This window comes from Setaria italica, chromosome IX, assembly GCF_000263155.2.
Source record: "Setaria italica strain Yugu1 chromosome IX, Setaria_italica_v2.0, whole genome shotgun sequence".
Lineage (NCBI taxonomy): Eukaryota > Viridiplantae > Streptophyta > Magnoliopsida > Poales > Poaceae > Setaria > Setaria italica.
This window is the reverse complement of record NC_028458.1, coordinates 8,950,639-9,021,061: the sequence shown is the minus strand read 5'-3', so window position 1 is coordinate 9,021,061 and position 70,423 is coordinate 8,950,639. Positions and strand designations below refer to the sequence as shown.

The 70,423-nt window shown below is 47.4% G+C and overlaps 8 protein-coding genes across 8 annotated transcripts in view; 4 read left to right on the top strand and 4 right to left on the bottom strand.

Annotated features, from left to right (window-relative positions):
- Positions 1-2,303, top strand: part of LOC101762430 (thymocyte nuclear protein 1) — a 3,862-nt gene extending 1,559 nt beyond the window's left edge. Inside the window, exons 2-3 of the mRNA XM_004982129.3 lie at positions 629-1,789; positions 1,899-2,303. Of these exons, the coding sequence (XP_004982186.1) occupies positions 1,222-1,773 (552 nt within the window). The 5' untranslated portion in view covers positions 629-1,221 and the 3' untranslated portion in view covers positions 1,774-1,789; positions 1,899-2,303. The remainder of the gene's footprint in view (positions 1-628; positions 1,790-1,898) is intronic.
- A 2,728-nt stretch (positions 2,304-5,031) lies between these two features.
- LOC101762011 (translation initiation factor IF-2) lies at positions 5,032-6,187 on the top strand. Its single transcript, XM_004982128.3, has one exon. The coding sequence runs from the start codon at positions 5,117-5,119 to the stop codon at positions 5,795-5,797; it is 681 nt and encodes a 226-aa protein (XP_004982185.1). The 5' UTR covers positions 5,032-5,116; the 3' UTR covers positions 5,798-6,187.
- Positions 6,188-6,921: 734 nt separating this feature from the next.
- LOC101757844 lies at positions 6,922-7,845 on the bottom strand. Its single transcript, XM_004986259.3, has one exon. It carries the CDS (start codon positions 7,565-7,567, stop codon positions 7,112-7,114), a length of 456 nt encoding a protein of 151 aa, XP_004986316.2. The 5' UTR covers positions 7,568-7,845; the 3' UTR covers positions 6,922-7,111.
- Positions 7,846-25,673: 17,828 nt separating this feature from the next.
- On the bottom strand, positions 25,674-26,714 carry LOC101757445. Its single transcript, XM_004986258.1, has 2 exons — positions 26,328-26,714; positions 25,674-26,231 (listed from the first exon to the last, which is right to left on the bottom strand). Exons 1-2 carry the CDS (start codon positions 26,712-26,714, stop codon positions 25,674-25,676), a joined length of 945 nt encoding a protein of 314 aa, XP_004986315.1.
- Positions 26,715-27,515: 801 nt separating this feature from the next.
- LOC101757050 (protein ALP1-like) lies at positions 27,516-28,497 on the bottom strand. Its single transcript, XM_004986257.3, has 3 exons — positions 28,363-28,497; positions 28,056-28,281; positions 27,516-27,964 (listed from the first exon to the last, which is right to left on the bottom strand). Exons 1-3 carry the CDS (start codon positions 28,495-28,497, stop codon positions 27,516-27,518), a joined length of 810 nt encoding a protein of 269 aa, XP_004986314.3.
- A 4,369-nt stretch (positions 28,498-32,866) lies between these two features.
- LOC101756635 (1-aminocyclopropane-1-carboxylate oxidase homolog 4) lies at positions 32,867-34,362 on the bottom strand. Its single transcript, XM_022829862.1, has 2 exons — positions 33,493-34,362; positions 32,867-33,127 (listed from the first exon to the last, which is right to left on the bottom strand). Exons 1-2 carry the CDS (start codon positions 34,360-34,362, stop codon positions 32,867-32,869), a joined length of 1,131 nt encoding a protein of 376 aa, XP_022685597.1.
- A 20,762-nt stretch (positions 34,363-55,124) lies between these two features.
- LOC101761597 (E3 ubiquitin-protein ligase RNF185) lies at positions 55,125-57,261 on the top strand. Its single transcript, XM_004982127.3, has 2 exons — positions 55,125-55,281; positions 56,119-57,261. The coding sequence occupies exon 2, from the start codon at positions 56,145-56,147 to the stop codon at positions 56,838-56,840; it is 696 nt and encodes a 231-aa protein (XP_004982184.1). The 5' UTR covers positions 55,125-55,281; positions 56,119-56,144; the 3' UTR covers positions 56,841-57,261.
- Positions 57,262-63,979: 6,718 nt separating this feature from the next.
- LOC101756237 (probable galacturonosyltransferase-like 1) lies at positions 63,980-65,231 on the top strand. Its single transcript, XM_012842562.1, has one exon. The coding sequence runs from the start codon at positions 64,004-64,006 to the stop codon at positions 65,051-65,053; it is 1,050 nt and encodes a 349-aa protein (XP_012698016.1). The 5' UTR covers positions 63,980-64,003; the 3' UTR covers positions 65,054-65,231.
- Positions 65,232-70,423: the final 5,192 nt, after the last annotated feature.

Here is a 70,423-nt window from a genome sequence, read left to right as displayed (position 1 = left end):
TATCTTCAATATGCATGGCAAGTTTCTAATGTTCTACCGCACGAACTTTACTGTCTTATCCTTTCTCCCATGCAAAAGTTTGGCTCTAGAAAATTTGTTTTAGACTAATTGCAGAGACATTGGCGGTGTTTTTTTCATGTGCAAAACTGCAAAAGCATCTCCAATACTTGAACGAGCATGGGCATTTTTTTTTCTCGAACACGCAGGAGAACTGTGTGTGAACGAGTATGGATATAGGCACATGGTTTTGTTAATTTGGGCACAAGGCTTGGTCAACAGATTATCTGAGTAAAATTGCTTCTGAAATCTGAATGAAATGATTATAGTAGCTCTGTTGCAGTATGATATGGGAGCAGGGGAATCATGAAGTCAAGTTGGTAGTTCTATTGCAGTAATATGTGAAATTTATTTGTGTTGATACAGTGCCATCTTATTTGCTATTGCTGACCAGAGGTGCTGACGTATGTTGCGGCTGTTCCTCTTTCTGTACTGAAACCACCTTTGTCTGAGAAAATCTTGTTTCTTGGTGTGCTGTTCGTTACTGTCACAACTACATACCTGCTTCTCTCACACTGCAAGCATAGCTTATCTTGATGATCTTAGTCATTCCTTCCTGAAAATGCCACAGGATCGGAGTGATTTCTGGGAATGTAATATTTGGGCCACCACTTCAGAAGTATTGGGCAGAGAAGCAGCAGGAAGAGGCAGCAAAGGAGGGTCAAGCTGGTTCAACCTAATAGAGGGCCCTCGGTTTTCATTGTCGCAGTTCTGTCGATGGAACACTCTACTCTGAATGCTGACATTCATAAGAAATGTGTACTTTCTTTGGTCCCTTACTGTAACTGTTGAGCTAACTTCAGTGTTTGTTAGCGTTGGTTGAATTAGCAGCCTTCGTAGTGGAAGGAAACAATGTATAAAGCACAGTATCAGTTCTCTGTTGATTCCCATTGCAAGATAGTTTCGTTATATGTATAATATATCTGTTCTCTGTTGATTTTATGCATCTCAGCCTGGGTGTCCTGTTTGGGCCGTGCGTTGGAGCGCTTCTCCTCTCGGTAGCCCAGCCCATCACTTATCCGCTTTTCTGGAGCGGCAGGCGGGTGGGGAAGACGACGAACTGCCGCCAATGTAGAAATTCCCCGCCCACTACAAGCCCTAGCTGCCCACATTCCCGCCAAAACAAGAACCTCGCCGGAGGTCACAATCTCAACCCCGCACAGGATGCCGAGGAAAGCCAAGCCCGCCGCTCAAGCCACGGCGGCGGCGACTGCCGCCACTGGCGTCCAGTACTGGCTTCTGAAGACGGAGCCAGGCGAGTGGTCGTGGTCCGACCAGGCGCGCGCCAAAGGCGGCGTCGCGCCGTGGGACGGCGTCCGCAACCACCAAGCCATGAAATACCTCCGCGCCATGCGCACCGGCGACCGGTGCCTGTTCTACCACTCCGGCGCCGGCGCCTCCTCCCGCCGCGTCGTCGGCGTCGTGGAGGTCGCTCGGACCTGGTACGAGGAAGGCGAGGGGGACGGGAAGGGGAAGGGGAAGGAGGCGGCCGCCGGCGGCGCCGTGGACGTGCGGTCGGTCGGGGAGTTCCGGAACCCCGTCCCTCTGGGTGAGATCAAGAAGGCGGCGGGAGAGGTGGAGGGGATGAGCGACTTCGCGCTGCTCCGGCAGCCGCGGCTGTCGGTGATGCCCGTGCCGGCCAAGGTCTGGGACTGGATCTGCGACGCGGGAGGGGGCTTCGTGCAGGACGGCGAGGCTGAGGAAGAAGAGCCTTGATGCTGCAACCGTCAAGGTAACCAACCTGATTTTGCAGGGCAACAAAGGCCTCATGTTGCAATGTTATATTAATCTCGGTAAATGTATGCTAATCTAAGAGTATAATTAGATGGTTCGTGCTGCAGGGTGCCACCCCAATTGCAAAGGCCGCATTTTGTGGAGTCCTTTTTGCCCTGCAAGGGGTGCTAAGTTGCAATAGCAGCACCCTTTTGTTCAGAAGAGGGATGGAATCAGTGGTATTCAGTTCATCTTTCTTTAGCGTCTGCCATCTCGGATCCGAAGTCTGCCAAACAAGGCGTGTAGTTACTAGTTGATCTCGGTAAGTTCAGTGGTTGATGTAGCTGGAGTAGCTTGTGGTCTATGAAGCACACGAGTTGTTGTGTGTGCTTCATATTGTAGCTTGTGACTTCATAACTGGGTCATCTACTTGCTGCTCTGTATGGATAAGTTGGATGCATAGTTTACTGAAGTTTCGATGTTATGGGCCTATGGCATGGCGTTAGCTGCTACTCGATTACTAAACTTTACTACCATGATGCCCACTTAGATCATCAGAGAACAGCAGGTGGTCATGATCCATGGCCTGCTTTCTGTATCTGTGCACTGAAAGTTCCTTTGCAGCTGTTCATTTATATCAGTGTAAAATGCAGATGAAGGATGCCGTGCGCTGCTCGTTCGAATGAAACTGGAAATTCAGAAAGCAGGTTCTTGGATCGGAATTGACGCTTGCCGTTTCCTCGGAGTGGGGAAAAAAGAACGACGGTGTTCATGTGAGATGTAGCTAATGCAGACACAAATGTGGTTGGTCAGCTGAGCTCTCGACAGATATGTGCAGCCCGCAGGATGCGGGCAACTCTCGGTGACTTGGAGCTGCACCTGAAAAAATGGTTGGGACTTCACGATGTCGGACAACGATTAGCTCCGACTCATTTCGACCTCAACTTGCTTCACTTGGCTAGTTGGGCTTCACCGGTGTTTTTAGAACCTGGCCCCTTTACAGGTTAAGGGCCTGTTTGGGAAGGGGGTGTTAAAGTTTAACACCCCCTTTTTAACAGATTTTAACACTTTTGGTTGCCAAACACAAGTGTTAAAGATGAAGTGTTAAAATTTAACACCCCTCTTTTCATAAACACATGGAGGGGGTGTTAAAATGTGCTAAAGGTGTTAAAAGTGGTCCCCCTCCCCACTTATTCCCTGGTTGCCCCCCTCTCTCTCCTCTTCTCTCTCCTCCACTGCCCCCATCTTCCTTCCCCGATCCGCACGTCGCGCACCGCCGCCAGTCCGCCCGTCGCGCCGCCGCTGGTCCGCCCATCGCGCGCCACCGCCGGTCCGCGCCGCTCCTGCGTCGGGATGCCACGCTGGGCAGCACGCGGCGGGCTCGCGCGGGCGGCAGGCGGCGGCCAGCGCGGGTGGCCTCGCGTGGGCGGCGGCTGGCGCGGCCGGCGGGTGCGGGCGCGGGCGAGGCCGATCCGGTGGTGTGGGGACCGGCGGGCGGCGCAGGTGGTGGCGGTGGGGGCTCGGGCGGGCGCGGTGGTGGCGTTGGGGGCTCGGGCGGGCGCGGCCGCTAGCGCCGCGGTAGGGGACGCCGGCGGCGGGGCGGGGCCGGAGGCGGCATGCGCAGGGGAGGGGCCGACGGGGCGGCCGGCAGCGCCGACGCCGACGTTGGCGCCGGGCACGGCGTGGACCGAGCAGGGGTGGGGCCGGAGGCGGCAGGCGCAGGAAAGGAGGAAGAAGGAAGGAGGAGGAAGGAGAAGAAGGAAGAAGGGGTATTTGGCTGCCATTGAGAGGAGTAATGAGGGGTAAAGTTGTCAATTACAACCTAAGGTGTTAAATTTTAACAGATCATCCAAACACCTCAAGATACTAAAGTTTAACACCTTTATTTGAGGGTGTTAAAGTTTAACACCCTGTTAAATTTTAACACGCCCTCCCAAACAGGGCCTAACTCACGGGTCACGTAAATTTTAGAACCTGGTCTTTTTATATCAGTAATCTCAGAATGGTCCCAGATGCAATTTGGATGGGAGGTGGGAGCACATGCAGCCAGCGACACGGCTTGCGTATCGAACTGACGTAGTAGTGACGTGGCAGGAAAACAGTAGCAGGGAGTCCTCCGAGTCCAAGTTGTAGTTAAACTTACACATACACATAGACACACATACAATACTATACCCACACACCTATGCGCAAATTAAAACCTACATTCTACACTCACACTCGCATGCCTGCCTTGAAGAGATGGTTTCGGACACCAGTTCCCAGCACGTGTTGAGGGTGCAACAATCCTGAAAAATCGCTTCCGTAGAGGATTGAACCTTCGACCCTCTACTGAGGCCGGTGGTCTTACGCCCGTTCGCAAACAGCAGCTTATTTAGCCAGGTTCATTTTTTTTAAGATAAAGTTAGCTAGGTTCATATGGGGCTGCCTTAAAATTTAAAGGATAGAAGGAGGTGTCCTTTTGGGTTTTGATGGAGTGAGAATTTATCAGATCACGCGGCGTCGCCAATCAAGCAGATTCAGATAGCGCGTAATAAATGTGACCGAGACCTGAAGCTGATGGGATTGGGACTGGGCGATCGAGCAGTGCCGGTGCCGGTGCCAGCGCCGGTAGTGCCGTAGAGAGCTGTGTCGCACACTCTGAGCTGAACCGTCCATCCTCTTTGGGCTTCAATTCGTCCCATGTTGCCTGTCGGCGAGTTGCATGCTGGGGTAGCATTTTTCTCCTCTCTGACTGCCATCGGCACAGCAATTCTGCCAAATCTGGGCCGAGCATTGAGTACCGGCACTCCCAAGTCATATGGATAGCATCATCATCCTGAATGCCTGACAAGATGAGGAGGAGGATGAATGCAGAACGAACGATGGGGAAGCCAAGCCACCTCCCTGCACTGCCACCGCACCGGGGTGTCAGATGAGTCCAGCGGCGAGCGGAAAATGCGGCGGCGCGGCTGTGCTCGGTCACCCAGCAGTCGCCGCCACGCCGGTGGCGGAAAATGGACGGGCCACGACGACGCGAAGGCCGCGCGCGCCATAAATGTCAGCACATGAACGGCTCGCGTGCCTCACTCCCACCACAGGTGTCGCGAAACGCGGTGCTGACAGACGGCTGTGAGAGTTCTGTGGCCCGATTGAAATTTTTCGTGGGCGTTGGACGACGTCGGCCGTCGCCGGTGGGGTCCCAGCGTCAAACCGCTGGCGCGAACCGCTGCTGCCGATCATAATAATGGCTCCACCAGATCACCGGCCCTAGTCTAGCATCCCCAATCTCCACAGCTCGAGCTGCCTCCCTGCTCTGCCCTGCCCGCGAGATCCCCAACCTCCAGCCTCTCACGCGCCTCTTTTAATGCGCGAATCGCCCCCTACTTATTGGGTTAGCGCCCTAAACTCACAAGCCCGTCATCACGGACAGACAGCGCACACAAACGTACACCAACCTCGTCGAGCGAACGCAAGGCCGATCGGAGCAACGAGACCCGCAGCCATGGCCGCGGCCGCTCCCCGCCACGCTGAGCTCCTCCTCGCCCTGCTGCTGCTTGTCGGCCTTCTCTCCACGACAGCCCTCGCCGCGCGCGCCGGCGCAGGCGCCGTCGACGCGGAGCTCATCACGTCGTCCAAGAAGCCCTCCTCCCCGGGCCCCAGGAAGCCCGCCGTGAAGCCGCCGCCCGTGGTGCCCAAGCCAAACCCCAACCCCGGCGCGGGCGCGGGAGGCGTCGGCGGCGCTATCCCGACCATCCCGGGCTTCGGCAACGGCATCCCCGGGATGGGCGGGTTCGGGAACGGCATCCCCGGTATGGCCGGCGGGTGGGGCGGCGGCTACGGCGGGCCGGCGGGCGGGTACGCGCGCGGCGGCGTGGTGGCGCCCACGGTCACCTGCACCGAGAAGGGGCCCTGCTACAGGAAGAAGGTCACCTGCCCCAAGAAGTGCTTCTCCTCCTACAGCGGCGCCGGCAAGGGGTATGGAGGCGGCGGCGGCGGGGGCAGCTGCACCGTCGACTGCAAGGTCAAGTGCACGGCCTACTGTTGATTGGCTCACCTCTATCGCCGGTCACCACGCAGCAGTGAGCTTACTGGACAGCTGGCTGTTGGTGTGACCGCGCGCGTCGGTGAGTTAAGAGTACGAGACCACGAGTTGTTATCGTTAACTGCAGTGTCATAACAGTACTAGGCTTTGTGATGTGATGCAGGCTCCATGCTTTGTTAGTATGTTTGAGATGCTCTGCTTATGGTGTGTAATCCTCTGCGTTATGCTCTTACTTCTCATAAAGTTTATAGGCAATGTCGGTGTCAAATCCACTATGAATCAATAAAGAGTTTTATAGACATAAATGTGTGTCTTTTTTTACTTGTACCATGTGGAGTGAACCAAGTTGTTGAAGAATTCTTGCAAATAAGATTTTTTTATCGTGGATGACAATTACTTGAATGATGTTTCTCCAAATTCCTCCATCAGCAATATGCCATAATTTAGTGGGAAGTACTTTTAGCAAAACATTCTCATAGATCCAAGTCCTGGACCATTTTCCCCAATAGGGAAAAAATATAGAGGAAAAGACCATTGCAATTAATTTTACAGCTTTCACAGGCAATTTGTTCAAAATGATACACTCCCACCCTAAAATCCTCACATCTAAGAGTAGTGTGTAAGTGCATGTCTATTGTAAACTTTGTTCTTCAGCTGAGGCTGTTCTGAAAAATTGGTTCCTACAAGGCTACAACTCTTGTGGTATCAAAACTGCTATACCTTGATTCCTGACTGTCTTGCCACGCCTAACAATTCTCATTTGACCCCTCTGTTTCCTGCAAGTTCTCATTTACCGTTGAAGCTCACATACAAAATCAACGAGAGGGCTCACAAATAAAGGTTTCCTCGATCGTAAGCTGTTTTTTTTTCAGTAAGAAGTTAAAAGTGATTTGCAACAAGAGGACATTTACTAGGGCGAAAATTATGTGGACAAGTTTTTTTTTGTTTTTCACGTTTTGAGCATAATTCTTAACTCCTCAGATGCTCCTACTTCTGAAACTTAATTCTCACATGCGCAACTAGTCTAATGCTAAACTACATCAACCAAAATATGGCAGCGAAAATGTGGAAATGATTACCGGCTAGCAGAAGGCAAAGCTTACTGTCATCATTGGATGCAAAACCCAAGCAACAAAGAATAGTACCAAGCTTGATTTATCTTTGTTTCCAATCATAAACTAGTTGCTTAATTTCTTGGTCCAATTCATTCGCGCTACAAGAAGGCTGTCGCCACGCCCCAAAAGCAGGGGAAATGAGACCGGAACACGAACAACCGAACAAGTGATCGAAACTCCACAAATATCCAAGAATCCGTTTCTACAGCTGGTGGCCGCCGAAGCCGGCCGCGCCGTACGCCGGGCTGAGCAGCGGCGCCGAGTACCACGACGCGTAATCGAACTGCTGCTCCGGTGCCACCGCGGCGGCGGCGGCGGCCGCTGCCGCCTCCATGCGCCTGCTCTCCGCGACCATAGCCGGCGCCACCACCCTCTGCTGCGCGGCCAGCTGCGCCGCGGGCCCCGGTGCGGCCGCCTCGCTACCACCACCGGCGCCCGTGAGCCTCTGCACCAGCGCCCGGAAGTCCCTGGGCTCCACGCGGTACACCTTGGGCGGCGGCGGCGGCAGAGCGCCACCTCCACCGCCGGTGCCGCGCCAGGGCCTGGCCGCCGCCCCGTGCGCGCTGCTCCTCCTCTCGCCGTGGTGGTCCATTCCGCGAGTTCTTGCCCAGCAGCTCGTGTTTCTTGTGCACCGTGCCCGCTGGTGGAGCGAGCGCATAAATAGCCGTGGGCGCGCGCGTGCGTGCGGGTTTGTTCGGCCGGGGTCGGGGTCGGTCAGACTAGTCAGCGGCGAGAGGGATCGGCGGCCGGGTGCAATGGCACACGTGGAAACGGTGGTCAACGCGCACCTCAACGGGGGTGTGTTGAAGTGGAACCGCCGGCGCCGAGCGGGACGGCCGGCCGGCCTAACCGAGCCAGGCTGGCAAGCGGGGCCCAGGGGCCGCGTGGGTGAAGTGGACGCCGACGCGCGCACCTCCTGGGTGGGCGGCGCCGCGGCGGCAAGCCGGACTGCCGGAGCACGGCGGCCCGCCCCGTGGATGTGCGACTGGTGGACGGTCGTCGAGTGGTATCCCGGGTTACTTTCTTCCATTTTGGACGGGTTCGGGTCCATTTTTCTGAGCCGTGCAGCTAGGCGAGATGGGATAGTTTGTGAATTGTGATGATCTTTCTGTGCTTCTAGGAGGTTACGGGTGGGCGAGATTTTCTGTGCTGGAGCTATCAGTAGCGGCGGGTGACCAAGCTGGTCCTTGCACGCTGCGGTGACGTGCCAAGCAGTGACTTCCGCATTTGGTCCCTTTCTTTCGTCTCCGTCCCAAAAGCGGCATTACTACTATAGAACCTAAATTGGATCAAAAGTCTTTGAATAAGATTGAAATTATAAGATCTTCTGTACAAAAATAATAAAACTGCAGATTTTATTGATTGGAATTATAAGATAAAGACTCTAAGTTATGAACGAAAAGAAGCAAAATAGAATGTTAATAAAACTGCAGATTTTATTGATTGGAATTATAAGATAGAGACTCTAAGTTATGAACGAAAAGAAGCAAAATAGAATGTTGCGAACTGAGCTGTGTGGTGGAACTTGCCTACTTAGGTTTGAGTCCTAGAGTCAGCGTGGGTACTCGCATTTTCTAAATTTATTTTAGGATTTTAAACGGCACATTTTTTTATTTTTTAGTGGTAGGTGACGTGCCGTCGACCGCGAGTCTATCGGAGGTGCTCATAGGACTAGGGTGTTCATAGGGGTGAGTATGCATACGTGTATGTAAGCATTTGCATATGTAATGTGTAATTCGAAAAAAGTGAAGTAGAGTGTTAGAATCCGACAATCATGAGAATAGACTAGGGAATTAGAATGTTACCAAGTAAAAAGAAGATCTAAACCCGGTTCTAAAAGCTTTAATCGCTCCCTTTGTCCGCCAACAGCTAGGTTAGCTATCTCTCTCAATTTCATCACTCACATCCAACAACTAACGAAAGATGTATTGATGAAGCTATAGGAGGGGGGGAAATGTTGTTTTTGAATGGTAACCTTGAGATAGCCAGGTTCGTCCATAGCTCTATCAAGCCAAAGTACCGTTGGACGGATAATGTTTTTTAATGCAAAAGTAAATTAGTTTATTATTTCAAGCTGCGCTCAAACTGGACTAATTGTCTCGGGCCACCAAAATCCGCGCCAAAGCCCTAAATATGCATCGGGCTGGGCTTAGTTCGCTGGGATCGAGCCGAGCCGTTGGACCAGGCCTATTTTTTTTGGAAAAAGTTTTATTTACCTCCTTGGATATTGAGCCGAGTCCGCGTTTCCTCCTGCGATTCGAAAACCGTTTGTTCTAACTCCTTGAGCTCTTGAAACCAGACACAAGACCACCCAAAACCGAGTCCATCACGGTTTCGTCCCACTTGGCGCTGACATGGCAGCAGTTATGTCACCTGTACGGACTTTTGCTGACGTGGCCTCTTATGTCACTCTCTTATCCTTTTTTTTCTCTCCCGTCCTCCCCGGTCATCGTCTCCGCGTGGAGCGTGAACCACACCACCGTCTTGAGCTAATCCTCCACAAACTTGAGCATTAATTGAATGCATAGAACGGATCGCGCTCTCTCTCCTCTCGCCATTCTACCACTCGGAGCAAGAAATGGACCACAAAAGCTCCTCCTCGCCTCCCCCTTCCTCAACCTCGGTGAACTTCGGCGACTGTTTTCTTCACCGTCGGTGAGCTTCCTCGATGAAATCCTCACTTTTTTGCTCCAGTGTTCAACCCTTAATGTCGTTTCCCTTCCTTGTTTGACGTGAAAGGCTCGCCTCCTTCTTTGTCGTCAGCTATTCGACTGCTCATTTGTGTGTGGGCGGTGCGTTCAATTTGCATGTTCTGTCGCCTTGGCCTCGTTGGCAGATGCACTCTATGTGCTCGACGGACTGCCTATGAAAACTGAAAAGTGCATACGATAGAAGATTGTGAAAAGCGCATACGGTAAGCATGTGGGCTTAGCTAGCGTGAGCCTTGTGACTTGTGAGCAACTTGCAAAATCGACATCTAAGTAATACGGAGGAGATCTTGGAAGTGGCCGACCAAACAAAAATAATCACCAGAGCTCGGAAGCACAATCCTGCATTAATAATCCATATGCTCGCAGCACTCGCACCATGCGACCTCCACCCCCTCCGTGAATTGTGATAGCCGGCAGCTGCTTCTTGGCGCGTTGGCGGCCTTCCTGTTCCTGGCAAGCTCCAGTGCGAGGTCGGACATGGCGCGCTAGAGACCGTCCATCGAGATCCTCGGCTTCGACGATGCGGACGGGGCGGACAGGAAGGACGACGCGAGCCCGACGCGGAGGCCCCGGCGCCATTGTCCCGGTGGCCTATTTCGAGCGCCTTTGACTGCGCCGGACCAGTCGCCGTCCGACTGGAGCCGCGCGTCTTGGAGGCAGGTGAGCGCGTTGGCATCTTCCATGCGGCAACATTGCGCTGACCGTAGTGGCCGCGACCCCGGCCGCGCGCCTCCGGCAGGGCTGCGTGCGCCCGCGCTACCGATTGCCGTCGCTTTGGCAGCCTGCCGTTGAGGCACGCCATTCGGGACCACCCCTCCACTGCGTCGCAGACCTCCGACGGACGGTGGACGGCGCGCGGAGCCCCTTTTCCGTCGGAGCTGCTCGGAGTTCTGTCGCCCCCGCTGCGCACGCTCAGAGCTGTCATCGTCCCCACTCCCGACGCACCGCTCGAGAGCGTCCCACCCTGTCTGCTGCATCGCACATGACAAATCGCCCGGGAAGAGCGACGGTCTGCTTCTCCAGCTCCAGGTGGGCGAGGAGCTGAGCTCGCGGGAGAAGCGCGCGGCGAGATCCTGCGGCGCGCACGGGAGGCGGCCGTGTCGTCGGCGGAGAGGCTACTGTGCTTGCCGAGGTGGTCGGCATCACCTCGTAGCTGAGAGCTCCTACCTTGACTGCTGACTTTCAGGTCCACGTGACTGGCGGGGTCAGTTTTGAAGTATCGAGGAGTTTATTATTAGGGATGTATTGTGGGATAACATAATTTTGGAAGAAAAAATTTTTAGTAGAAAACCTCCTAATAAATAGTTTTGGAGGAGTTTTTTTAAGACTCTTGGAGTTCGAATGCGACAGCATGCTACCCCTATACACGAGACGGGGCGACGGGCTAGCAGAGTGGCAGTTGACGTGCAACACGCAACAGGGCAATGGGCGCCTGATCGAATCGGTGTGCAACAGGGCATGGCCGAATCGGCGTGCAATCGTATCAGGGAATCAGAAGAGTACGCGGTACGTGAGGGGAGTCACGTCCGACTGGGCATGGCAGCTCCCTCAACCCTTGCGAGTTGCGACGTAAGCATGATCAAGGGTAAAATGGGACGGGACTATTGAAGCGGCCGCCGTTCGATCAGCTGATAATTTTCAGGATTAAAAGACTTGGTTTTTTTAAAAAGACCACTGATTCACCGACCTCATGTAATGGATCGATGGCTGCTCGTGCAACAAGCACGCCTGTACGTGTTCATGCCAGTTCAACAGTGCAACAGGCAAGTTCTTGAACAAATCAGTTTTACAAGCCAACAGATGTTTCATGGTAGCACACCACCATTTCATTCGACACCAGAAAGATGATTACAAAAGTAGCCTCCATCCTAACTCTCAGACAAGAACAAGAAGTTATGCTTTAAGAGCATCACCAAATGCACAACCGAGACAGCACACAATGCAAGCTATTCAGTAAAGCTGCATCAGCCGCTATACTTGTACCAGCGACATTACTAACGCATGCTAGTCGCTAAGGCGATTAGGCGAAACTAACAGGGCGATTATCTAGCTAAGGGGGTGTTTGGGAGGAGGGGATTAAATTTTAGTCCCCGTCACATCGAATGTTTGGATACTAATTAGGAGTATTAAACCTAGACTAATTACAAAACTAATTACATAACCTCTATGCTAAATCGCGAGACGCATCTATTAAGCCTAATTAGTCCATGATTTGACAATGTGGTGCTACAGTAACCATTCATTAGCTGGATTAATTAGATTTAATAGATTCCTCTCGCGATTTAGCCTAGGAGTTCTGTAGTTAGTTTTGTAATTAGCTTATGTTTAGTCCTCCTAATATCCGAACATCCAATGTGAGGACTAAAATTTAGCCCTGGTATCCAAACGCCCCCCTAAAACTCGGCTACTGAATCAACCACTTGCTGTCATCGCAGCCACAACACACCACAAGCTAGCCTCCTGGTTGAGACCCAGACGAACATGAGACCGGCAGGCTAGGGAGGCACCACCGCGGCGGGGCCGTAGATGGGCACGTACTCTCCGTTGGCGTCGAGGGACTCGGACCAGTCCCAGACCCTGAGGATCTGTACCGGCACGACGTGGAGCCACCAGCCGCCCCACCTGATCCGGACCTCGCGCGGGATCTCCCGGGCGTGCTGGAGTCGGATGACGGCGCGGACCGGGGACAGGTCGGGCGCGGCGAAGCAGGCCGGGTCGACCTCGATCAGGTGCCCGAAGCTGTTGCAGTTACCGCGGATCTCCTCCACGCTCCGCTGCTCCCTGGGGTAGCCGTGCAGCGCGACGTGGGCGAGGGTCTCCAGCCGGATGCGCCGGACGTTGCTGCTCTCCCCCTCGCGCACAAGCTTGACGGTGGCGCCGTCCAGCGCGAACGGCTGCCGCGCCATGGCGGCCTCCCGGTCCTCGGGGCACCGGAACCGCACCTTCCTGTCGGCGCCGTGGCCGGGCGGGTGGAGCTCGTACAGCAGGGCCGGGAGCACGGCGCCGATGACCGCGCGGATGAAGGGCGCCGGGTGCGCCTTGCACGGCGCGTCCGCCGGGGTGATGTAGGCGTGGGCGATGCACCGGGCGAAGTACATCATCTCCGGGGGCGCCGCGGGCATGTACACCACGGCGGTCTCCCGCCGGGTGGTGCTGCGCTCGTGTTCCGGGGTGACCGCGTAGACCGCCGTCGCGGGGATGGGGCGGTTTCCCTGCACGTACGAGTCGACGTAGTCCGGGCGGCCGGGGATGTCGACCGCGTCTGCCTGGGAGACGGGCTGGGCGCCGCCTGGCTGCATCTTGTGCACGGGAAACGGGGGAGGGAACTGGACGCGGGGCTCTGGCTGTGTAAAGGCAGATGTGTTCTGGAAGCGTTGAATCTCTGTAGAGGCCGCCCCTTGCTCTATATAGCTAGCAACAACCGCTAGTGTGGCAATTGCCGATGAGACATTCTAGGTTCGTTTGTTGCAATCTATCGTAGGATTAGATTACAACAACAGAAGATACAATACTACGACTGAAACGATTTCTATCCCAACTTTCTTTCAACAGGCCGACGAGCTGCCTCTGCCCGACCGACCGATCGTGGAGCGCTTTGGGAGTTGATGCGATTTGCGAGGAAAGGAGGCCCGGAGCCTGGGAGATCAGCAGTTGAGTGATGGCCGGACTGTGTGACAGTGGGCACGCTCACCAGTTTACCACTACTCTACACCAGTTTAGAACTGAGGAAAACACGGATTCCTATTCCAGAGGAAAGGCTTCTCTTCTCTGAGGAAAACATGGGCATAAAAGCATCCAATGGAACCCAAAGTATAGTTTTCTGTGTCATTTCGTCGAGCTGACCCTGCATCTAGCTACTAGAGAGCTTCAGCATTTGTCGCGGATCAATCTTTGGCATCAGAGCACCAGTCTCTTGTCATTGCTTGCGATTGCGTGGTCAATTGAACGCGCATGGCACGGCTACTGTCGCCTGTCGCGTGTGCCGTTCAGCCGTTGCCGTGTTGCGCTTTGCAGCACCTTGCCGCGCTGCTGCACCTTCACAGTTCAGGGCTTCAGGCAGGGCGCCAGCGAAACGCCTGACCAATCGAGCAGCACGCCAGCAACACTGCAGCAGCAGCAGTGGACGGGTTGCCGCCTTGCCGGTACGGCGCCAGCGGTGGATCGGGCAGCTCGCAGCGCTGAAGCAGTTTCCGAGCCAGCCAGCCGTCGGTCCATCGCGCATTTGCGCTGAAACAGGACCTACATGCTACAAGTACAAAGCTGGGTTTCAAAATAAAACATGCTTTTCATGTGGCGGGCTGAACAAAGCCTATGTACGGGGATTGCCGGCCTTGCGGTGGCCGCCTAGAAGTCATCTTCCCTCGCCTGGCCAAATGCAGGTCGCCATTGGGCAAGCTCTTCAGCTCAACCACCAAGAAGGATGCGGCATCGTAGGTGATAGGGGGGCCATAGTCGTTGGGATCCATCGTGCTCATCGGCCTGCAGATACAGATCCTGCCCTTGCCCAGGTACGCCAGACTGGGCATGTCCCTCGGCTTCGAGGGTGGATGGTCCTCGTGGCATCGCTGATGCACTCCTCCCAGGGCCGAGGGAACGTGTCCTTCCACACGTGCCGCACCACCGGCGGCGTCCCGGCCTTGACGTCGCATGCGCACAGAAAATGAGTCTCGGCGGTGAGGCCAATGACTGAGTCGAGCTCCGGTACGTAGATCGCGCGACCCTCGAACGGCAGCAGCCAGGTTCCCTCCATCCGTCATGTGCCGTCCTTGGTGTCCAAGGAGAAGGTGCCCTTGTGGCTCACGGAGATCCACACGCACGTGCCGAGAGCGAAGTACGCCGATACGAACGTAATCTCATGGTGAGCCAAGGGCCCCACCGGTGGATTCGGCAGGGGGGCGGCGTGCCAGCCGGCGGGGGAGAAGCCGGAGTGTCTCGAAGGTGTAGATGCCGTCGAAGAGGATCGTGTCCATCCTGACCACGGTGCCGTCGGCCACGGGGACCATGGCGGGCTTGTCCCTGTGGCGGCCACCGAGAAACCGCGAGGAGTAGCCGCGGCACATGGGCCACCATTGGACGAGCCGGCCCTCGGATTCGCGGAGGCGTGGGCTGGCCTGCCTCTCCCAGAAGTCGTAGCCGCCGACCTTCATGACGGTGTCGTCCCAGTCGTATTGGGCGCCCACGATGCTGCCGCCGGAGACGGCGAAGGAGCAGCACCATTGAGAAGGTAACCGTGCGACGGGGTGCGGGAAGCAGGCCAGCGTCTCTTCCTCGCCGTCGAGGAGGAGGAGGTCGTAGACGAGGTGGCCGTCTTTCTCGTCGTGCAGCACCACAAGCGGCCGGTCGGTGGCCATCCCCACCACGCGCACACGCAGGCTGAGAGAACGTGGATCGATTAAGCACGTAGGCTCGGCTGGCCTCGATCTACCGCCACCGAGAGGATCTGCAATTTATAAGGGGTTTGAGGTGTTCGACTCGAGTACGGCCGGGCCGGCCCACCCCCTAAATCCTTCCGACGATTTGGCTTGGGGAAAGTAGTGGGAATTCATCACTGCATCGTGTGGAAGGTATCTCCCAACGTTTTCCTTTATTTTACCATTGCATTTCGTAGATCGGAGGATGTTTAGGTGACCTAGAGTTAGGTTGATGATTTGAAATTTTGATGAAATGCAATGTTGTTATGTGTTAGATGATGCTTAGTTCATACGCACTAGATTCAATGCCCGCGATATTGACGTGTAGATCTTGTTGCATGCTTTGGTTTAGGTAGATATTCATCCAATTGTGTAGTGTACATGATATAGGTAATTTTTTTTAATATGTCCAATTGATATGTCATATGTGGAATGTGTCCAATTGATATGTCCAATATGTGCAATGTGTAGTGTACATGATATGGTGAAGTGTTTGTATTTTATAGATGGATCGTTTAGTTCGTTTTTTTATGGTGGTATTGTGAAAGAAAATGGGAAGTTCGAGAATATGAATGAGGTAGTTGAATTCTTCGATGGTGCTTGAACTTTTATTGATTTAGTTGACCGTGCAATGAGGAAGTATGGATGTAGAGTGGATGAGATGATATTGAGAGGCTGTTTTGATTGTGGGAAAGATAGAGCTCATTATGTTCTCATGAACTTGGATAAGCAGAATTGAAGCACTAATGGAAACATAAGGACCAAACATGAGATGGATATACTTCAGGTGAGCATCAAATAGGCTATTATTGAGTTACAGTGCGGCAGAGCAGCACTGCCGCATCAGAAAGAGTGGCGCAGCAGACCTCTGACCTACTGAAAGTTTATTGCGTTTTGCGCGACACCTCAGTCTTGCCGCGCCAGCCAGAGTGGCGTGGCAGCCCTCTGAAAGTTTGTTGCGTTTTGCGTGGCAGTTTAGTCCTATCGCGTCAGGCTGGCGCGACAACACCATCTTGCTCTACACTTCCACGTTTATAACTTACTGCTCTCAAGCTGTTGTACATATGCTTTTGAAATCAATAGGTACTGTTACAAAGGGGCTTATAGGAAAACAATAAACCTAAAAGTGAACAAAGAAAAAGCTAGAGGATACACTTCAATTTACATAATTTAGTTGCTTATGTCTAAATTATAAATTTTAAAAGTTATCATTGATTAAGAAAGAAACAAGTACTGCTTTGGTGGTTACTCAATTTTTCTCAAAGCAAGGGTGTCTTCTGTATGAGATCACAAGTGCTAAATCACACACACTTTTTGACCGGCAGGTTTCTAGTAATATCATGAAACTATTCGAGTAATTGCAACACAGTGTGGTACTAGCAATAGTAAGTAATTTTCTACCCCAATAATCGTGTATAAACAAAGTAAGGAATTGTTAATGACTTGTGCTATGAAACGAAATAGCCCTTGTATAGTATATGCAAATAACGTACTACCAAAATGCAAACATTGATCACGACCACGCACGCACACTCAATGCAAATAACATATTACATGTTTCTTAACAAATAATCATAATTCTCACAATAAACATAGTTCTCTCACAAATGAACATAGTTTTAATAAATAATTATAGTTCTCATAATAAACATAGTTCTCTCACAAATAAACATAGTTTTCATAACTAAAGATAAACATGAACCAACTGAAATCAACACGTTCATCTAGTCCGAGTCTTGAAGTAACTCATTATCATCATCATCCCCCGCAATAACAACTCGCTTCCCTTTTTTATCCACATTAACCTTACCAACAGGTAAATCGACAATAAGTGCCTTCATCGCCTCCATTTGCGCCTCTTCCACCTTTTCCTGTAACTCTTCCATTTCAATCCTTCTCTTCCTTGCCCTAACCTGCTGCAAATATTCTTCCCATGAACCCTTAGGGTATTTTGCATTCAAATCAACCACAAAACCTATGCGATCTCTCTCCTCCCTCAACCTTTATTTCTCCAACTCCCTCTCCTCCTACAACTTCCTCCTATTTTCTCTCTTCTCATGTTCAGTTAGAGGTCGTGGATACTTGGTTCTATTCTGCCTCTAATACTTAATAATAGTTTCATTCGCATAGTTCTTCTGGCTTCACTACAGTCTCCCGAACCATGTCTTGGTATATTTTCCCTCAAAGCAAGTCGCTGTCAGGTATAGGCACATCATACTCCTTCCTAATCTTTTCTATCAGTTCTTGTGTTTGTCTTAACTTCCATGGTTCCGATGTACTACCCAACTTTAACAATAAATCATGATGACTAGAAAAGTCTTCCCAATCACATGTTCTTCCCTCCTGCAACAGGATTTTCATATTCTTACAAATTTGAAACAATAGATACACATTTCACATGTAAGCTCTCAAGGCACCACAAAAGAGACGAGCAGTTACTCACCCAGTACTCGCCATGTGCATTACCACAGAACAAATCATATCCAAGCTCAGAAGGCACCACACCTTTTGTTGCCAATATACCATACTTGCATCTATGACTAGGAGAGGACACACATGGCCATGGTACCTTTCTACTCTTGAACTTCCGCACTTGCTCCTCCGTTGGCCACATCACTTTTGGCCCACAGATATACTCATTGAAATCACATAGCGGCCACCCATCCTGCATAAAACCAGTGACAAGATTAAAAGTGAGCATAAATTAATAAAACTATCACTGCTTGCTACACATCATACTAACATTCTCCTAATAAACTTAAATGAGTTTTTAGCGAGCATCGAAAGGATGGAGTGAACTTAGGTGGAACCCCTAAGTTAGGATGCATAAGCTTAGCAGCAACTCCACACTTGCACATGGGAGGATCCCTCACACGCCTACAAGCAGCCTCCTGCTTCTCCTCCTCGATCACTCTAGGTGGGTTTGGTGGAGGAGGAACCCAACACCTAAACTGATGGTATGGTTTAAACTCTGTGCTTGGTATGGGAATTGGCAGATCCTAGGATCATATTTGTCGAGTCCATCTATCCACTGAAAGAAATCACAAGGCGCAACAAGCATTGGATCAAAAGTCCACTTGCACACATAGAAGGCTCTTCCGGCTGTCTTTGGATGCCTTAATTGTTTCACCTCAGCTTGCACACCACATCTACAAAGAGGTACCGAAAGGGCAGGAGGTACGGGAGCATCCGCATTGGACTCACCCACGTAACGCACGTACCACCTACGCCGCTTGTATTCACAACCGGATGGCGTCATCTCACCTACACATCAAGTGCTCGTAAATTAATACACAACTAAACTTTAGACACGTAATCCATCTACTTTACCATATGAACTATATACATCAATTTGACAAAATACAAACACTCCATTTACAAAATACAAACACTTTACCATATAAAATATAGCAACTATATTATAAAATAAACATATTGGACAAATTAATTGGACATATTGCAAAAAAACATACCCATGTCGTGTACACTACACAATTGCATACCAACTTTCATAATGCCACCATCAAACATACAAATTAAATAATCCATCTACAAAATACAAACACTTCACCATAAAAACTATAGCAACTATATTACAAACTAAATATATTGGACATATTGAAAAAAACTACCCATGCCATGTACACTACACAATTGCATTAATATCTACCTAAATCGAAGCATGCAACAAGATCTACACGTTAATATCACGGGCAGAGAATGTAGTGTGTATGAACTAAGCATCATCTAACACATAACAACATTGCATTTCATCAAAATTTCAAATCAACAACCTAACCCTAGGTCACCTAAATATCCTCCGATCTACCAAATGGAACGCTAAACCAAGGGAAAAAGTTGGGGGATACCTTCCACACAAAGTGGTGACCAATTCCCACTTTTTTCCCCCCACCGAAATTGCCGGATTTTGGGTGGATTTAGAGGTGGAGGCGGCCGGCGGCGTGTGCAAGGGTCGAGCTCGGGGTTACTGGAGGAAGAAGAAAGGAGGGAGGGAGGGAGGAGGGAGCCGACGCGCGAGTGATACACAGGCACTGCCGCGCCAGGTCGCTGGCGCAGCAAGCGCCTACCCACGTTAGCGCCACGCTGTCCCGCCTGCCGTGCTGCCACGTCACGTGCAAATTTAGTTCGGGGGTTAATTTTAAAATATATATTTTTTAAAAAGTTAAAAATAAAAAAATTCGACTGGAGTAAGCCATGAACGAGCTGTTCGACTGTGGGCGGTGGCGACGGGCCATCTTCTCACTTTCATCTGTTCATCAGGTTTGCCACGGTCAGCTAGCCAGTACTCCACAATGGCATGCTAGAGAGCACTTCAAAGGTCTGAAAATGACGTGCATTGGACGAACAAGTATCATTGATGGATGGTAGGTTTTCATGATCGTGGGTGCTTGTTTTAGATCGGGAGCGTAGGATAGGCGGTAGGCCTTCGAAACACTAATTGGAGTTATTCTTCATCGACATCCTCACCATGGTGGATCAACACTGAATCCATCCTTACCTCTCTCATGGGTTCATGACGAGGATTATGGCGAGGATGTCTCATGGGCTAATCCTCGCCATAACCGAGTGAGTGCAACATGGGCTCATCTTCGCCATCAACACTGTAAGTCGATGTTGATCAACGCTGAATCCATCTTTACCTCTCTCATGGGCTCATGGCAATGTCAGATGACATATGGGAGCAGTGAGTGCAACAATGGTGGATAGGAGAGTCAGAGTGTGCGTAAATGATGCAGTGTAGTGGTTGGCATTCAAAAGACGATCTTTACAATTTAGTAGCAAAAGCAGACGAATCACAAACTCAGGATTAGGGATGGATTTGGATATCTAGAAATCTGAATTATCCAAATTCGTATTCACTGAAAACGTCAATATGGATATTCGTATTCGTATTCGTTTTTAATGTGGATGTCAAATGAATGTATCTAGATTCGATTTTCAATATTTTTCTCTACCCGGTTCTAGATTCGTATACGACAAAAATGTGAAATATCTGACATTATCCGTATCCTCAAAGAATAAAGTACCCAATGAAGCCATGTAAAACTTATTTATATTACTAAATACTAATTACAAATGATATTAATTTTAATATTTCTAATAAAATAATTACTTATACCATTTAAACTATTAAAAAATAATCTATATGACAAATGACTAATTACGTTAACCTTTTCTAGTGATATACAATGATAAAGTTTAATAATTTTTAATATGACTAATCATATTAATTTTAAATTCATTATACTATTTATTAAATGAATATATCATATTTAAATGTATTAATGAACTCATTTTTATTATTAATGATATATATTTATGGAAATACTTATTTTTTTATTTTGATATATTTAGTTATTTATTTATAATATGCTATTTTTAATAAGATATCTATGCTCATAATTTACTCTGTAACATGATTTTTATCAATTATAAAATAAAATTGATATTCGTTATGACGATATGTTATAAGTCGAGCTAGTATCTGAATGCGAATCCGAATCCGAATTTGAACTATTCGTTTTGTATTCGCATTCGAATCGAATTAAAATATGGTAAATAGTGCTACCCGAATTCAACTCCGTACGTATTGATCTGAATCCATCCTCCTCAGGATCCCTCCCGGAAGTGGCAAAGATTTGCTTTCTCTTTCCCTAAAGCAGCTCTGAAGCTAGTTCCATTTCAATCGATGTTTCTCTCCCTCTCTGCATTCTGACCGCCTCTGCACACGTCCTTTGCAGGCCGAACGGCACCGCCCACCGGACCTTAGCAGGCTAGCCCACCTCAACCCGTGTGATAGATAAGAAGAAGCAAGCTGGCCTGCACTGTCTATCAGCCCAGTTTTGTGAGGCAGGAGGCCAGGCGGGCTTGCGACTTTGCAGCTTCCTCAACGGATCGCCCGGGCCAACGCGTAGCTTTCCCTTACCAGTGGAGGAATAATCATAAACCTTTGGCCACTAACAAACAAATACAAAGGTTGACGAGCGCTAGCACATCATTTTGCTTAACGCACGGTTGTCAACTTGCGATAGTCCTTCTCACGGTCACCGGTCCAAGTCACAGGTGTTGAAGAAGTCCTAGGCTGGTTTTCTTTTCCCGTTCCTGCAAATTATTATATATTGAGAACCGAGGCTCAAAGTTCTCGAGCACTTCAAATGAATATTGTGGAATGGGGTTCCAAGCACAGAAGTCAGCGATTGCTCTATTCTTTTTTAGATGACTGGTGGGTGTTATTGGTTTAAGCTATATGCAGAACGTCGAAGTCACGTTGATCGCAATATTGCTTGATCAGCCACGTTGATCGCTGCCTTCTTCCTTCCTTTTCCTCTTACGATCTTCACTTCTGTTCCTTAAATTGCCGAACATTCTTTCCTCAAGCTTCTAGTTTCTTTAGCTCTTTGCCGTATGAACGCCATACAGCAGCTATCTGCTTCCATTTGATATTATTATCTTGCTGACGAAACTGCCCATTACATGTCAGTAGGTCACCATCAAAACGAGTTCCGGAAACGAAGAACAGAACAATTCAACTAAAAAGCTGGTGAGAAAGCTCAAAGCTTTACGATCATACCAGGCCCATTTGAATGCTATCGCTTTCTCACCAAACCAACTTCACAGCTCCATGCCTCCATCCCGCTAGCATTAAACTACGTGCAGTCCAAAGAAACGCCCAGAGGCGGCCATCGTGTGCCGTCCATGGGCGAGCCCCGCGGCCGCAGCCGCAAGTCGCGGGGCGCGGCGATGCGCGCGCTGCGCGGCGCCCGCGACCTCTACGTCCGCGGGCTCAGGGGCCTCGACAGGCTGCTCGCGGCGGCGAGCCCCAGGAGGGCCGGCGTGGGCCGGCCGACGTCGTCGAGGGTCTTCGGCGTCGGCTGCGACCGCGACCCGGAGGAGGAGCTGCGGGAGCTCGTGCGCGCCATGCAGGCCCGGCGCGCCGCGGCGCCGTCGTCCATGGGCGCTGCTGACGCGAGCGGGAAGGAGGCGGCCGGCGCGCCGGTTGTCAAGAAGAGGCGCGGGGCCACGCAACTGGAGAGAATCAACGAGGATGCTGCCGTCGTGTACCCGACCAGTTAATCGGGAGGCGCGGCGCACAGCGAGGGCGTGCGCCGATGGGGTTTCTTGTTCTCTCGTATGAAAATTAGGATATTTAGCCTGTTCTAATCCCCTTACCTTTCCTGTTCTAGAACTGAGAGAGAGCATAGGCATAGCTTTAATCCTGTTGATGTTGCACCCTCGGCTCAGGTATGCATTCAAAATTTCAAATTCCAGTCTACCTGTTGGAGTAGTAACTAAAGTAATCTTTACCAGTAAAAGTTTTTTTTGGGGGGTCCAATTAACTTTGTGCATTTTGCTTTGCACGTCCGATGTCTCTACTGAAGTTTAGAGAACTTTTGAAGTAATAAATGACCAGTACTTCAGTAGTAGTCAGGACTGAGCTTTAAGGATTCTTAGCTTGACACTTGTGAAATTTTGATAGTTTTAGTATCGTCGGTTGCTCAGATAATCATGCTTATATGCAGTTAGTTGCACGGCCGAAATAAGTAACCCAGACATGCAGTATACTCTGTGCAACGTTACTGTTTATTTTATTCCTTTCTCACTTGCAAAGTAGAGTACGGTTAGGTTGGTTCAATCGTCGATGGAAACATTCTGCACTATTTATTGTGCATGATCTTGTACCAAAGCGTGAACAGTAACTAGTTCTGTTCACCAAAGATAAGTGTCTAGTTGGTTTGATTTTAAACTATTTCAACAGCCAGGTCCCGCCTAGTTCCTCATGGAATTCCATGATTTCAAAATAAAGAGAACCGGGAAAAGTACATATATAAGTGTTCAGCAAAGATATAAGGGAAAAGTCCATTTTACTCCCCTCAATTGTTTACTTTGTCCACTTAATCCTCTAAGCAAAATTTACGCTCACTTTACACCCCTGAACTATTTCATTCAGTTCAATCTACCCCTAATTAGATTTCTCTTTTTTTTCTTCATGTACAAGTTGAATTTTAATTTTAGATTTTTGTCAGTTGACTTATAACATGATGCTCTACGTTGGAACGAAACATTAGAAATTTTTCATGACTACTTCTCGTACAATTTTGTATAACTAAGATCAATTTTGTATTAAATATTCCTAACTTATGAAAATAACCATGAAAAATTCTTAGTATAATTTTTTAACATAAGGTATCATGTTTTTGTATCTGTTTACAAAATTTGAACTCAAAATTCAACTCATACATAGAGAAACAAAAAAGAGAAATATAATTAGGGGGTAAATTGGACCAAATAAAATAGTTCAGGAGATTAAAGTGAGTCAAAATTTTGTCCAGGGGTTAAGCGGACAAAGTGGATAGGCAAGAGGAGTAAAATGAACCTTTTCCAATGGACTCTTCTTTCTTCATCGAGGGGATTGTACGATGCTATTAGCATTCTAGGCCCCACTTTCAAATTAGAAGTAAATATATTAATAGCATTTGATCGGATGAAAAAATGAATTATTTCCCAGGAAATTCAAATATTATAAAAAGTTTGGACACACCGTGCTACAACTTCTAAATACGATGCATGCAACTTGGACTCTTGGACTTGGATGAAACTTGCTGTTATTGTCCTCTTGGACTATCTGGTGGTAACCTCACCAATACATGCAAGAGGTGACTCCACCAATTTGTTTGCGGCCAACCAAACAAAGCTACCCTGCATCTCCAATTTGAATCTGCTGCTCATCCATGCAACCAAAAAGTTGCTGGCTGCGGCCTGGCCAAAATGAGCCAAGCAACAATAGCATCTTGCATGCGCTGGGTCCAGCCAACAGTAACCTTGTGCGAGCTAGGCTCGGCTGGTCAGTGAACCAAACAGGTCCTAAATGTTTCTCTTTTCACATAGCAAAGAACAAACATGTATGTAATGAGTTTCATATCAAACAAGAAGTCCCTACCAACAATTAGGGCGCGTTTGGTTCGTTTCCGTCGCTAGCCTGGCTCGCATCTAGTATGCAGGCTAAGCTGGGCCAAGCTGATTGCATGCAGGTGATCAATGTTTGGTTACCAGGACGAAAGTAGACAGGCTGAGCAGAGCACATGTTTGGTTGCATGTATAAGCTAAGAACTGGCGAATAGAGAAGAGAAAGCAGTTGTTTGGTTGGCTGCATGTACCAGAGTTTGAATACCAGATTGCTGAAATTGGTGAGGTTACCACAAGTCAAATTTTAGGCTAGGTACTCATACAACTCGTTCATACCAATGGAGGTCATCATCGGCTCAATATTACAACAAATGATCATACAAGCTTGTACAATAAAACTAGGATAATAATGAATTGAACAATGATAATGATATCTTTGGTTGGTGTGCTTGTTTTGTTCAGTTCTTTGTCAGCCTTGAACTGAGGAGGGGCTTGATCTACATGTTGGTTGTGATAGGCAGCCCAAGCTTGTTCTTCAGTGTTGTACCCTTTGAAACAGGCTCCCTTGAAGCCATTAACTTGTTGATGGCAATCCCTCCAGGTGGAGAAGACGCCAGTTTTGCGGCCATAGAACACAACATACCAAGTCATAATTGAAGTCCTAGATTAGTTACAATGCAGCAATACAATGTGAGTTGTAACAAAAATAATCAATGAACAATGCAAACAATTAATTAGGTGCTCAGATCATGCAGAAATAAATAAGGACATCATAACAGGCAATGGAATTGTGCTCAGATCATGCACAACTGAAGAGGAAAACATAACAGCAAATGGTCTATTACTCAGATGAAGCACAAATGAAAAAGGATATCATGAAGGCAATGAGCTGTGCTCAGATCAGATCTGACTGAAAAAGGAAACATAACAGCCAATGGTCTATTACTCAGATGAAGCACAAATGAAAAAGGATATCATGAAGGCAATGAGCTGTGCTTAGATCATGCACAATTCATAAAGGAAAACATAACAGCCAGTGCAGTTGTACTCAGATGAAGCACAAATGAAAAATGATATCATGAAGGCAATGAGCTGTGCTCAGATCATGCACAACTGAAAAAGGATATCATATAGGCAATGAATTGTGCTCAGATTCTTACAGAAATGAATAAGGATATCATAAAGGCAATTAATTAGGTGCTCAGATCATACACAACTGAATAAGGACATCATAATAGGCAATGGGTTGTGCTCAGATCATGCTCCAATGAATAAGGACATCATAATAGGCAATGAGTTGTGCTCAGATCATGCACAGGAGAATAAGGACATCATAATAGGCAATGAGTTGTGCTCAGTTCATACATAACTGAATAAGGACCTCATAAAGGCAATGAGTTGTGCTCAGATCATTTTTAAGCACAGAAGGTAAATAATGATAGACACATGACATCAGAGGCATATGAATAACTGCAACCATGACCAAGTGTCCATGACATCATAGGCAATGTAACTGACTGATCAAATACATCACAGACCAACTACAGTCTCCGCCTCTCTAACACCACAACCTAACCATACTTACCAGCCACAACCTAAGGGTGCTGTGTCAAACCAAAAGAAATGGAGCAAAGTGTTTGAAGCTCCAGTCAGTGAATCCTGCACAAAAGAAGTCACTATGCAAAAGATAGATCAGTCAGGAAGCATGTAGAGGGATCTACATGTAGGAATTCTTGGCAAGCCATGTCCATAGCCAAAGGACGCGGTGGTTCTCAGCCATGTTGACAAAGGCATCACCCTGGGCCTTGTTGTCAACCAGATGGGAGAAAGCACAGATCAGAGCCTCCTCACTGAACCCTGGCATGTACATCACTGCACTGTACAGATCAGCGTTCAACACCTCAACCTTGGTCTCACGGATAGCAGAAGCAACATCCCTCACTGCCTCAGTCATACTGCTCATCACCAGATGGTCCTCCTCAGTGAGGACAGACCTCTTCCTCTTCTTGCTAGGACCAGAACCACTAATGACCTCCACTGTATCCTTGGGTGCTTCTCCAAACACCTTAGCAACATCATCAATGCACTTGGCTGCCTTGTCCTCATCATATGGTTCAGTCTTGATTGAGATATCTATAAAGTCAGATGGGCTACCTAGAGCCTCATTAGAACCCATAGCATACTTGCCAGTGGCCAACCCATTGCCAAAAATGATCATCATCTCCTTGTAGTTCTCAATGTGTTTGTTCAGAAATTCAGCATCCTTAGGGTGTGCCTAATTGTAGTGTGTATGATTAGTTAGAAATGTTAGAAATAAAACTAAAGGATTAGGATAAGAACAAGGTAAAGAAGATCTAGGCATCCCACACACCTTGATGTGTCCCATATAGTGCTCCTCATCAAGGCTGATCATGCAATTCTCCTCAATCCAAAGGGCACCACTTAGTTCCCTAAGCTTGGACACCCTCATCCATCTCTGTCTCCACTTCCTCAAGTGGTTATACACTTGAGTACCAGACACTTCATTGCCACTAAACTCCTGCAGGTACTTGGCAACTTGGTTCAGGTGGACCTCCTTGAAGCCCTTGTCTGTTTTAACACCACTCTCAATCAGCTGACTCATACGGCGCAGGACAAAGGAAGACATGGCACTAGTCCAGCGCATAGCACCCCTAGGGCGCTGCTCTGCACCAGCACCAGCAACCTGGACAACCTCATCAGCCACTGCCAGATCAATCACCCCAACCTCCTCAGCCATCCCTAATGAAATGCATGCTTAACATCATTGCACAAACCCATTGCCATATGATCAGGAAAAATAGAATGTAATTAATGGATGCTTAACATCATTGCACAACCTCATTGCCATATGATCAGAAAAAAGTAGAATGTAATTGATGGATGCTTAACATCATTGCACAAACTTATCGCCATATGATCAGAAAAAGTAGAATGTAATTAATGGATGCTTAACATCATTGCACAAACTCATTGGCATATGATCAGGAAAAGTAGAATGTAATTAATGGATGCTTAACATCATTGCACAACCTCATTGCCATATGATCAGGAAAAATAGAATGTAACTGATGCATGTTCAACATCATTGCACATGTATTTAACCTCAGGGAATGTAAAAGAAACAGTGGAACAAATCATCATTGCACATGTACTTAGCCTTAGGGAAGGTAAAAGAAATAGTGGAATAAATAATCATTGCACATGTACTTAGCCTCAGGGAAGGTAAAAGAAATAGTGGAATAAATAATCATTGCACATGTACTTAGCCTCAGTGAATGCAACAGAACTAGTGGAATAAATAATCATTGCACATGTACTTAGCCTCAATGAATGTAACAGAACAACAGTGGAACAAAAAATCATTGCACATGTACTCAGCCTCAGTCAAGCTAAAAGAAATAGAGGATGAAATGATCATTGCACATGTCCATAGCCTCAGTCTAGTTGTTCATACAACATATTATTACATCATCATTGCACAAGTGCATTGGCTCAGCTAACAGAACAACAGTTGATCATTGCACACAAACAACAAGCTCTACACATGAGAGGTGCCCCTATTGTTCCACATATCATTTGCAATTTCATTCCTTCTTGTACCCCAATCTAAATTGTCATCTGTCTGACAACCATCAGCAGGTGCAGTACTACTACAATTAGGTTCCCATGTTGCTTCATCAGGAATAACCTCATCCTGACCATGGCCAATTATCCAATTATGAAGAATACAACATGCAAGAACTAATTTGACTTGTGTCTTGAATGGGTGGTAGGGCTTGTTATCTAGAATACGGAATTGATTCTTTAAAGCCCCAAATGCTCTCTCAACTGTGACCCTTAGGCTTGAATGCCTCAAGTTGAACAACTCTTTCTTATTGGTAGGATAATTTCTTCCACCATATTCTTTCAAGTGGTATCTAGTGGCTCGGTAAGGGGGCATAAATCCAGGACGACATGCATAGCCAGCGTCCACTAGGTAGAATTTACCTAAACAATTCATTAGGTAGCCAAGAATCAGTTGTAGTGGTTATGTGAAATCCCAATTTGTGGTTTGTCTAAAAGTTTCTGTTACAATTACCTGGAGGAACCCTTAACCCATCATCCCTCTCTAGAGCATCAGCTAGAATGAGTGCATCATGTGCAGATCCCTCCCATCCAGCTAGCACATAAGTGAACCTCAGATCAAAGTCAACTGCAGCAAGCACATTTTGAGTAGGATAGTGCTTCCTACCCCTGAATGCTGCAGATATCTTTGCTGGAACTCTAGCATGAACATGAGTACCATCTATTGCACCAATACAGTCCTACATTATAGCAAGACTTGTGATTAAAGTTTGGTCAGGACTGCAGTTAGGTACAGGTAAACCTTACATTCATTTAATTACCTTAAAATAAGGATACCACCTTGGGCTTGTTCTGATTTTAAGTGCTGTCTCAGTTGATGGTGGCCTTATCATCTCTCCCCTCAGCTCACCAATAGCATACAAGACCTCTCTAAAATACCTACTTACTGTTTCCATGGATCTCCTAAATGTTTGGTGGATTACTCTAAATCTCTGGTTGTGTCCCACAACATGGAGAAACATTGCTACTTGTTCCTCCACAGTACTGTTTATTGTGTCCCTTAGCAAGCTTCTATCCCTAAGCAGGCACAGGTTGAAAAAGGGAGCTCTACGCATACGCAACATGTTCACACATTCTATGTCATTACAATTAAAAATTTTGTTCAGGTTGGCTTGGCATTCCTCATCCATAGCACTCATTGGGGCATATGTAATCCGAGTCTGTGAATTATAGGCCACCCTGAGCCTACTCATGAAGTATGCATAGATGACAGACACAAAAGCAGCAGCTTTTATCACAAGCATGCGTCTCTGGTCGACAGGGTTCATCTATTACACAATGCAAAGCATGTCTCAGCAAAACAACAAATCATTTTGAGCATTCAACAAGTGGGTCAGGAAAAAAAACTGCATCATCGCCTAATGCACAAGTGCTCACATATAGGTAAATCAATGTAATAAGAATGCATCATTGGATAAGGACATGTGCTCAGTTTTCATTTTTATAACTTAATATCATCGGCCAAGAACATGTGCTCACTGTTGAAAATAAATAAGCATTCATCATCGGCTAAGAACATGTGCTCACTGTTGAAAGTAAATAAGCATTCATCATCGGCTAAGAACATGTGCTCACTGTTGAAAGTAAATAAGCATTCATCATCGGCTAAGAACATGTGCTCAGTTTCCAGAGTAAGTAAGCAACCATCATCGGCTAATGACAAAGGCTCACTGGAAAAAATCGTTACCGCTAGCTCCTTCAGTAAACAGTCCGAGGGCTTTCAAGAGTTCAACGGGTAAGCCAAGATAAAGGCAGATCTGCACATGAGGGAGAGGGATTACTATCAAAACATACAAGATCCAATCGGGAGAAACAACAACAGACCGAAACCCTAAAAGATAAAACTTGCCTTCTTACCTCCAACGAAATCACTAGCACAGATCCGACCCTACAAATGTTCAAAGCATTAGGACCCCAAAAAAACCGATGGAGAAAGGGAGCAACACCAGATCTGCGACGGATTACAGGTTACCTGCTCTCTTTGCCACGAAACCCCGACGAATCGAACCTCAAACCTGCGGAAAATGAAGAGAGGGAGAAGCGAAAGGTCAACCACCGATTGAATCGAGCCTCAAACACCGTGGATCTGGAGCACAAGTAAGAGAAGATGCATCACCTGCTACCACCACTCAGATCTGGACGAGCAGGAAGAGGAGGACACGAGGAAGCGGGAGAGCTCACAGCGGAGAGGGAGAGGGCGAGTGCGACGGAGAGAATGGGGAGAGGGGCGGCGGCGGTGAAGATATAGCGCGGATGGAAGGCGCGAAAGGGGCGGCGGTAACCCTAGCTTCCCGCGCGCGCCCCCGCATCTCCCGCCTGCACACGAGGAGCCATTTTTCTGGGCACCGAGAGCGCGCTCGCGTCCCGCACGAGCCAGGCCGCCAAGAAACGGAATCCATTTTCGTTTCTCGGCAGCCAGGCTCGGGGGGTTGTGTTGCACGCCGAGGGCCAGGCTCAGGTACGAATACAGGCATCCAATCACTTCGACGTTGTATCCCGAGGGCCAGGCCGAGCCATATGCGGGGAAGCAAACGCGCCCTTAGTGACGCATGCAGCAAGCGTATGAGCATAACGACCGGAGGGCAAGCATGCGCACCCTTTTATAGGCCTATCACTGTCTTGTTAGCTAGCGTAGTTACTCTCATCAGTCCATTGCATGAGCGAAAAGCAACACTAAATACCAAATCTTTTCTTGTTACTGCCACTTTGATTTCTAGTTCTTATCTAGCTTTGTTGGAGCTCATCAACATAAGCTTTTAGGTTGAACTAGTTGGTGCATGCAACTCAATATGATGTTAGAGCCAGAGGTCTCGAGTTCGAATCCTGGCGGGTGCGATTAAAATAAAATAATTGCAACCCACTCCAATCTCCACGTATGCGGCCTAAGGAACCTACACCTAAAGGAACCTGCACGTGACACACACTACCTTTAGGAACTTGACTCCACGTTTGGGAATGAGAAGCACTGGGATTTATGTTCTCTGTCTATCAGGTGAATAGTGCCAATTGTTGGAAGCTATCCACGCTCTTCGTCCACCATTGCAGCCGCCTTTGGTTTGCAGTCTACCTATAGGTTTCGCCATTCTCGCTACGACGGCAAGGAAAATACTAGAGAGCCAAAATGAACATACTAGAGTGCCCTGAGAGATCTCTCGGTTCAGTGCAAGGATCAAACGAAGCATGGTTGTCAACATGCATCCAAAGATTCGAGCTGGCATGCTATTACAACGACATGATCACATCGACATTTTGTTCATGATGTGGATTCTTCAAGAAAAAAGAATATGAAGCATAAAGATATTGCCAATAGTCCATGGCTGGCATATATTTTTTATATCTTTGTATAAAAACATTCCATTTAATTTGTTTTATTATGTTTTCCCCTATCTATAGCACTTACAATAATGCATATGCTGACGAAGAAATAAAGTATGAGTCCCAAGAAAAAAAATCAATGTGAAATAACCACCATATCCCTATTAAATAACATGATGTACAACTATCTTTCAAAACATTTACTTAGGGGCATGGAGTAGAAACAATGCAATAACTACATTATTAGTATTCATAGTTGACAAAAATTCGCTGCAGCCAAAAACTAACAAGAAAATGATATTTGGCAGACCAATCGCCAAGTAAAATCTGCCAAGGATAGAGTGCCAAGGAGATACCATTTACTTGGTGGCTGGCCACCAAGAAAACTAAGGCGGCGGTTAATTTGTCATGCAGCCAATGCATGAAAATGTTCAAACCACAAAGGAAATTATAATCCTAGCGGACTAGAACCGTCAAATTAATTATAACTACTTGCAATATCGGCTTCAGCATCCTCTACCGAGGATGCATCAAACCATATTTTTTTAATACGGAATTGGATTTGAATAGAAAAAATTAATAAAAAAGGGATTCGGATACATCCACTTTAGTACCCATATTAAAATAGGATACAGATGCAGTATTGACTTTTTAGTGGATAGAGATACTGAAATTTCTGATTTCTCCTAACATTCATATTCATCCCTAACATCTGCGATCTTGGTTCCACCTAGTGGCCTGGTTCCTAGGTGGTCGCACATCTCGCCCTGGCCAATAGCTAGGCCTAAGCAGGAGATCGTGCATGACCAACCCCACTCTAATGGGTAAACCCACCGCAAATCAAGTCCAACCGACAAGTGACCAATGCAACCCAAGTCCACTCTAATGCAATACTAATTGAATCATTCCCCAACCCCAACCCAACCCACAGAATTGACAAACCCACAAAATGCTTGCTAGTGTAGAGAGGTTATGTCAAAATTTTCGCTTCCAAATTTTTGTACAAGCTTGTGGGACCCACCTAATGCATCTAGTTTGGAAATTTACATAAATGGTAGCTGAAACAAGTTTTTGCTAATGGTAAAAAGGGAGAGTTGGATATAATCATTGCTACCCGATCATATTTCTCTTGAGTTGAAAGAAAAGATAGGAAATCCCTCTTTTCCGATATATCATGCCAATAAAAAATATTTCTCAACAAATAAAATCATCCATGGCAACTGCTAATCAATTTTGTAAAAAAAATTACATTATGAAAGCAAGTCGGAAAGTTCAAATACCAAACTTTTACATAACACGTCTAGTCCTAAAATTTGCACAAATGAGCTCTTCAACAACTCAAATCACCCACATTAATAACTTTCAAATCAATCTCGCCAAAGTTTTATAGTGTCCACAAGGAATATTATTTTTGTATTCCTTTGCACCGGTGCGCTGGAAAAAGGCCCAAGTGCTTGGAATTGCACTTCTCACACCACTGTACCTCCTAACACCACCTAAACCCAACAATTGACCTGCATCCTTACTGAACTTGCTCTTACTATGCTTAATTTCTTGTTCTGATCGTGTTCCCTGCTGCTCCCGTCATTCTGTATTTCAAATACATAGTACCACTGAGTGACGGTACTTGCTTTAGTTGCCTCTTAATTTTCATCCCAAAAAAGGAAAGGTTCCCAAGACAATAATGCAAGCAAAGATAATATCTATGAATTTAGAAAAGTCAAAACGACCTACAATTTGGAACGGAGGGTGTATACAGCAAATCACAAGTTCGGACGCAAGCTAGATAACGTCTTTTATCATAAATTAACCAAACATGAACTTGTCAATCATTTGTACGCAAGCTGGATAGCATCTTTTACCATAAATTATCCAGACATGAAGTAACAACGTTTGAACGCAAGCTAGCTTTCTGTGTTTATCATAATTTATAAATACGGAGTACATATATTAATTCGAGGTCACCTTCAAGCGTTGAATGGACGATCTGCTATGACCGAGCTTTCTTCTAGAACTCATGAACTCAAAAAATGTGAAATTCCCGTACCGTGCAGGCCTTTCTGCTGTCACCAGCTCCGGGAGAGGCCCAAAACGGTCTGAATCGCCACGCTTGGCAGGATTGAAGAAGAGTGCAATGGAGACCCTTGCATCTTGTTTAGATTTGATGACCACCCTGTGCTCCACGCTCTTGAATTCATCATTTGAAACCACCTGCCAATCATCGCGTGTGGGCATAGTAAATGTAATCCGACGTCCTTGGCCGTGTTTAGTTGGGGAATTTGGGAGGTGCCAAATTACTGTAGCACACTGTAGCACACTGTAGCGTTTCGTTTGTATTTGTGAATTATTGTCCAAATATTGACTAATTAGGCTCAAAAGATTCGTCTCGCAAAGTACAACAAAACTGTGCAATTAGTTTTTAATTTCATCTACATTTAGTACTCCATGCATGTACCGCAAGTTTGATGTGATGGGGAATCTTCTTTTTGCATAGTATCAAAGTTGGGAGTTGGGAGTAACTAAACATGGCCAATTGTCTCATTGCCAATTTGCCAGACAAACACCAAGATGCGTACCTTGAGCAAGTCGCCGATGTTGACGAGAAGCGCACCGGCCACCGGCACCACATCGACCCAGACGCCTCCTCCGTCACCCCCACCCCCATCTCCGTCGTGGTATCTCACCTGTAGCCCGCCGACGCTATCCTGCACCAGCACCGTGAACACGCCGGGGTCCGTGTGCTCGAGGCTGCCCACCACCCTCGCCGGCTCCGGGCACGGCGGGTAGTAGTGGCACGCCATGAGCCACCCTCTCACCCGCAGCTCCTGCTCCAGCCGCCCCGCCCCGACGCCGAGCGCCTCGGACAGCAGCCAGGCCATTTCCTCCCCGAAACCCTTCAGCAGCCGCTGGTACACCCGCAGCGCGTCCCGGCACCAAGCGGGCAGGTTGCCGAGCTCGGGCTCCCCCGGACCGAAGCGGACACGGAGCGAGTCGCGCCATGGCAGGACCGGAGCGTCGACGACGCCCTGTTGTTGTTGCGTGATGGGGATGGTGGAGTAGGCGACGGACCCGACGGGGTGGAGGGAGTAGAACGCCGAGCGCGCGGCGAGGGGCTGCTCGTGGAAGGCCCTGACGGCGGCGATGGCGGAGGCCACGATGCCGGCCGGGACGCGATGGTTGGTGACGTGGAAGAAGCCGCGCGAACGTGCTGCGGCGCGGACGAGGGCGACGGTGTCCGAGCGCGGGAGGGAGAGGTCGACGACTGGGACCGTGAAGGACGACGACGGGGTCGCCGGAGCCTGCGGGGTTGGCATGGTGGATGTGGTGAAGAGCGGCGGCACGGCCGCGGCGGCGACGCCGGACTCCACGAGGCCGCGGACGCCGGCGCGGAACTCGTGGAACCTGGCCAGCGCGGCCTCGGCGTCGTAGTCGTGAGCGGCGGCCATCTTCGTCTTCTGTTTGGTGCTGCTTCTGCCTTCTGGTAAGTACGCCTTCTTCGCATTTTGGCTTCCACCATCATTTTACTTCTTCTTGTTATTATTACTATATACCACATTATGAAAAAACAAAGATCAGATAGAACGCGATCATCATTGAATAACCACCGAACAATATGTTTTTACAAATGCTATGCGTGACGACCGCATGGACATGTCGGGGTTGACCAAATTGTTCACTCTAGTATCACCAAATTGTTTCACTCTAGTATCACATTTTGTTGCCTGCGAGCATCATCAGCGGGAAGCTCACAGCGAGAGATGGAGCCGCTCTTGTCCCCACACCCCCCGCGCCCTGCACCCACCCCAACGCCGGCGACCCGCATCCCCACGCCGGAGACACCTCCACCCGAATCCTCACCACCGCCCAGAATCCCTACCCAGCTCCCTATCCGCCTCCTTGACCAAGTTGACTTCTCCTTCTCCTCTAGCCCAGACCGCTCCAACGGCGATCTTAGTTGCATTAGGGGGGAATCTTTCCCCGTCCAGCATACGGACAGCGGGAGGCCAACCTACAAGGCGGCGCTACTCTCCACCTCGCCAACTCCTCCCGTGATTCCGACGGAAGAAGGAAGCGGACAACATCCCCAGCATCTGCAGGTCAGTTCCACCAGCCACCGAATCGGGAAGGGTCTGCTATGTGTAGCGACTGCATGGACGTGTCAGGGTTGACCAAATTGTTCACCTAGTATCACATCTCGTTGCCCACGAGCATCATCAACGGGAAGCTCACGGTGAGAGATGGAGCCGCTCTCGCCCCCATGCACCCCGCGCCCCGCACCCACCCCAACGCCGGCGACCAGCACCCCCACGCCGGAGACCAGCTACCTCCACCAGAATCCTCACCACTGCCAAGAATCCCCACCTAGCTCTCCATCCGCCTCCTTGGACCAAGTTGACTTCTCCTTCTCCCCTAGCCCAGACCACTCCAACGGGGATCTTGGTTGTGTCAGAGGGGAGTCTTCCCTAGTCCAGCATACGGACAGTGGGAGGCCAACCTACAAGGCGGCGCTGCTCTCCACCTCGCCAACTCCGCCAGTGATTCCAACGGAAGAAGGAAGCGGACAGCATCTCCGGCACCTGCAGGTCAGTTCCACTAGCCACCGAACTGGGAAGGGTCCGCTCCATCCTGCTCCGCCTACTACTACCTCGGGCAAGCCGCAGCTCAAATCCGTGGTGGTCGCCCCAAAAGGGCAACTCCACCAAGAAGCCTTTCCGCCGGAGCCTAGGAAGCCAGTCCATCTGCGCGTGAAATTTCTGTCCCCGAGCGCTGCTGCCCCTCCACCACGCCCGACTGGCAACGCCAGCCATGAGTGGCAGGAAGCTTGCAGCAAGCATGCTCACAGGGAGGCCACAAGACTCCAGCATGCCGTTGGTCGTGGCCGGCTCAGCGCAAAGAGCAGACTGGCATGGCCTACCTCTGGCAACCTACGGGTCCCCATACACCAGCATTTGGGTCCCGCCCATGCTCCAGATTCGTTGTCTTCCCTCTTCAAATCCTACGCTGTCGGCCGTTGCTTCCGCTACCTTGCATCTGACCACAAAGTCCAACACTGCCGCGACCCCTTCAAGTGCATACTCTGATTCAAATCTGGCCACCGAGCTCGCACCTACAAAAGCCGCCACCACCAGCACCCACCACCACCCCTGCCACCTACACCACGCGAAGAGTTCCCCCCACTCCCAAGCAAAGCCGCAACCCCACGCACACCACCTCCACCCCCGCCCTTGCCGCCATGGAGTTCATCCCGGGTGAGCTGCACCGCCATCCTGATCTGGTGCGTGCTTGTGTGTTAGGGATACATCCCCAGTATCCTTAAGGAAGGAAGAAGGCGGACTCCTACTAGAATTCCCCTGTAATCCTGCTAGGACTCATACCATATAATCCTACTAGGACTCATCCTTGTAACTGACTAGTAATCCTGCCCCCTGGAGTATATAAAGGAGGGCAGGGGTACCTAGATCGGTAGTTTACACCAACAGAGGCCAAGACCTCATAGAACCATAACAGAGGACCAAATCCTCAATACCAAACAACACCCAAACGCAGGGTACAATATACAACACCCCAAACAGCACGTAGGGTATTATGCTACTCTGGAGGCCCAAACCTGTATAAATCCGTGTCTTGTGTCCTCACTTTTACCTTCGAGTTCCAGGTCCAGCGATCCCCCACCAACTAATCTACTATCTTGGGATACCCCTCGGTAGGTTGCCGGGTATAAAACACCAACACTGTGCTCCGTACACCGTGATGATAGGCTGCAGCAAGGAGGACCTCCGCCACAATGCTGTGGTGGTGGTTGTCATGGGCGACTGCGAGTCGCTCCCTTGTCCCTAGGTGATCGCTGCGTTCTGCCATTGGCTGAAGGTTCCCAGGGACATGATGTTTGTGACGTGGTACCACCCGGAGTGGTTCCTGGTGCATTTGAAGGAAGACGGCCTCCACGACAAGGTGTTGTCCCTTCCGGCCGGACTCAAGATCGGAGGTGATTCCATCAGGATCATGCCATGGACCGAGCTGTGGCACACGACGGCTTGCATGCTCAAGTACAAGCTGCGCATCTACATCAAGGGGGTGCCACTGTATGCCCACAAGCTCGAGACGGTGGCACCGCTTTTCGCCAAGGAGACATTGGTGGAGCGACTGGACTACCGCACCAAGAACGCAGCTGAGGCAGCTTGCTGTTGTGTCTAGCTGTGGGCCAAGAACCCCGCCAACTTCGCCAAGTCTGGAGTGCTGCAGCTAGAGGTGGTGTCCGACCACGATGAGGAAGTGTGGCACTTGAATAGGGGCAACGCCTCAGCACTCCGCCCGCGCCCTGTAGGTTCGGTGAACCTGCTATCGTACGACATCTTGCTCCATCTTGACCACATCATCGACTTCAACTCCTGTGCCCCTAGCGAGCCGTGGCCCAAGATGCATACCTTCCTTTGGCACTACGGTGTCAAGGACAGCGAGCGGCTCATCCCACGACCGTCAGTGCACAACCGCCTTGACCCTCACCAGCAGGATCGATCTTCGTCCGGTGGTGGTTGTTCCAGCGAGGAGGACACAGCCTCCTCGCATCAGCGGGGTGGATATCCTATGCGAGGTCGCTCCTCCAATGGTGATGGTGGGGCGGGCGACCGACGCACCCGGCAGCGAGCAGCGCCACCATATCCGCGGTGCGGTGTTGACGTACTCCCACAACCATGACGTCGCACTACGCTAAAGGTGGGTCCCTAGGACGTCACCACCAAGCCAGGGGCCCCAGTTGTCGAGTGTGCCTAAAGAGGTAATCCATCCAACTGAGACCCCTGCTGTAGCAGAGCTCCCTCCACCATTCCTGGTGGGCATAGAGGGGCTCCAGCTCAAGGGCCCGATGCTGCTGGAGGCCAGCCTACTGCTGTCGTCATCACCCCTGCCAACCCTGACCAAGCTTCCCCAGCTCAAGTCATCGGCGGGCCCCCCTGCTCATCGACAACTCCGGAATCTGGGCTACCTCACCGGCCCAACTGGTGGTAAGCCCGTCCCACTCCACACCTAACTTCGTAACTGGTCAGGATGGAGAGCTGTGGTTCAACAATGGGCTAAGCCCAATACCAAAGGACAACTTCAGCCCAATGGACGAATGGGAGCAAGAGTTCCTTAGGCTGCAAAATGGGTCTGTGCTGGATGAGGATGCCGAACAGGAGGCACTCCCAGGTGATCTCCTTGGCTCTCACACATGAGAGATAGAGCACCCAGATATTGATGTTGCGCCGGACCTACCAGCAGCACCGACACCTGTACAGGCACTGCCCATACCACCAGCAGCACCAGCACCTGTACCACTAGCGCAAGCAGAGGCACCACTCGATGCAGCACCTACTCCTATGGCACCCCCCGTGGCGGAACAGCCGCACATGGCCACACCATGGAGGAGAAACCGCCTAGCACAAAAGGCACAAAAGGCAGCTGAGAAGGCATCTGCGAAGCTTCCGGTGGAACGTGCACAGGGTATGCTCATGTCCAAGTGGGGCATCACTAAAGAGGCGGAACCACCCAAGGAGGCTCAAAAGAAGAAGTACATGAAGATGTATGATGGTCCGATACCACAGGCTGCAGTGGCGGTAGTAGATGAACTATTTGACATGGGCACGGAGAAGCCAGCCAACACTGGCCATCGCATAGGGAAGAGAACCAGGGTTTATTTTAATTTCATGTTCAAGCAAGTTGCAATCAGTATTTAAATATGCATTGTGCTACTGTTATGGGACTAGTGGTTGTGGGGTGGCTAGCAGGTAGGAGGATGTATATTGAGGTGTATGATCAAACCGGTTGGCAATGCACAACCACTATAAACGGCTTCAGTACAGACATAATGTCTGTCTGCCGGCCTAGGCCTAATGAAGTCGTCCTTCTGTTGCAATATGAATGACAAAAATTGCATTGTGTTGAACTGGAATATCCGAGGTCTGAATGCAGTGGCTAGACAGCAAATTGTAAGGGACATGATTCAAGATCACCATTGTACAATAGTATGTCTTCAGGAAACCAAGATGGCAATGGTTGATGATAGCATAATTGTGCAGATACTGGGACCTCAATTTGCCTACCCATTTGCATTCCTATCGGCACAAGGGACTTTTGGGGGTGTTATAATCGCTTGCTCCTAGGATTATTACAACATGCAGACAGTTTCAGTGGGCCAATTTTCAGTGTCAGCAACAATTTCAAATAGAGCAGACAATTCCTCATGGAGCCTTATTGGTGTCTATGGACCGCAGCATGACCATGACAAGTTACAGTTTCTAACTGAAATGCAATCACTAAAATAGCAGATGTTGCCGAATTAGGCCATAATGGGGATTTCAACCTTATTTATAGAGCTTCTAACAAAAAGCAATGACCGAATAAACTGGTGGCTAATGAATAGTTTCAAGTCAACGTTGGATAATCTTGAACTCAAGGAAATTCACCTCCATGGCAGGAAGTTCACTTGGTCTAGTGAAACTGAGAACCCAACCTTTACTAAAATTGATCACATCTTCTATTCAAGGGAATGGGAGCTAACTCACCAGAACTGTTATATGCAAGCCATCTCAACATCGGTTTCAGATCATTGGCCAATGCTGCTAACATGTTCTACCGGCTACACTTACTTGGTTATGCTAAAACAGTAGTGGAAGCTTGGACCAAGCCATTCTTATCCACGGATAAAATCAGAGTCCTCCATGTCAAGTTAGCAAGAGCAGGCAAAGCATTAAAATAGTGGAGTTGCACCATGGTTGATGCATGGAAACTGAGAAGAAATTGCACAAGAGGTAGTGTTGCGTTTAGATCAAGCATAGGAATAGCGGCAATTGTCTGATGAGGAATTGGCCTTGCGTAAAAGAGCCAAGCAGCAAATACTGGGTTTCGCTGCTATTCGACGAATCAAAATTAGGCAGTGATCAAGGCTTACTTGGATCCAGGCCAGGAATGCTAATACCAAATTGTTCCACCTGAGGGCAACATCACGGCGCAGGAAGAACCACATCCCTGCACTGAAAGTGCTTGGATGCACAATTACTACGCAGCAAGACAAAGCAGAAGCTCTCTTCAGCCACTACAACAGCCAACTGGGATCATGTTCACCTCACCCTCAGACTCTTATTTGGGATCATCTAGGCATTTAGGCAAATGACCTCCAGCATCTTGACGTGCACTTGACAGAGGAGGAGGTCCGGCGGGCTATCTTCGAATCACCATCAGAAAAATCACCGGGGCCGGATGGCTTCATCGACCTCTTCTACAAAACATGCTGGGATGTGATCAAGGAGGATCTCATGAATGCACTAAATCAGTTATACGACCTTAGGGGGCCAACACTGGAACTTGCTCAACTCAGCCAACATCGTGCTACTTCCCAAGAAGGATGGGTCCGAGTCAATTACAGATTACAGACCTTTCAGCTAATGCACAACGTCGCCAAGATTATGGGCAAAGTCCTAGCAAACGGATTAGCACCACACCTAGATGCCATTGTTTTGCGCAGCCAAAGTGCCTTCATTAAAGGTCCATGGTGCAATCAACCACTTCCACAGAACCAAGACACCTATGCTGTTTCTGAAGCTGGACATTGCCAAGGCCTTTGACAATGTTCGATGGGAGTACCTATTGGAAGTAATGGAACATCTTGGGTTCAGGCAGCGATAGCGCGACATCATCTCCATGATCTGGTCCACCACATCGTCACACATAATCCTCAATGGTGAGGTAGGGCAACCGATCAAGCATCGCCAAGGCCTTCGTCAGGGTGACCCTCTATCACCCATGCTTTTCATCCAAGCCATGGATCCCATTCAGCGAATACTCGAGAAAGCTACAGAGCAAGGAATCCTTCAACCAATCGGAGTAGATCCAATCAAATTCCGAACAAGCCTTTATGCAAATGATGCCACACTTTTCCTTAGACCCTCTACCCAAGACATGACCAACTTGCAACAACTGCTCAAGTGCTTTAGGGAAGCTACAAGTTTATTTACCAATATGCAAAAGTCTGATATGTTCTCTATCCAATGTGAAGATAGTGACCTCACAAAAATCCATTCAGCCTTCTCGGGGCAAGTCAGCCACTTCCCATGCCACTATCTGGGACTACCACTGTGGATTGGCCGTACAAGAAGGGCAGATGAGCACATACTAATTGACAAGATTGGCGTCAGGTTACCCGGTTGGAAGGGTCGGTTGCTGAATAAAGCGGGGCGTTTAATAATAGTCACCTCAGTTCTTTCCTCAATTCCAACATACTACATGACTGTGTTCCCTCTTTCCAAATGGGCAATCAAGCGCATAGACCGTCTGCGACGAAGCTTCCTATGGCGCGGGGATGACACTACAAAAGGAGGTCACTGCCAAGTTAACAGGCCAAGGATAAGCCATCCTAAACGGCTAGGGGGACTTGGAATTCTAGAACTCAACAACTTCGGCTAGGCCCTTAGATTATGTTGGTTGTGGTTCCAATGGACTGGTCGAAACAGATCGTGCTTGGCGTTCCCAGCTACCTATACCCAACATGAACAAGAGTTATTCAAAGCCTGCACAAACATCACCATGGGCAATGGTTAGAGCACAAAATTCTGGAAGGATCGATGGCTACATGGTCAAGCTCCACAAGACATTGCTCCACTCTACTTCAAGCTGGCCTGGAGAAAGAACATAACGGTGGCGGATAGCATTCCTGAGAAAAAATGGATGAGGGGTCTCAAGAGAATCTCCACACCGAATGAGCTCAGGCACTTCATCAATCTGTGGCATCTTTTGCAATCGATACAACTCAACTCCACACCTGATTAGATCCAATGGCATTTCACATCTGATGGCAAGTACTCCTCCCGATCGGCATACCAGGCGCAGTTCTTCGGCTCTCACCTTGACTACCAATGGGACCGAGTATGGAAAATGAAGGTGGAAAACAAATGCAAGTTCTTTCTTTGGCTTCTCCTTCAACACAATCTACTCACAGCAGATCGAATTATCAAGAGGGGAGGCCAGGCGAACCCGATCTGTCAGTTGTGCAGGACATGAAATGATCCATGATACACATGGTGGCCAGATGTTCATATTCATAGGCGGTTTGGAACCAAATTACCCAAATAACAGGGAAACAAAACCCCAATCCAATAACCACAGGGATGAATCTGCAGACTTGGTGGTCTGCTCTCATGGGAAGCAATACGGTGAACATGTCAGTTGAAAGAATGCGCATCATCACTTATACGACATGGAACATATGGAAAGAAAGATGCCGACGCATCTATGATAACAAGGCCATCCCACCAGTATAGCTTGCGACACTTATTCAGCATGACATTGAGGCGCTGAGAATGGCGCACGACGAGATCGAGTAGTCTCCTAGGTTTTTTGCTGTTTGGTTGGGTTTTAGACTCTGGAACGGCTGTATTTTCTCTTTGTAGCTTTCTGAATGCCTAGCATATCGCCTAAGCATGTGTACATACTTCATTTGCTTCATCTACTTCAATGAAAAAGCAGGGCACCTGCCATTGCCCTAAAAAAAATCGTTCACCCTAATATTAAGATGTAGTAGGAGCTGACAAACTGAATCCTAATTTTCTTTTTGGGAGTGTCTATTTATCTATCGACAGATTTTTAGGGGTAAAAGTTATCGAATTTTATGATGTTGCATATGGTGTTCTCTGATGTTGCATATGTTGTTCTCTGATGTTGCAGATGTTATTCTACCATGTTGCATATGATTGAAACATGAAATACTATGCAACATGCGAGAACAATACATTGAAATATAGTAAATAGCATATGCAACATCAGGAGAATCCGCCACATTTTCTCCCTTAAAATCACGAAATATTTTGAAATATCGAAGAATAATGTTTGCAACATAAAAAATCTAACAGATTTTTCTCTAAAAATATGTCGACAGATAAATAGAAATTAGGCGAACAAACTGAATCCTGGTTGGCTAGGTGACAAACGCGCTAGCCAATCTCAGAGAGATTCTACCATTTTGTTTATTCTTTAGTATAGAAAAATAGAGTGAAGTGCATATTTGAAATTAGAACTTTGGCTGTTTTATATTAGTTGCTCGCTTGCTCCATATGACCATCCACACGATCAGAATTATATATGTTATAAAGCTCTCTATTGCACTCTTGAAATGCTGACAATATGATCGATAAACGTTTCCATATGTGACCCCCAAGGGTGCAAGAGAAGGCAATATGCACTAATGGAACCAAATTACTGTTAGATGAATTGTCTTCGTTTAGGTCTTTGTTTGCTGTCCCAGCTTTTATATACATGGTATATACGGCATCCAGGCAGTCACGCACATACGGGCCCCACGGCCACGTACCCGACGCGCCCGCCCGTCGCTGACACACGGGCCCAGCGACCGCGCCGTGCAGCTTTCGCTGTATTCCCTTCCCATTTCTTTCGTGTTCTCCACTCCCCTCGTGGCCAAATTGCCCATCCATCCGATCCCAATCGCTAATCCATCGATCAATCTCGGCCACAGCACCGTACCCACGCCGCACAGGCGGCCGGCGGCGGAGGGCGGGCGTTGTACACGCGGGCGCGAGGTCGTGCGGCGGCGCGGCCGTGCGGGGCAAGCGAGCGGCCGGCCGTGAGGGACTGTGGCCGTGGGAGAGTCCGGTTCGGTCCTGCCGCCCCTCCGCTTCCGCTCCATCAAGATCGTCGACGGGTTTTGCTGGTCGCCGGTCTTCTCCCCATTGGCCAATCTCTTCCTCACGCGGTCACGCCTGTTCCTCGACCGGGCCCAGGAACTCGCATCACCCGCGTGCCCTCCGATTCAGCAGTCGGCACAGGAGCCCAATTCGGTCTCCTGCCCTGCTGATTTTCGCCAGATTGCTGCTGGTTGCCTGCTGTTGCCGTTGCCGCCTTGCCGGTTCACTTCTCCGGCCGCCTTTGTGCTCGATCTCCTGCCCGACGTCCACCCCACAAACCATAGCCCGTGATGGCCTTTGGCGCTTCAGCTCCCCCGGAGGATAGCGTTGGTGGCCATGACGATGGCGACGGTGGCGTGGACGATGCCGCAGCCCCTTCGGAGGATAGTGATGGTGGTCAGGATGATCGTGGAACGGCCTCGGAGGATGATAGTGACGATGACATTCTGCCATATGGCCAACGCGCGGTGCAGGTGTTCGCCATCCGTGCCAACTTCCCTATCAGCACTATCAACGGCTACGACTGGCAACAAGGCCGCTGCATCTACAGGCGACTCGAGGAGGGAATACAAGAGGTATATATACTATCTACCTTCTTTTATATCAACTATATATAATTAATTTCATCTTATATATGCCAGCTTCATGTCTCATCTATACTTACTGTAAATTAAAAACTCTTCACATTTATGCTCTTGCACATGACATGATGGCATGGTCGATCTGGTCCCCGTTGGACCCCTAAGTATTCTCATGGCTTACGGTTACTTCGGCGTGGAAGTTTTCCCTTCCACTACTGCAGCCAGCTTGGAGAGGTCTAGCACGTTTGGTGCTCCCATCAAAGAGAGTTGGGATGTTCTCGAGGATGAGGAACTCGTGGAATACACACAAACCATCTGCAGAGATCCTGGGCGCAAGTTGGAGCTCACCTACTTGGTGATTCCCAGTGCCATTGAGGCCACGGTTCAGGTCAGGTTGAAGCTCAAAGACCTCGGTTCTAGAAGCCGCGCCGTGTATGGTAAGATCAAGGCGAGCGCCACTGACTATGGGAACAAAAGCGTCCACCTCTTCAGTTGTGCACGAGGGAGGAGTTGGTCCGTTCCCTCTGGCTCCACATCGATCCTTCCGCTCAGTCCAAGATTGCCTTGCCGTATCGTCGGCAGCTCGAGCTGCACATAGAGGTGGACCTGACAGTAATCACAATCTCTGACAACCAAGAAGAGGAGGACAAGAGTTTGAAATTCACCGGTTTAAAATTTACCCATGGAATTAGGATTCAAGAAAGAGTAGTTGACGGCGATCAAGTTGAAGTGAGCATCACCTGGTACCCGGAAATTTGTTGATACTCAGCACCCACAGAACTGAAACGCTAAGAGGAGTATGATATAGAGTAAAATGTAAGGTCGGTCCTTAAACTTGTCCGACTGTGTCACTTATGTCCCTTTAATCTCAAAATGCATATTTGGCTAACTAAACTTGGGTCTGGGTGTCATTTAGTCCCTATACTCTTAGAATGCAGATCTAACCCCCTAAACTTAGCTTCGGGTGTCATCTAGGTCCATATACTCTCCAAAAGCTTTGTCATCTTAATTAAATTGATTAAAACTTTTTTACATAGATACAATTTAATTATAGCCAAATAAAGTGAATTTCAGCTCAACATGTCTGGAGAATATTGATGTGTTGAATCCAGAAAGATTGATAATCTTTTACTTTGGAGGCAATATCTTAACTTGCTAGGTGTGTATGATATGTGTGCTCTATTATTCTTGAAAGATTGTCCAAATTTGAATAACTCGTAGCCACTTACTAAACTAAAATTAAGGGTTTATAAAATAAATTATTGGATGAATATTAGGAGAAGCTAAAGGGTTTAAAAATGTGCTAATTAAAGTAACGGCTTACACGAAAGCATAAAATTTGATCTTATCATGTTCTATTAGTGGGATGGCATTGCATTTCAAGGGTTTAGGGATCTATATGACACTCGAAGCCAAGTTTAGGAAGTAAGATATGCATTTTGAGAGTACAAGGATCTAGGTAACACCCGAGTCCAAGTTTAGGAAGTTAGATATGCATTTTGAGAGTATGTGGATCTAAGTGACACAGCCTGACAAGTTTAAGGACGACCATGCACTTTACTCTATGATATAATTAAAGGGGTGCAGTGGTAGTCGCAGCTCCAAATAAACCTGGAACCGTGTGTATGGTTGCCAAATCATGCTATGTAGCTATTTCCTTTTTGTTTAAGCAATTCATGTCGTTCAGCGAGTGGGTATCATAAATGCAAATGAAATTTGGTTTGCCATGTAACGATATACTCACAAGTTGTCAAGCCTGGGCGCCAACAACTACTCCCTCGGTTCCTGTCTATAAGACGTTCACGCAGATCAATATCCAAAGTTTAAGATCTTTGATTAATAATTTAGCCAACAAAATTTTTATTTTGTAATAGAAATTTGATATGGTTGAATTTGTAATTAAATATACTCTCTAATGATTATAAGTTTATAACCATAACCAATACAATATAAGATAAATGAATGGTCAAAATCTAATTTGATAGATCATGCATGTCATGCCACGTCTTATTTATAAGAACGGAGGGAGTAGTACCAATTTGATTTGCCGAAAACACTAAATGCATACGTTTTGAGCTTGTTCTCCGATCAAATCGAGACGCAATAATTTTTACACGGATGGGTACTGCTTGCAACTAAGGAACGGTACAAACAGATTCCATCTACGAACGGGGAACTGCAAACGAGAAGATCTAGCATTGGGGAGTTCGTGTTGTTTCTGAAACGCAACCTATAGACACCACACGGGCCACGCGGCTGGAGAGGATCAACGAGGATGCGGACGTCGAGCACCCGGCCAGACCACGGCAGAGTCGCGTGGTAGCCGCAGTGATGGGATCAGAATTCATGCGCCTGGTCGTGCCGCGGTGGCATGGAATCCCGGGACCGGGATGGGATTACAATTCTATTGATCTATTCTCACATCTAATCATGTGAAAATTTTGATGGTTTGATCTTTTCCCAGATCAAGAGAGAAGGTAGTCTTGGTTGGAGTTGTTAAGCGCTCTCAGATGCATTTGTTCCTTGCAATTTGATACACTGTTGGTTAGGTTACTAGACGTGCAATATTCCCTTGTGTGATACGGCTGTTTCCTACTAGGGGTACTCCTTTCACATCCAAAAGTAATTTTTTATACTGTAGTAACATGTTCATTGCAACACAAACTGAATGCGCTATCTTTTCTCAAATATTGCCATTTTGCACCATAACTCATCTGCTACCTACTGTTCATAAGTGCACCTTTCTCCAGGTTCTTCTGTTCCTTATATATAAGGAGCAAGAAGGCAGTGGAAGCAGAACAAACTCGGCAAGACTTTAGAAAACCATAGGAGGTGAAATTTTGGGACCAAACCTGAATATTGCCATCATCTTTCTCGTTTACTCTAGTGTCCTTCATCCCGTACAGATGGGTGCCAATACTGGACCTTAGTTTCATTCTTGTCCACATTCCACTCCACATAGGGAATTTGACAAGTATGAGAACGGGAGGCATCGGGATTCATCCTCCTCCTGTGATTTATTCAGTTTCAATTGATGGAAACCACCCTGCTTCTTCCTTGTAAGGATTTGTTTCGTGGGGAAGAAACCAGTCAGCTTGCTCAGCGGACAGTTGAGTTCATAATAACAGATGCAGGTGAATGGCAGGGCCATCAACGAGACAAGCGCATACAACAACAGTGTTAAAAGAAGCCACCATGTTCGTCGAAAGGGTCTAGAAATTCCCACGTTAATCGTAAAAAAGAGAAAGATTTGCACCGTCAGATTTTATGAAGATCTAACGGTCTCAATAATAAGAAAAAGCTCTGCCAAAATTCAGAGCTATAATTAATAAAACATATATTAAATTTAGTATATATTAAACTTCAAACTCTGTGTCTGTATATGCTCCTGTAGCATATACGGAGATATAGAGTCCACACGTGTATTAAATTATTCCATGTATCCATGTCAAATTTAGTATGTTACATGGAAGTATAAACTCCCCTATAATTTTCAGAGTCCACGTGAGAACCCATATCTCAATCTGAAGCTTACCATATGTATTAAAGTATTCCATGTTCGGTAACATATACGTATATGGGTACTTGGAAAAGCATCTGACACCACGATTAATCGTAAGAAGCCACCATATTTTAAGTTTATCGATTCTGATTTGATTTCTAAAAAATCCCTAACATACATGTTTCATTATTTGCTTTCCACGTTACATGCATAACCATACAACACTCATGCTAGCTACTCACAACATGCATCTGTCAAGATTTTCAAAATAAAACGCTTTCCAATCCATGTAAACTGATCCTCTAGGCTAGGACTAAATATGAGAGGATAAACAGACGGCGTCAGTGCGGATACTGTCACGATGCTCGGTGAACTCCAGAAGGTGCGATGACTTGACGACGCTTTGCTACAGCCAGCGAGGAGCTGGTGTCCATGGAGCATTTTTGGAAAGCAAAAGCATCATGTCTAAAAAAATGGGTTGGACGAACGAGACGATCAGCTGGTTAAGTGGTGAATGAACAAGAGACAGGTGGTTGCTGGTCAGTTTTCTGCCCAGGTGTGAGCGATGTAGCAATCCAAAGAAGACATGTGGAGAGAGGAAGAAGAAGAAGAGATGATGTGGACTACACAGGTGAACTACAGAAGTGGTGAAACAATCCACATTTGCAATGAAAACGTCCACGTTAGCAAAACCATTAGGTAAAACCAGTTCAGGAGTGAATTGTCCAATATTTGACTGTTCAGGGTAGTAAACTCGGACAAGTTTTTGTTCAGATGGTTATATGGATAAAGTGAATTGTTGAGGGGAGTACAAAGAACTTCTTCCTTCCAATATATAGATCATGGACTCTTACATTCTTCAAGAAGAAGCTTGCAGGGGGTTTCCATACATTCTAAGTTATATTTTCAAATGTAGGATTTTTTGGGTATTTTTTTAGACAAAAAAGAATTGAATGGTTTACCTTGAACAAAAAAGTAGAGTAAACCTTGAACATAACTAGTTCACTGAAAAAGCATGTGCACGCGCTCCCTCTGCTACTGATTGTTGAAGTAGCTCGTGCTTGCAGTTATTAGCAAGTAGCAGCAGCACAGTAAGTGAAATGTGAATGATACCCTCATCGTTTAGCCAGTTGATTCTCATATGTTTGGAAAAAAATTGAGTCCAAGCCTGGAACTCCCAGGTTTTCCTTTCATTGTCCAAAGTGCACCACCCTTAGGAGCCTAACCTCACATGTGGCTCTCCAATTTTGATCCTGCACTGCCAGAGGCGTACGCAATATCGATGCGCTTTTGTAATGTACTACAGCCGTACATCCGTACATGAATATAAGACGTTTAGGACGACCTAGTTAGTTTATTTTTGAACGAGTTAAGTTGTGTACTACTGCTATTCCACGGGTCCTTGTAAGGTTGCATTACAGACACCTGCATGCTTTGGTTATATATACACATCCCTGGGAAAGTGCACAGAGATTAGCGCAAGAAAACGTATGGGAGTGCATCGAACTATCAGCTAGCTATCCTTCCTATAAACCAGCTACTGCGGCTTTTGTTCCTACTTTCTCTTGATCAGTTCAATCACTGCTGACTCGCGATGGATAATGACTAACGAGTCTACCTTGAGAGGTGCTGAGGACACTAGTGGAATTCTCGTATTTTCTAGCTAATGCATAGAGGAATTCATCGTGTCGAGTGAGGTAACTGAAGCTGCTTTTAGCTTCTAAGGCCCCGTTTGGGAGAGCTTATTTCGACTTCGGCTTCACCTGTTTTACACAAAATGAGATACTGTAGCGTGAAATTATTTTGTAAGCCGAGGCTAAAATAAACTAGAAGTCAGGTGAAGCCACTATTTTTGGCTTCCCTGGTTTTAGCTTCACTGGTGAAGCTATTTTGGAAGAAGCCTTCCCAAATGGCCCCTAAGTGTTGAGCGAGATTGATCTGTGTGGCTCCCGAGCAATCTATCTCTGGTAGCTTGCTGGCTGAAATTTTTTCTTAAGCACTCAATCCCTGCTCACAATCCATAAGCAGTCTACCTAAAGGTGCCGAGGACAGTAGTGGAAATGGGATGCATATAGGAATACATTTGGTCAATCCATATTGTTTTCGTAGCCTCAAAATTTTGAGCGAGGATTTGTGGCGCCCCTGAAATCACCATTATTAGCAGCTTCTGTCTGGGAGAAATCTTTGCCTGGTTTAAATTGCCCACGGTACTCCTCACTCGAGAATCATGACCTAAAGAGATGTTGTAGTTCCCGGCTGAAGAAAAGAATTTTGGTGATGAGCTAACTTTAGAGTTACTCATCATCATCTGACTGCACTAGTGACTAATTTACTGATGTATGGAATAAATTGTTCATCCTCTCACATTTTGAACAGAAGTAACATCATTTTGATTGAATAGCATGCATGTTGCTGCCAGATGTTCGAAGTACTTTTTTGAAACTAAATGTTCGAAGTACTCCTTGATGCCTTTGCTTAGGTAAGTCACAACAACAAAGATTTTTATGCTGCTCTGACTATTGAGCAATATGGAAATAACATCAAGCGAATCTGGTATGATGGGTGGTTAGAAATGGGTGTAATAAGGTTCGGAAGGACTTGCTTCCTCATAGGCTCAATCTCAAAGCTAACATGTATAGTTCTTTCTGTCCAGGTTGATGATTAGCCAAAACTCATTCTAGCAGATTGAACCTGAGATATTACTGCTGGAACCTCTTGAAATCAATTTTAAGATTTTCTTACCTAAACTTCTGACAAACTACGGACTCAGTGAGAGTGTGTGGTTGTGAATTGATCTAGCTCAAGAAGATTTGTTGGCCACCCCGAAGAGCGCCAAGCTTTGTTGTAGAATTGAGATCTGTGCTCTTCTATTATTCATGCCAAAACCTTGGTCCAGCCAAGCTGGGGCTTATTTAATAGCCAGCCTATGGTTCCAACAAAGTGATGGCACGGGTGCGGTGATTATTCACATAAATATTAAGACGTTTTCATTAGAGACTCCTGAATTCAAATTAAAAATTTAAATAATCACGAAAAAAGAGGGGAAAATGAAGTTGGTGACCAGCTTAATGGGCTGCCGAGGGATCATGACCGCAGCCCAAGCAAGAGGAAAATGTTTTGATGATCACTAATTACTGTGTGATGAAAGGATTACAAGATTTTGATGCTCTCGTACAAAAAAAAAATCTAATTCCGGAATGCTTGTGGAGAACCCACATGCAATTGCATTGGCACCACGGATGATGTAACTATATATGCAAAAATAGGGCATGGTTACTTTTTCTACTCTATCCGGTGTCTAGGTTAAATTCCCACTTCCAAGTTCACCTACTCTACCACGAAATAATTAACTATGGTTCGTGCTTCTTATGGTTCAGAGGCTAGAATTATTTCATTTATCTAAAGTTCCAAAGTCGCATAGCTATCTATAGGCATGAACCCTACATATATAGCTTGAGAAAGTGTCTAATAAGATGAAGGTGGTAGGACCTCTTGACGAATGGAGAAGAAACCGACAGAAAAAACACTCAACAAACAATTCCCAATTTGTAACAACATACATATATAAGTAGTTTGCTGATGTGTTGTAGAGGAGATCAAATGGAAATGGGAGGCGTGCAGGAAGTCATCACGGCTAATCATTCCCAAATTGCTTCACAGTCTCACAGATTCACCAGCGAGGTTTGTTACAATTGGTACGGTGTTCAGCAACAAATGATTGTCTCTGCCACTGAAGCCGACATATCAGGGACAGCATCAACATTCAACAGCATCGCGGTGATTTTTCTTTTCCTAGAAGTAAGGCCAACGATACTCCAAACATCTCCAAAGGGTTAAGTAGGTTGTGATTAGAAACTAATGCACGCAAAGAACTGAATAAGGTCCAGACTTACATTGGTAGAGTAACTTTGTGAAAAAAAGTTGATGCCGTGTATATACTCATATTTTAAAATACATTATTATGATATTATATAAATTAAATATTGGTAGAGTAACTTTTTTTCAAAACCTTGTCATAAAGAAACGAGATACATGCTGGAAAAAATGGAGTATGTAAACCAAGCAGTAAAAATCTTGAATAGTCCCATAACAGCAATTCACCTTACTCTGTTCCAAGACATTAAACTCTGGAAGATACATCGCATCCTTTTCATTCATTACCATTTCAACAATCAACTATTTGAAAGGGGCAGAGTAGGGACAGTGCAGTCTGAAGCCCTCACTTTGAAAGGCAAGAACAGTTGGCATGGGTGCACGGCTCCTGGATCAAAAACTGAATTACACTACTAGGGAAAACGTCATTACTACCGGTTGGAAACCCCTTTAGTACCGGTTTCGCAACAGAAATAACCGGTACTAAATAGTATTAAAAAATTAAAAAAAAGAAAGAAATCCCCGCCCGCCCCCTCCCGCCGCCCGCCTCCGCCTCTCCACCCGCCCGCTGCCCCGCATCCACCTCCACAAGCCGCTCGACCCCACCGCCCCGTCACCCTCCTCTCGCTGTCGTTGCCACTCCGCCCGCCCCCTCTCGCCGTCCGCCTCCGCCCGACCCTGCCTGCCTCCGCCCCTCGCCCTCCTCCTGCTGTCGCCGCCACTCCACCCCGCCGCCCTCTGCCCCGTCGCCCTCCACCCGCCGCCGCCGCCGCCTCACCTCGCCCCGCCGGTGAGGGGCGAGCGGAGGGGGGAGGGTTGGGGAGGGGAGGCAGAGGTGAGGGAGATAGAGAGGATAAGAAGAAGGAGAGGAAGAGGAGAGGGGAGGCAGAGGAGAGGAAAGTGTGAGGGAGATAGAATTGAAGGAGCGGTAGCAGGGGTTGAGGATAAGGTGGCGGGTACCACCCTGTACTAAAGGTTACCCTTTAGGTTCCACCTAGTACTAATGTGCCTTAGGGCCTTTAGTACCGGGTGGAGCCTCCACCCGGTACTTACCCGATACTAAACGGGGTCACGGGGGCTCCTCGAGGACTATCTGTTAGGCCCGGTACTAATACTCACATTAGTACCAGGTCAAAATGCAATCAGTACTGAGCCTCGGGACGAAAGCTCATTTTTCTAGTAGTGTTAGTAGGTAAGTATGTTGATGTGAACTCAAAATATCTAGAGGAAGCAAGGGAAGAAGATGAACAATAGATATGGAATGGTAATCATAGATGCGACTGCTGTAATCCATTTAGTTAATCCATTTAGTTTGGAATGTTTCATTCTCGACCGAGTTCTCAATCGTTGGTTGGTGTCATTCTGTGCAACAGGTATCTAACTTTGGAGATGGGAACGCGGGGCATCAGGAATTCATCTCGGTTAGTCAAAAAAAAAATAGCCTTCTTAGTTTTTGCTTCAAAGGAGTTGATATTTAATTATAAACAATCTTCTTTTAGTGTTAGTGCTTCCTAGTTAAGCAGAAAAGGGTAACTACCAGTCTTGAAGATCGATGCAGAATCCTTACTTTACCATTTCTTTGTTTGCCAAAGTGGTTATTCAATACTTGATGTAAAAAGATTCAAAACAAGTCTTTGCTCCACTTTTGCAGCTCATCGTTCAGCTGAACACGAGCAAGTAGGATAACTGAATCGAGGATGCATGATCATCTCGTGCTAGAGCACAGTTTGGTGCATGATTCTTCTGCCTACCGGTTTGATTGCAGAAATGTAGGTACTTCTCGAACTTACAGCTACCAAACAAATGCTCTTTTTATCTTTCGCAACAACTTTCTTTGCAAACAAATGCTCTTTTTTATCTTTCGCAACAACTTTCTTTGCAAATATTTTCATGACAATGTTACTCGTATATATTATTGGAGTATCAATAACAACAGTCAAAACCGGTTTCCTTTTCTTATTGGTAGTCACTTGTATACTCTAAGCACTTTAGAGACAAGTGTTTCGGAGTTCTTCTGCCAAATTCCATTATTTGGACTAGAATACTAGATATCTAGAGTTGCACAGCAAGTATATAAAGCAAGCAGAAAATCTTGAATAGGTCCCACAATAGCAACTAACCTGAGTTTGCTATCAAGACATTAAAACTCTGAAGATACATCAAATCGTTTTCATTCATTACCATTTGAACAACCATCTATAGGAACAGCTGCGGTCAGTCAGTCCTCACATTGAAAGGCAGAACTGTTAGCGCTACTCCTGGACCAAACACTGAATAAGTAGGGTGATACGAACTCAAAAAGATCTACAGGAAGCAAGGGAAGAAGAAAGGCCATGGGTATGGAATTCTAATCACAGATGAAGATGCTGTGATCCATTTAGTTTGGAATGTTTCATTCTCCACTGAGTTCTCAATCGTTGTTTGGTTTCATCGTGGGCAATGGGAGTATCTAATTATGGTGATGGGAACGCGGGGCGTCAGGAATCCATCGTGGTTAGTAAAAAAAAATTAACCTTTTCGTTTTTAGCTTTAAAGAAGTTGCTATAGTATTTTCTATTTTGTTTAGTGGTAGTGCTTTCTATTTAAGCAGAAAAGGGTAACTTTAACTAGCATTCTTGAAGATCGATTGAGCGACTCTTATTTTACCCATTCTTTTCTGCCAGAGTGCTTACTTGATACTGATGTAAAATTCAAAACAAGTCTTCACTCCACTTTGCAGCTCATGATGCACATCATCATCTCGCAGCACACTACATCAAGGTGCATGGTCCTTCTTCCTGATGGATCGATTGCAGAAAGGTAAGCACTTCTCGTATTTACAGCAGCCTAACAATGGTTTTTATTTTATTTTTTCGCGACAACTTTTTTTTTGCAAATATTTTCATGACAATGTTGCTCGTATATATTACTATTGGATTATCAATAACAGTAGCGAGATCGTCGGTTTCCCTTTCATATTGACACTCTAGTTCATCATGCACTTTATCTTATTCCTATATGTTCTTTTTTAATCAGTGTGCTATTGAACTAATTATTTTCTTTCATTTCGATGGGTTCCTAACATGGCCAGACTTATGCGGCGGCGCCGAACCCAGTTTGCTCAGTTGAACGTACTCCATCAACCTGCGGATTGGCCCGGCACCTCAAGCAACAGAGTACTGCAAAGCCTAATTTCTGATAAACCTTTCGAGTCGATCAGCCTAGTGCAGTCTAGAACATCACAGACTGACGATTGGTTGCAAGCCAACAACACCTAGATGATCTCACATTCCTCTGCAACTAGAAGCATCAGATAAGAATGACTAGGGACAATCTACTTGCTGAGATGTCTTAAACAAAAGCACTTAACAGTCTACTACGCGCTTTGTTTGCGGGTCAAGTGGAAACGCTGCAAACTGACGGCAGCGTCGCGACGTGATGGTTCCTTGCGTGACCGCCTACGCACGGCACAGTCTGCTAACTCGCAGCAGCTGCGGGGAAGTTTCCGTATCCCTTCAGAGCAAACGCCCCACCTCACCAATCAGCAGCGCTACGCCGCTACCCGTCCCGACCGAAACTACCCAGATTCTAGGATCTTACGCGTGGGCCCCGCGCCCTCCCCTAATTTTATGCTGCCCGCGGGGCAGGTCATCAGCCACCACCGTGTAGTTTATTCGCCTCGTCTCCCCCGTCGGTCGCCGCGCCGTCGAGTGGAAGGAATTTCTCCGAGTCCGTCGCCCCCTCCCTCCCCTTCGCTCGCAGGTAATGGTGCTCCCCCATCGGATTCCGCGCCGGATTCCTCCGTGATTTAGGGCTTAGGTTGCGGCGCTCCTGATTTGTGGATGTGGTGTTCGTGGCTCTGATTCGATGGGCGGATTCTGCCGCTAGGTCTTATGGATGCTCTCGATTTGGGGGGTTGGGATTCGTGGCGATTTGGGGTGGGTCAAGCATGGGGCCGCGGTTTGGTTGCTAGTTTGATTGATCTATTGGCGTAGGTCAGTGATATTGGAGGGGGGAGAATTGGGATTTCCCTCGGAGAAGAGGTTGGAATCTGCTCCGAAAAGGTTGACGAATTTTGGCCTGGGCGGGCGGTCGAGATGGAATTCGATTGGCTCCTGGTTGTAATTCCATGTTCTTCAGAGTTTTGCGTGAAGGTTCATACCAATCTCGTGGGAGTTCGATTTTCCCCCCTTTAAACACAAGCCCTGTTTAGGATCGGTTAGAACCATTTTGAATTCGTCAGGTTGCGCATCTAGAAGATGATCTCGTGTCAGAAATACATCTTTAGATTTCGGGAGAGTTTCTGATCATGGTAATTGATATGTCGTCTATATCATAACTATTTGGGCAATCTTTGTTGCTGCTATACTTATGGGTCTGTGGCTTAATTCTACTTAGGACCATGAGAAATTTACCCTTCCACTAAACATGGGCCCTTTTGGTGGCTTTCACTGTGCTAAGTAGAAAAATGGGGTGCTGTTTGTAGTTATGTGTAATAATTTCTTACTTGTTGGTTGTACTAGGATTAATATCTTCAGTCATTTTTATGAATTTTATTGGTAGCCATGTTCTTCATCCTGTAATCCTTGGGAATTGCAGCTTAATTCGTTCCGACTATAAGCAAGATGTCAGCAAATGTTGGTGAATCAACGAGTGCTGGCAGCAGCGGCGACGCAGCTGGGGGGAGTTTTGAGTGCAACATATGCTTTGAGCTGCCACAAGAGCCAATAGTGACGCTTTGCGGCCATCTCTTCTGCTGGCCATGCCTTTACCGGTGGTTGCACATCCATGCACACTCACCAGAGTGCCCGGTGTGCAAGGCCCTTGTCGAGGAAGACAAGCTTGTTCCCCTTTATGGACGAGGCAAGGACCGTGTTGACCCAAGATCAAAGAACATGCCTGAATCTGACATTCCTCACCGCCCGACTGGCCAGAGGCCTGCCACAGCCCCACAGGCTGATACTAACAACAACAACAACAACTTCCCCAATGCCAATGGGAACCCATGGTTCATGGGCACAGGAGTCCCATTGGCGAATGCACGGTGGGGGAACTATGCATTCTCGGCTGCTTTTGGGGGCCTGTTCCCTATGCTTAGCTTCCAAGTCCATGGATTTCCAGATGCTGCTGCTTATGCGCAGCCTCCTGGGTTCCACTATGGGTACGGCCATGGGCATGGCTTCCATGGTGGGCATATGGGACACACCCATGGCGTCCACAGGCAAGCACCATTGGGGCAACAGCAGCAGGCAGACATCTACCTGAAGGCCCTGCTCCTCACAGTTGGAGTTTTAGTGATTGCAAGCCTCCTTGCATTTTGAAGCTGTCGACAACATCCACCTGGAGGCCCTGCTCATCATGGTTGGAATTCTAGGGGATGCAAGCATGTCTTTGACAACTTTACATTGTGATGGACTTAAGAATTGTCTTATATCAGTGTTGAATCTGTATTATAGCTTGGTGCTGAATGTTGCGTAAGTTATTCGTGTATTTGCATGAAGTGTCCATAGAATATGTATTTAGCTCTAGATACGTATTAACGTTTTACTACACCCTATATAGTATTAGGAGGAACCTGGTGCAATTATTATTGCTTAGTTTTGATGATTTTTGGAGGTGAACGTGATGTACAATTGTTTGGAAGTCATCTCCCCGCATTGCATTTGTAATCTGTACCCATTTAGACTGGACATGGATAGCACCAGACAGAATATATGAGAAATAGTGTTTTGTGTGTCTGAACTCTCGTATTTCCATCAATTGTTCATGTTTAGCAATGAATCTATAAGCCGCACATATTTATTCCACAAATAATAGCCTCGATAATCTTTTGTGCAACTTGGAAAGAGGTTTAAATTTCTTGAGTTGAGCCATACTTTGATTCCATAATCATATAATAATTATAACTATTTAGTGCGTAGCTACGAGAATCAGATGTTTAATATACGTGACAGGATCATTACTGCCCAGATTTGATGCTTTCTTGTAGTGAATGATGTTTTGTATAATTGTAGCTGGGAAGTCATCTCCCAGTTGCCTCTGTATTCTTTACCCATTTCAGAAGGATGGCACGATACAGAATATATTAGAATCAGTGTATCTGAACCTGATTATACATGACTCGCTCATTTTCATCAATTGACAGTCCATACTTAAAACACACCATCTTACTGGTCTTAAAGGTGAACAGGTTTAGGAGCTACAGACTGCAATGCCTAGAACTAGAGGAACAGACTGCATAATAACAGGCAGAACTGGCCTTCTGGAGTGCTAAGTGTCAATGAAATATATGGTTTTTAAGGATCGAAAATTGATAGCAGTAACTGCAAATAATAGTTTGCTCTTCTTTTGCAAGTTGTGTAACCATGATAGACTCGCTGTTACTTCAGATTCTAAAGATCTGCATGGGGACACCTGCTGCCAATTCGGGCTGCTTCTGAGGCTGCAACCTCTTTGGCCTAGAAACAGTACGCTTTTTTCAGCGCAAGGATCCTAATCAGCTGTTACCGAAATCTGAATCGAGCTTCCTGCCTAAGCCATCGGTTTGACCTGTTGAATTGTTTGTATAATACACGATGGTCCACTCACACAGTCACCCTGCACCCAGCCAGTTTGACCTCCTGGGCTTCAGGTGGATGGAATCAGTGCTCCAACACTTGTCCACTGAAAACGTGCAGAGAAAGAGATGAACCATGTGCTGTTCGCTTGTTGCCTTCAACTTGCGCGGATCCACCAACTGGACGAGATCGAAAATGCAGTTGGAATTGGGCGATGGTCCAGGGACCCAAAACGGGATGGATAGTGAACCATGAGGGGCTCGACAAAAGCCACAGAGCAAGCAAGCCCTTTGGTGCTGTTCAATGTTTGGTCAGTTGCGCTGACCTTGCTGCCCGAGCCGAGAAAATATGCGCTATCCATATATGATATGACCGTATCGCAACCGGGGCCGTCAACCCGACAGGACGCGCTGTGGCGACTTGCCGGATCGACCCGCCTTTCCGCCGTCGAAAAGCCCCGCCGCGTTTGCACTTCCGGACAGCGCACCTGTCGAGAAAAGCGAGGCCGATCGGCGGAGCCGGATGAGATGGCGATGGGGATTGGGACTGGATCGGCCAAGTTGCGGCGGAACGGAACGGAAAAGGAGATCGAGGAAGAAGCTTCATGGAAAGCCAAAGGCCCGGAGCGGAATGCAGCGCAGAGGCCGGAAGTGGGGTGGGCGAATGATTAGTGGAGCCGCCACCGCTTCCGCCTGACTGCTGCTGCGAGCCTGCGACCGCCTGCAATCCGAGGCCACCGTCGCGGAGACGTGGACGACCGGATCGGAGAGATGCCGCTGGTGCTGCGGTACCCGCTGCTGCCTCTGGAAGTCCGGAGCCGTAGCCGATTCTTTCAACCCAGAACCAAGGCCGCTGGCCACACGGTCGTCGGCTCGTCGTGTCTATGGCGTGGCAGTCAGTCTGACGGCATGCAATGCCAATCTGGTGGTTGATGAGTCGCGCTTGTCAACTGCTGTTACAATGCTCTACAACAACAGCTTTTGAGCGGTGTTGATGGGTGCGTTGGTCGTAGTCCACAGCGCTAGCTGTAAGCCTGTAACCCTGCGACGACCTGCTGAACGGCGGCTGGCTCCGGAATTCGACGGTCGTTTTCTTGCGCGTCTCGTGTTCTAGAGTCCCAGTAGAGTTCGTGCGTGCAGTGGATGGATAATCTGCAGGGCGGCTGTGGGGTTTGCACCTAACCGCTGCTGCCTAAAAGTTGACAGCCGGTTTACCCGTCTGAGACCGGCTGACCTTCTCGTCAAAGTCCTGTTCGAAGTTGCCCTTCGTCAGTCGGTCACACTTGTCGTCGCCCTCGCTGGCGCAGCAGGAAATGGAATGCTAGCAGGCTAGGCTAGCAGCCGTGGGGGAGACAACGCTGTGGGATCGCGACGCGAGCACGGCACGATCACATGGAAGTTTGGCGCGCCACTGCCACGCGGCTGACGAACCCGTTGGCAGTTTGGCATTGCCCCTGTTATGTTACGTTCGTGAGTGAGCGCGGAACAGAGCACATGGGATGGAAATGTATCGAGCCGAATAGCCGAGCATCTATCTGCTTGCGTTCTCACTTCTCACGTTGAGCCGAACTAAGACCATTGCCAGTAGACCAAACAAACACTCCCCGTGCTAGCATTATGCTACTAGAACCCTTTTTCATTTTAGTTTAGTTGTATTATTTTTTTTGTAAACATGAGGTATTTTTCCTGTCTCGTTAAATGTTTTATCGCTGGCTCAAGAATTGTCTCGAAAAATACACGCCTCGTAAAAAAATGTAAAATACGTTCTCAAGATCTAGTACCTTGCACTGAGCTAAAGATCGTATCCTGCTGAATCGACAAATGTCAGAAAGGAATTCAAATCGAATATTTTGAACATGAATAACAGATCAGCTGATCAGGTGCTACTGCTGCTGCTGCCACATTCTTTACTAAGGCACAGCACGCCCTCACAAGTATAATTACCATTTCCGAACAAGAGAGGCTCGAACAATGCGGCACCTCGATCGATTACTTAAAAGGTCCGTGTTAGGTACTCTGATCGTACATAGTATCCCACAATTTTAGAGATTTTGATTTCATTTTTTTACTGATGATCACAAGGAACATTTGACTTCATTTTCTTTTCGCTTCTTTCCTCTCTTTTTTTTCACTTGGAGAATCATTACAGGTACAGTGGATTTTTAAGTGGCAACAGAGATACGGAATTATTGACTTGCTGCATCTGAAAGTTTGCATTGACCCTCCCTACGTGCAGGGCGTACTGTTCCTACACGTGAAAATGCCCCTGCATCCTGCTTAATGCATTTTACTAGGATATTTTCGTCCTTTTTAGGAGTGTTTGGATACGATACGTTAAACTTTAGCAGGGTCACATCGGATGTTCGGATGCTAATTAGGACTAAACATGAGCTAATTACAAAACTAATTGCACAGATGGAGTCTAATTCGCGAGACGAATCTATTAAGACTAATTAATCCATCATTAGCACATGGTTACTATAGCACCACATTGTCAAATCACGGACTAATTAGACTTAATAGATTCGTCTCGCAAATTAGACTCCATCTGTGCAATTAATTTTGTAATTAGACTATTTTTAATACTCTTAATTAGTATCCAAACATCTAATGTGACCGGTGCTAAAGTTTAGCATGAGGTATCAAACACCCCCTTATAGCGTGAGATCTGTAGGGTTTTCCAAGGGCCTGCTGCTTCCTTCTACTCTGTAGCTTCACAATAACTGAAGATGCTGCTCATGTGCTGTCTCTCAGGCTCAGCTCAGCACATCCCGTCTCCTCCAGCTCTGCTGCATGGTGCCATGGTGTATGTCGGTGCATCTCCCTGTGACCTGTCCAGCCCAATCAGTCTGATCGGTGTTACTTGATGCCTAGGTGGCCAATGACGAGTGATGGATGCTTCTGAATTCTGATATGCCATACATGCAGATTGACTAGGTAAATATTGCCGCATTAGCGTGAGGGTTCTAACTTTCCTTCGTGATCTCTAACTGTAAACTCCGTTCACTAACCTTGACAGGCACACTTTTATCGCAATTTTGCAATTGATCACATTGCCCCTTTGGGTAGGCCATAGCGATTCATTTTCCAGCAGTGTCAATTGTCAAATATTACAATGCTTCTGGAGCTAAGATATACATGTGGCGTCCCTTGTTTTGAACCATTCCAGTGTAAACACATGGAAAGCTATAGGCTATGCGGGGTCCCTTGTTTAGAACTATTTCAGTGTATACACACATTGAAAGCTGTAGGGATATGTGGTGTCCCTTGTTTAGAACTACTATTTCAGCGTAAAGTGTAAACACGTCGAAAACTATAGGATATGCGGTGGCCCATGCTTTGTTCCCTATGGAATGTAGAGGGCAGTGGTGTCCCCTGCTGGAACCGACTGCCTCCATGTGCTCATAGGTTCACCTTTGAATTCAAATGATAAAAGAGAAGATCATACTTGAATTGTAGCAGTGGTAGTACTATTGGACAGCGGGCACACCGACACTCGCCAGTGATTCTCCTTGCCAATTTTCGCAGGGGAGGGTAGCAAATGGAAGTTTTGGGGCGGCGCACTCGCTGGCATCGGAAAACGCCGCGAGCTCCGCTCTGCATTCCCCCGATCCGAAGCTGATTTTTGAGATCGCCACCCACTCGATTCGCCTCGCGCGTGGACCTCGAAAAGGCCCTCGCGGTTCCAGTCTCGCAGGGGCAGGGGCGCAGGGCAGCCTGTGCTCGGTGCTCCACCCCTGCGATCGCATCTCATCGAGCGTGCGCGGAGCACCGAGATCGAAGCGAGCGCAGTGAGGTGCCGAGCTGGAGCAGGAATGCAAGATGCCTCGTCGGGCGGCATGCTACCACGTTCACGTTCTTCGGAGGGCCCACAGGAGCCACGGGGACCCCACCTGCTTCCTGCAGCTGCGGTGAAGGAACGAACAATCGTATACTCCCGTCCAAAAAAATCAACTCTCGCGTTTTGAGGAGTCAAGCAGTTTCGAGTTTAACTAAATTTATAAAAAATATTAACATTCACATCTTCAAATAGATTTAGTATGAAAATATATTATACAATGAATCTATTGATATTTATTTTATGCTATAAATGTTAGTACTATTTTGTATAAATTTAATTAAATTTAAAATTAGTTAATTTTTTGGGGAAGGAAGAGTTGCTTTTTTTTTTTAGGATGGAGGTAGTATCTCCTTGCCGACAAAAACAAGGCGCCATTATTAAAAAAACAAGACGCCATTTAAATCCAGCTGTGCACGACGACAGAGTCAGAGATGCCTGACTCCTTTGAGCAATTTCAGCGAAGTGGGCATCACATGTGTGTGAGTACAAGTTCAGGAAATCGGCGGCGGATTATTCAAAATATAATCACAAGTTTGATGGCTTCGATGTCCTTTTAGTGCCGGGTTTCACTATGGTCATGCTACGTTGCAATCTAATAAAAGATAAAAGGTAAATAAAGCACGTTTTTTTGCCACACTAACTGCTTGATTGGATGGTCTCGATGTCTTTTTAGGCAAGTCTCGGTGCACAGTTTTATTGTACAGTTATCTAGATTGAAAACTAGATAACTGTGCCAAATGAGTGTTATGGGGATGAAATTTGTCTCTCATGTGATGAAACTTCCTCTATTAATTACTTTGCCAAGTTAGTAATTTTACTGAGGTGGCATTGAATTTAATGATATGAAACTCCCCGTTAAGACTGGCCTTAACGCTCTGCTTTCGCTACAATCGTGTTTATGTTGCAATCCACGAGCTATAAAGATTAGAAAAAGGTAAATAAAGCACGATTTTTGCGACCCTAACTACTAAGACATTGGCTCAAAGAATACCACAGACTAAGTATTAGTAGGCTGCTTGGTTCCCAGTCATGGAATACCGTGCCAAAGTGCGGCGGCGCCACAACCTATGATGGGCAAAATTCACGTCTCACAAAAACTGTTGCAAATGCTTGTGGCGTACTGTGCTGACCAAACACCCCCTAGCATTGTTTCCCCCCCCGAAATAAATTAATCAAATAATTTTGGCTCACCATGTCACCCAACGAGGGCCACGCAATTCTAATGGATAGGAGTATATCATGGATCCTCCACTATGTTAATCCCAATCCGCTGAGCTTGAGCTTTAAGATGATTTTGATAGCCAACTTACATATATACACATCATTAAAAGAACGTAGTGGCAGTGTGGCACAGTACCATCAATCATTTTCCCCCAATCTCCGTAATCTCTGTTCCAATAAAGCGCACTGCCCACCCTACCTATTTACCTCACCCAAACAAACAGAAAGACCCCATGTGATAAACAAGTGGAAGCCTTCAGCTAACAAAATCACTCAAGATTCGCTTTATTTACCACACTTGCAATTATTTTCACGCGCTAGCAGTGCCTACAAGTCGCCCAATGCAACCTCACCGTCACGCCACACGCAAACTAGCTGTAACTTTGGAAAGATTACCCCAATATTTAATAACTACTACCGCTACACGTTAATCACATCGCATTCTTCTCCCTTGACACGTTCAAATCAACTTCGAACACGCTTTGCTCACGCAAGTTTCGGTGGAAGTTTCGCGAAGAGTTTCATATGTATTAAATTTCATGCCACATCAGCAATTTTGTTGATATGGCAAAATCTTTACGAGAAGAGAGAAGGATGAATTTCATCATATATGAGAAGAGTTTCATCCCATAACACTCAACAATTATAACAATTATAGTTAGTTACCAGTCTCGGTAACAATATAATAAAACTCTACATTGAGACCGGTCTCCGCCAGCCAGCCAGTCAGTCGTAGCCCCGCAAGCCTTTGACCCAGGTTTGACACCTCCACGCGTTCTCACTTCTCACCCGTATATAAACACGGGGGCGCGCTCACACGGACTCAGCCTCCCACAGGGCAACCCACACACACACGCTTCGCCGAGATGTCGCCTTCTCCTCCGCTCCTGCTGCTCCTCTGCGCCGTCGGCGCCACGGCCGCCGCCGTGCCGAGGTACCGCGAGGCGCCGCACTTCACCAACTCGGCGGCGGCGCAGTGCCCCCCGCCGCTCCCGCCGTCGAACGCGGACGCGGCGTGCTCGCCGCACGCCGCGGTGCACGTGGCCATGACGCTGGACGCGTCGTACCTCCGGGGCACCATGGCGGCCGTGCTCTCCGTGCTTCGCCACGCCTCCTGCCCGGAGTCCATCTACTTCCACTTCATCGCCTCCGCGACGGCCACGAAGGCGACGGCGGAGGAGCTGAGGGCCACGGTGCGCGCGTCGTTCCCGTCGCTGGCGTTCCGGGTGTACCCGTTCGCCGACGAGGCCCGCGTGGCGGGGCTCATCTCCACCTCCATCCGCGGCGCGCTCGACCGCCCGCTCAACTACGCGCGGTCCTACCTCGCCTCCACGCTGCCGCCCTGCGTGCGCCGCGTCGTCTACCTCGACTCCGACATCGTGCTCACCGACGACATCGCGTCCCTCGCCGCGACGCCGCTCCCGGGGGAGGAGACGGCCGTGGCGGCGCCCGAATACTGCGGCGCAAACTTCACCGCCTACTTCACGCCGGGGTTCTGGGCGTCTCCCGCGCTCTCCTCCACCTTCGCCGGCCGCCGCGCCTGCTACTTCAACACGGGCGTCATGGTGCTCGACCTCGCGCGGTGGCGCCGCGCGGGGTACACCGCGCAGATCGAGGAGTGGATGGAGCTCCAGAAGCGGGTGCGCATCTACGAGCTGGGCTCGCTGCCGCCGTTCCTGCTAGTGTTCGCCGGCCGCATCGCGTCGGTGGACCACCGGTGGAACCAGCACGGCCTCGGTGGCGACAACTACCGTGGGCTCTGCCGGGGGCTCCACGCCGGCGCCGTTAGCCTGCTGCACTGGAGCGGCAAGGGGAAGCCCTGGGACCGGCTGGACGCCGGGCGGCCGTGCCCGCTCGACGCCGTCTGGGCCAAGTACGACCTGCTCCGGCCGGCCGCCGGCATCGAGAGCTCGTGAGGATACGGCGCTCGATCGAGCGCTGGTTTTTTTGATCGATTTAGACATTAGAAAGCATGTGCTCTTCGTTCTTTTGTTGATCTAGATATTGATAGATAATCAGAGTGTTCATGTGAACTGTACATAGTGCTGCTTAAGTTTAATAATAGAGACTGATTAGCCATTTTGATCTTCAAAATTTGTGCCTTTTTAGTCAATGATGCATGGATCAGAATATTTTTTCAGTTTTTTTTGTTTCAAGTGGGGAAAATGAATAGAGCACTTCTTCAATTTTAATTTAATCTAAACGCGTCAGTATCTATGTGGCCAACTCTAGATTTCAGAGACGCGCGCAAAGTGCCCGTGTGAGCTGTGGACGGTACTCTTGAAATTAACTAATATGCTTTGATATTGCTAACTTTGGCTTTTCTTTCTTGGCTAGAAAACTTTGGCTTTTCTTTCATGGGGCGGTATTCCTCGAAGTTAATTTAAGTTCCCCCAAATTTTTTTTGCTTTTATTGCCTCTGATTAGAAATTCAGAGGCATCTTTCACATAGCTGCCACCTTACACAGGCTGTCCAATTATGGTTCCCTGCCAATATATCTCATACTAAATCATTGAGCTGCTTTAGCATATTCCCCCATGTTAAAAATAGCCCGAATCAGTAAAGTAACAAACAAAAATACCGTCCACTCTTTGACAACAGTTTTTCGTAATTTTTTAAGAAAAAAAAGAAAGATATAGGCAAACTTTTCTTGCTTAACTTTAGGCTAGTTTCAACGGCGCCAGGAAAGAAAGCTGCTTCGGAACGCTTTGGGCCCCGCATACCTGTAGGCGTCGCGTAGAGTTGGCGAGAATCCTACAAGCAAGCGCAGCGCGCCGCGGCATCGCTGGACCCCGGCCGGGCTGAGCGGGCGCATCCGGTGGTTCGGCCTCCACTTTGGGTAGCCGCGCACCGAGCTTTTTCTCTGCTGATGATCCGGTCGTTATTCACGGTGTCAGTTTCAACTCCACTTACCCCTTCCTCTCTCGTCATTTTCAAATTTTGTTTGAGAGAAGAACTTTGTTTTCTCGTCATCGTCTGGACGTCAGCGTCCAACGACCTCTTCTACTTTTTTTAAAAAGGAAATGTTTCAGGCTTCACATAGCCGTTTTACGAGTTTTACAACATTCTCAGCTCAAAAGTTATGAAAAAAGAAAAATATGTACGTATATGAAGGGAATAAATCAAAAGTAAAGTCTATTATTGCTTCTCCATCCATTTTTTACGAAGATATCCAAAGTGACAATCTCCAACACTTTGCTTGCTGAACATATAGTTTCCCTTGATTCTTCATGCTACAATAGAGACCAAAATCGCAACCAATATGCTCCCTAAAAATAGCCTGCTAAACCGTTTTTTCTCCAAACCCAAATCGCGTACACCAAATAGCTCACATAAAAGCTGAGACCCCACGATAATCAATAATATTTCTTTCTTTCCTCTACCTGTTAACCAGTTTCGAAGCATATGAGATACTCCCTCCGGTATTGATTTTAAGGTCGTTCTGGAGATTGTTGCGATTTCAAAATAGAGGTCGTTCATCAGTGTTTCCGTCCATTGTGGACTATTCTGCCCTTGCGTGTGCTTGCTCCCGAGGCTGGACTCGCTAACTCTCGAGGTAGCAATTAAACTGCACGCGCAGCCCTCTTGTCTTCCCTGCTCCTCTCTGAACGGACGCACGAGCCATCCTGAACCCTTCAACTGACACGCCCGTGCCCTCCCGTCTTCAAACGCCTACACGTCTTCCCCGACGAGATCCCCGCGCTGGCGATGGCGGAGGGCGGCGAGGAGCCCGCGCGTGGCAGCGACCCTGACAGCGGCACGTTGTCCGCAGCGTCGATCCGGAAGAAGGCCATCGAGGTGGGGTCGCACGTGGACACGCTGCAGACCGGCGTGATGGTCGCGCCGCCGCACCACCGTGAGCGCCAGAGGCACCACCACCACCTCTCTCGCTCGCTGCACGCCGTTGCTCATCGTCCAACAGTCATTGAAGCCATGGATGGGAGCTCGCAGGTCATCGCGCTGGAGAAGGACGACGATCACTCCATGGATGTGCTCATCGTCCCTGATTCCGAAGGCAAAGACGACGACTTGTGTTTGTGCAATCGTTGTGGTGAAGTACACGGTGTGCAAGACATTGAAGTATGCCGCCGCGTTCGCAGGGAGCAAAGCAGGTGCTCTCGATGTCGTCTCGTCCATAGAGACTACGACCTCACGGCATGGATCATTGACGGCTTCGACAAATTTGATTGTGAGCTATACATTCCCAATGTCAATGAGCTTCAAATGGACGGCGAGACAATCATTTTACCAGACCATGTCCAGAAGAGGGTGCATGAATTCAGTCCAAAGATGCAAGAGTTAAAGAAACAAGAGGTAAACAAGACTAATACATAGGGTAAGTACAGAAATTGTTACATGTCTCATGAACTAACCCTAGTCATTCCCTAGTTCTAATCTTCTTCTCCTAATTGTTTGCTGCAGCAAGAATTGCCTTTGCTCGGTCAACTATGGATGCCTCACAAGGAATTTGCAATGGAAGCTGACCTAGTGTCTCTTAGTCTTTCTTTGTTTATGTGAGGGATTTTATATTTATTCGCTCCAGCAACCTTCATAGCTTCCTTCATAACTAGATGCAATGTGAGCCAAATTCTATTAGCCTTCTCTGGACAATACTCATTGAAAGCCTATTTCAGTTATGAAAAAAATGTTAGAATGAGTATGGAACTGATATGAAATATTATTGCATGAATGTACTAGTAGTTTACCTCTTGCACAATAGGGACAAGTTCTTGGACTGGTCTTGCTGATTTCCTATATTGAATGGCTTGAATTGCACGAAAGAAGCCCAAATCTAATATATTAAAGTCCGGAGAATTCGGAGGTTGACAAATAAGTCTAATATCAAATCCATCTTGCCTAGCAGCTTCACAAAATAAATGATCATTAACCTCTAAATGAGATGGTGCATTGTCCTGAACAATGTAGATCAGTTTGTGAATATCCTCCATTGGCCAATTTTTCTCTAATAGCCGGCAGCACCCTCTCACTCATGAACTCCCTAATCACATCTCTTGTGACGTGAGCAATTGGTTTAACTTCCCATGTTCCAGCTTCCCGATTCACGCTCCTCCTCTTAGCTTGTTCATAAGTCACAAGAAGGAATGATCCAATTTTTCCATCAAAAATACAAACTCCATTATGAAACCTTGGTCGAGCTGATACAACCAAAAACATTAGGCGTGGAATGTAGTTCTTACTTTTACTAGAACGATGTGGATCATCTTCCTCAGGCAGCAAGTAATGTTTTGCAGAATTTTGTGTAAGGAAAAACCACTTTTCATCGATGAATACATGATCAAATAAATCTTTGAAACATGGATCATTAGGTGTGCTGTCCGGATCAAGCATATCAACACACCATTGCAACCTTGCCTTCTTGTTTGCTTCGGTTAGGTAAGGTTTGATGCTGTTTGAATGGTGCCTAAGAAGTCCTTTACGCATGCACCGAATCAACTTTGCCTTGCCAACATGGAGGCGCCTACTCACAGTTTCTAAAGTCATTCTTTCATTGAGAGGAATATTGCGTAAAGGTTCCAAATCAATAGGAGTTTCCTTACGGCCTGAACGACCTCTCTTTCTACTTGTTACATTGATCACAATGCCTTGAGCTAGTGACTCTTTTCCTCTCTTCCAAATCTTCTGAACAGTACGAATATGCAAACCAAATTGAGATGCAACCTCTCTTGTTACTCCCTTCCCTAACCTCCCATTGTTACTACTTGCCAATAAAGTTTGGTAAATTAGTTTCCTAACTTTATCAGTAGCATCTTTCTTTCTACTAGCACCTAGAAGTTTAAAATAAAAATGTGTGAACATGACATTCAACACAGCTACAAGTTCAAAAAACACAAATAAAAGTTGAAGAAACAAAACCTAGCTCCGGTGCCTCCATCTCTAATCCATCACTGCCATCACTTGTTTCATCAATCAAGTCCATAACATGATTGCCATTGAAGTTAAGATTAAATCCACCTACAAGACATAATTTTAGCCCATAATCCTATTGGGGTGCTTCAAAATTATGATAAAAAGATGATAACAAACTGACCGTATTGGGGTGCCTCAAAATCGATGGCACCATATTCATCTAGTGGCAAGTTCAAATCGATGAAACCATCATCTTGTGCCTCCATGGTTAAATCAAATCCTATTAAAAAACTAAGAACTGATGACATAATAAAAGGATAGTTGCAGGGGAGCTGAAGAAAGAAGAAGAAATAGAGCATTATCGATGCTGTTTTCCAAAGCCAGAGGATCAAGGCTCATTACCGATGTCATTTGCGTGCTAGGTTCATTTGGGTGCAAGGTGTCCTGTTAGGCTGTTGCGCACTTAAATAGACTGTTCAGGAGGCAACTGAGGCGACGGACCGGCACTCACAGGTGCCATGCAAAAGAAAAAAAGTGCGCCAATGCAACCAGCACGAGGGAACCAAAGAAAAAGGAGCGCCATGCAACAAAAAAAAGCGCCAATGCAACCAGCGCGAGGGAACGGGAAAAAAAAGAGCGCCATGCAAAAATGCCAAAAACCAGCGCAACTCAAGAATTGAACCCACGACCTCAAGACTCTAGAACACATGCGATAGCCACTCAGGTGGAGAAAGGTTGTTGTATTTAAATGAATCCGAGGCATATTTAATAATGGCAAACATGGAAGAATAGATCCAAATTAATCACACCTTGGTATGCTAAACCTTGTCCTAAACGACCTTAAAATCAAAACCGGAGGGAGTACTGATTTAGGTGGAGTTAACCCAGTAGCTACATGAACAATCCTCCAAATAGATTTAGCATGCTGGCAGTCAAAAAAGAGATGTTTGATTATTACAATTGCAGAAACAACATTTTTGACTCACTGACCATCTTCGCTTTGCTAAATTGTCCTTCGTTAAAATTACACCTCGCCGGAGGTATCAAAGGAAAATCTTTATTTTTAGCAGAATCTTCAGCTTCCATATGAATTTATTGATGAAGGGAGTACCCTGGTTTAAAAGATATTGATACATAGATCGTACTGTAAAATAGTCGTGACTATGTACGTCCCAGGTAAAAATGTCCCCTCCCATTAGAAAGCCAAAAAATAGCAATTTTTGCTACTAAATTATACCAAGCTACTAGTTTATCCCCAACTAATGCTCTTCGAAAAGAGATAATCAACAACATTTGATTTATCACATTTGCCACTGTTTCATAGGGATTATGGACAATATTATACAATCCAGAAAATTTCTCTTTCAAAGGTTTAGAGCTCACCTAAGTGTCCTCCCAAAATCCGGTTTGTGACCCA

What these genes read in the sequence shown, in the direction of transcription:
- LOC101757844 (XM_004986259.3), bottom strand. Translation starts at nt 7,567, where the DNA reads ATGCGCTCGCTCCACCAGCGGGCACGGTGCACAAGAAACACGAGCTGC.
- LOC101761597 (XM_004982127.3), top strand. Translation starts at nt 56,145, where the DNA reads ATGTCAGCAAATGTTGGTGAATCAACGAGTGCTGGCAGCAGCGGCGAC.
- LOC101762011 (XM_004982128.3), top strand. Translation starts at nt 5,117, where the DNA reads ATGCGCGAATCGCCCCCTACTTATTGGGTTAGCGCCCTAAACTCACAA.
- LOC101756635 (XM_022829862.1), bottom strand. Translation starts at nt 34,362, where the DNA reads ATGGCCGCCGCTCACGACTACGACGCCGAGGCCGCGCTGGCCAGGTTC. An exon ending in ACATCGGCGACTTGCTCAAG is followed by an intron (nt 33,128 to 33,492) that starts GTACGCATCTTG and finishes GATGATTGGCAG; the next exon opens with GTGGTTTCAAATGATGAATT.
- LOC101757050 (XM_004986257.3), bottom strand. Translation starts at nt 28,497, where the DNA reads ATGGAAACAGTAAGTAGGTATTTTAGAGAGGTCTTGTATGCTATTGGT. An exon ending in GGTGGTATCCTTATTTTAAG is followed by an intron (nt 28,282 to 28,362) that starts GTAATTAAATGA and finishes GCTATAATGTAG; the next exon opens with GACTGTATTGGTGCAATAGA. An exon ending in TGGGTTAAGGGTTCCTCCAG is followed by an intron (nt 27,965 to 28,055) that starts GTAATTGTAACA and finishes TGAATTGTTTAG; the next exon opens with GTAAATTCTACCTAGTGGAC.
- LOC101756237 (XM_012842562.1), top strand. Translation starts at nt 64,004, where the DNA reads ATGTCGCCTTCTCCTCCGCTCCTGCTGCTCCTCTGCGCCGTCGGCGCC.
- LOC101757445 (XM_004986258.1), bottom strand. Translation starts at nt 26,714, where the DNA reads ATGGCTGAGGAGGTTGGGGTGATTGATCTGGCAGTGGCTGATGAGGTT. An exon ending in ACTATATGGGACACATCAAG is followed by an intron (nt 26,232 to 26,327) that starts GTGTGTGGGATG and finishes CACTACAATTAG; the next exon opens with GCACACCCTAAGGATGCTGA.